The sequence below is a fragment of the Sturnira hondurensis genome, unplaced genomic scaffold, assembly GCF_014824575.4.
Source record: "Sturnira hondurensis isolate 20B ecotype Veracruz unplaced genomic scaffold, ASM1482457v3 Scaffold0013063, whole genome shotgun sequence".
NCBI lineage: Eukaryota > Metazoa > Chordata > Mammalia > Chiroptera > Phyllostomidae > Sturnira > Sturnira hondurensis.
Window position 1 is genome coordinate 3,448,117 of NW_028085694.1, and position 72,089 is coordinate 3,520,205.

The following is a 72,089-nucleotide window of genomic DNA, read 5'->3' on the forward strand; positions in this document are numbered from 1 at the left end:
CCCTCCGACATGTTAGATCAGATGCATTAGCATATACCGTGCTGATGGTTATAATAAAACATCACACTCTATGATAATTGTCCTGGATTACCAGAATACCGTTTTAATACTACTAATGATCTTGTGGAAATCATGGTTTCCCAGAAGCAACTATCTTTCATCTGAAGGTGAATTCCCCCGTGATGGCTCCGGGTGTGTCTGTTCTGTGTGGGTGGAGGGGTGTTATGGAAGATTTTTTCACTTTTCTGTTTTCTAAGTTATCAGTGATTTTAAAGAATCACTTTCATCAGATACAAAATGCTTTTAAAAGTGAAGGGATTTGTAGTAGAAGCCTGGAAAAGTGGGCTTGGATCCTCCTGAATAACCATGATTTAAAAGCTTCCTCCTTCTCTGCTGGCTGTGCCTGGATGGCAGGTCATTGGCAGGAGCTGCCTGACTCCAATGGGCACTGAGTTTGGACCCTGTTGTAGATGTGTGAGATAAAGCTGTCTTTGCATGAAGGTCTTTCTTTCTTTCTTTTTTTTAAGAACAATTTTTAAGAGTTTTCATAGGGTACTGACCCTTATGTTGCCCATCACAGTGTTTTTTAAAAATTTAATTTAATTTTTGAGGGAGAAAGAGAAACATTGATGTGAGAAAGAAACATCCATTGGTTACCTTCCAAAAGGCGCCCCGACTAGGGACCAAACTCACAACCCAGATATGTGCCCTGACTAGGAACTGAACTGGAAACCTTTCAGTTCGCAGGACGATGCCCAACCAATGAGCTGCACCGACCAGGTCACCATCACAGTGGCGATAGTGACTCTGTAGGCTTTTCTTTTCTCTTAATTAACGGATCAAGCTGCCTGGTTTCTTTTATAAGGACACGAATCCCATCAGACCAGGAACCACGCTCATAACGTAATTACCTCCCAAAGGTGCCATCTCCAGGTTCCTTCATATTGGGGCTTTAACGTATGAAATTTGTGGAGACACAAACATTCAGTCTGTAACATCACTTGAATGGCTTTCTTGAAGTCTACCATTTCTACACTGAATGGACATTTCTGGCCCTGCATGTACTACGTCCCACTTTCTTGTATGTGTCATAATAATGGGTGTACCAAAATTTAAAATACAACTGAAATAAAATTGAGATCATTTTTTCTAAAGCAAAAGCATGGAGGCATCAATAGTTTTATGTGTTCTAACAAAAATGAGCTTGAGAGGAAAATAACTGTACAGTTATTTTGTACAGTAACAAGTATCCAGTATTCTTTTCTGGATTACTTGAAATAGTTAATCAGTGAGTACTTATCTGAAGTTCCCTCTTTACATCCAGTTGAATAATCAGGAAATGACTTTAATCAGGAGAGAAACTATCAGGAAGTTTTGGGTTTGTTTTTCCCTTGAGGTGGTTCCCATGCTATTCCAAAACGTTAGGTAATATGCAGCTCCTTACCCTGTACCTTAGAGAAAATCCTCCAGTAAAAGAATACAAAAAGCTAAAGAAAGATGTGTTTACTTACTTATCTCTTTCAGTGTAATTATGGTTTTTCTCAATAGTTTCTTGTTTATAGATATAAGTAATTGTCATTGGTTTTGTTTGCATGAAAAGCCTTGCGTTTCCATTAGGAAATGAAAGAAAGCATTATTTGGCATTATTTCCAAATGCTAAAAATGCTTTCATTTCTGTTTTCTTGATAGCGAGAGGCTGAGGGGGATCTGAAAGGTCTTTTTGCTTATTTAATTTTGTGAGTCTAGGTTTAAATTCATTTGGCAATTGATAGAGAAAAAACAACTTTAAGTAAGAAACCCCTGGTATGAACCTGGCTCAGCTGACTGGGTGTCAACCAACTAAAGGTTGTTGGTTCCTTACCGGTCAGGGCACATGCCCGGGTGGCAGGCTGCTTTCTGGTGAGGGTGCACACGAGAGGCAAAGGATCAATGTTCCTCTCACACTCATTGGTGCTTCTCTCGGTCTCTTTTTCCTTCCCTTCCCCTCTCTCTAAGAATAAATAAATAAAATCTTTAAAAAGAAAAGAAGCCACTGGTATTTATTTTTTGCATATGTAGGGTTCAAATAGAAGGCTCTACTGAAAAACCGGGTTGCGGTACATGAAGGCATTTTTGACAGGGACTGCTGAGTGAAACAGCTTCCAAGTTGTTTTCATTTGGCTCTCTAACCCTCTCAAAGATTTCCTTAAATTTTTTTCTTTTCAATGACTATTACCTGGGAGTAGCTAAAGACAAAAGGTAAGGAAAATAGTGCTCTATTCAAGAAACATCGATATAATTTGCTTACCATAAATATTCCCCATTTTTTAAAGTGAAAAGTCAGTGGTTTCTGGTATATCTCCAAGGTTATGCAACCACCACCCCAATCTCATTCTAAAACATTCTCATCAGCCCTGGCTGGTGTAGCTCAGTGGCTTGAGCGCGGGCCTGCGAACCAGAGGATCGAGGTTCAATTCCCAGTCAGGGCACATGCCTGGGTTGCAGGCCAGTTCCCAGTGGGGGACACATGAGAGGCAACCACACATTGATATTTCTCTCCCTCTCCCCTTCCCTTCCCCTCTCTCTGAAAATAAATAAATAAAATAATTTAAAAATAAATAAATAAAAAGAACATTCTCGTCACAAAACTAAAACCAAACAAAAACCTCTAGTGACCACTTCTCATTCTCCCCTTAACCTAACCCCTGGTAACCTCTAATCTATTTTCTGTCTCTATGGATTTGCTTATTCTGGATAATTCATAGCAGTGGAATTATATATACACCATGTAGCTTTTTATAGCTTGCTTCTTTCATTTATCATAGTGTTCACAGTTCATCTAAGTTTTCTGTTACTTCTTTCAACCTTTTAATGAACATCCCATGAAACATAGCAAACTGATATTACCATGGAGGAAACAGAAACATACATTAAGTTGCTCTTAGGTATGAAAATCACAAATCTCAACAAATCTGTGTGGAGTACCTACCTACACATGCCAGAACTGCGTTACAAGGTGGGGTTATGGAGACTAAGGGTGATGGTGGTGTTCCGTAAACAAATAAACAGACATCTAATCTACTACTAAAGAGTAACTGGCACAATGAAGAAACATAAATCCAAATCAGTGGAAGTGTCAGGGGTATTCTTTTAGATAGAGTGGTCAGGGAAGGGCTCTCTTGGAGGTAACATTTGAAGTGAGTGAGACCTGATTAATGGAGGAAGTCATGCAGAAACCATTCCAGGCAGAGGGAATAGCCAATGCAAACATAAGTGTTATGGGGCAAGAGGGTGCTTGGTTTATTGGAGCAACCAGGACCCCAGGGTGGCTAGAGGGCCATGAGAAGAGGGAGGAGCCTACAGAGAGGTAGAGGAGGCCGAGAGTGGGCCTCAGGTAGACTCAGGGGCAGCTCATCTATGACAAAGTGGGTCGGGGAGGAGGTGGAGTATCAGAGAACAAACAATGCCGGCTGGTAGATTTGGTGGTGGACGGATGAGGACGTTTTCTTTTGAGGGTTTTATCTTAAAAGTGTAACAAAAAGAAAGTCCTTATTGAGGAAGAGGATGAGTGGACTTGAAATTTAGTGTTGTTGAGAAGCCCTGAGGAACCACTTAAAGTTTGTGCTGTGTTTTTCCCTACCCACGTCCAGCCGTCCAAGTGTCTATCAAAAGTTAGCTCTAACTGGAGTTGAGGTTTTGCCACGTGAGTAGGACTGTGGGAAAGCAGGGCAAGAGAGTTGAAATTGTGTGCAGGGGAGTGATTCTACAAGGACCATGCGTGGAAGAAAGGACAGAGGGAGTGATACACAGGAAGGATAGCAGGATCAATGTATTGTGGGAAGCTGGGTGTCAGAGGGAGTGAGCTAGAAAATAGGAACTGGTGTTTTGACAGTTGGCAGTTATTGGTTGTGGCAAACTCGAACGCATGACTCTGGGAGTGGGTGACTGATGTGGGTGGAGGAAAAGAGAAGTTCAGGGAAACGACAGGCCAGTGTATTGGAAGGATCCTTTTTGGGAATAATGAAATATTAAAAGTAATGACAGGAAAAGCAGCAGAGAGAAGGAGACAGTGGGGCAGGTACTAGAATGAATGAGGGGGAAGTTGGTAGATGACTACAAGAAGCAGAGGCAGGAGGTGATAAAGTTTAATGCCATGAATTCCAACATCGAGCTGTGGGTGTTTAGGAAGAAGGAACGAGGATTTGGAATTAGCAAAGGTGAACAAGAGCTCTCCACGATACGTGGTTTTTGTGTATGTGACTTTTCAAGTTAGGATTTGAACTAGTTCTACCTGATTTCAAGTCATTTCCATTATACCACCTCAGATTTGGATTGGAATTATAATTCTTGGACCTAGATCTCAGTATTCTCTTGCTATCCTGGCAGAGTTAACCAGTGGCTGCTCTCAAAGTTGTGTTGCTTTAAACAGCTGTCAGGGTCTATTTTAAAAGACTCCTTTTAAATAAAGAGTATATATTATGGAAAATTTCAAACACGCACAGACATAGAGACGCCACTAAAACAAGCCCACATACACCCATCACCCAGCTTCCGCGGTCAGCACCTCAAAGCTCACCTTCCTTTTCCCCCATCCCGTCTCTTTCCTCAGTTGTTTTGAAACAACTCTCTGACTCTTGCAGGTCACTTTATCAATATTTCAGTATTTACCTCTAAAGGATACAAAACTATTCTTTCAAATTACAACTAAAATTGTAATTCCTCAGTATCATCAAATATCTAGTCAGTGTTCAAGGCTCCCTGATTGGGTCATAATTATTTTTTAAACAAAAGTATTTAAATATTTTTAAATATTTAATTTAATTACTTAAATTACACTTCAAGTAAAGTCCATACATTGTAATTGTTTAGTGCATTGAAGAAGCTGGATTCTCTGACCTGTTTTCTGCCATAGTCTGGGTTTCGTTATTCCGTTTCCAATGGTGTTATTTTACATGCTCCTCAGTTCTCTGAAATTTTTGGAAATTGGTAATCAGATGTTGATGGTAATCAGACTGAGGTTCATTTTTTGGTATGCATGCCTCGGAGGTGGTGATGTGTTCTTGACGTGTGCTTGACATGCGCTTTGGTATGCATGCCTCGGAGGTGGTGACGTGTGCTTGATCAGAGGCCACAGGTTCTGTCTCTCTCTGTGGATATTAGTAGCCACTGGTAGCTTTTGCTTAGGTCCATTATTTCATTGGGGTGCTAATTAGTGGTGTTCTATCATTTTTATTAGATTAATAGTTTTGGAAAGATAACAACTTCCCTTTATCAACCATGGGTTAGTCTGACGTACAGGTTATCTAGGAAAGATAGGCTATACCATCCATTTACTTTTGAAAGAGGCTTACCTAAGGGCTCCTGTGGTTCTAAGGATGCATATATTTTACCTTTAAGCCAGGTATTTAGTTGTAGCTTGTCCTACTTTTAAAGTTAGACTACATTTACAAGATGCAGTTTCACATAGTGGCTTAAATATGAATAGATTTACTGTTAAATAGGAATACATAATAGGATTTAGTTTGTAACACCCTGAAAGAGGACAGCCCTGAGAAGCATTCAAATGTTCGACAGCTTTCCAATGTTTGGCTACATTTCACAAAAGCTCATAAAATATTTAATTCGTTTCTGATAGGTAACCAACTAAATAATTTATAAAAATGAAGGCTTGTTGCAAGTGCTATTACAGCAAGTGCCAATTCTCTTTTTCTATTCGAGGAAATGTGCCAGGAACGTAGTGGATGTAGAATCAGATAGACAGGATTCGAATTCCCCCTCCACTTATTAGGGTGACCTTGAGCAAGTTACCGTGAGTATCTTAAATATATAATAAGAGAATCTGAAATATCAGTGGCTATTCTAAACATTACACATTTCTGAAAAGTTAGAAAATATCTATGAATTTAGCAAGAGCCTCTTTTTAGAATCACTTTGGAGTGTGATAAAGTAAAAAATATTGCTAACTGCCAGAAGCTGTTCATGATGAAGATACGAGCAGTAAACATTGCTGTATTGCGCACATGCCGCCTTTCATTCTAAGGGCAGTGGTAGTGTAGTCAGTTTTAGGCTGAGCACTTTCTACTGAATACTGATGGAACTGCATGGCAGACCAGGCAGGTCTACTATCCCGGAGGACCCCAAGAAGGCAGTTTAGAGAGAACATGGGGCATTTTCCAGAGTTAAACTTGTCTTCAGTTCCACTAAGAGTATAATGGAAGACTGAGCAGCAGTGAGACAGAAATGCGCTCTAATTGCCTAGAAAATAACCGTAACATACTTAGACATTTTCTTCCTATTACTTTTCAACTTAGTTCTCTGCCTCAACATGCCCTCCCTCCCCCGCCCCCCTCTTCCCGATTGTCGGTCCCGCCCGGTGTCTAGCTGGGCTCTCTGCTGTACTGGAGCCCTATTATCCCACAGCTGTTTCATCTTTTGTGACAGTGCCAACGCATAGGTGTTAATTCGTGGGGCATCCAAATGATTTCCAAGTCCATGAGAAACAAGTACAAACACTGGAAAATGAATCCCCCCACCCGCTTCAGTCTTCATAGGGATCCGTTGTTTAGACATATATGAAAACTGAGCTAACAAAAAGGAAGAGTAACGCACACATATATAAGTGGGATTTGCATTTTAAGGTTATTAAATAGTTTCTCATTGTTGTGGCTGCCGTAACTTCTGTTGCGACCAAAATGCTTGTTAAAACTTGTGAATTTATGTGACAGAACATTCTCAGCTCTAGTGTCATTAAATTTGGTTGTGCTGTGCATCAGCACAGACTAGTTGGAAGTAATGCCTAGAACAATGCATAATATTTTTTATTGGCTGTGTTCTTTAACTCCCAATCCAGGAAGCTGACAAGTTGAATTAAGCATATTTTTCTATTCATACATTATGTAGATATATACAAATAAAACTTGTGTTAGTCTTAACAACTATGTTAACCACAAAGAATAAAAAGGACTTGCAGCCAGGAGTTGGAATGGAAATGATTTCTGAGCTAGAGATAAAATTGTGTTTATAGACACCATTTTTGGCAGCTGTACTATCAGTCCTTTCCTGTGGGAATATTTCACGGGGACATAACTTTATGCCTTCACTGTTCATTAAAGAGCCTTGGTTCCATGGAATAAAAAATACTGTGGGACTAAAAATAGTACTGTATGCAAATTACAATGTAACATTCCATGGTATTTTCCTAGTCAGAATGAAGATCATTTAACAAACCGTGTTCCTCTCCATCACCGAAAGAACTTTAAGACAACACTGCTACAGTATGGTCTAGTGGAGTTAGTCAACAGACTGGAAGTTAAAGCCTTTTACTTCCTTCAAATTAAAGTTGACATTAATTTAAAAATATTTACTTATCATGCCCACTATATATTACATTTAAAAGGGGGAACAGTTTTCAGAAACATATATAAAGGACACATGGACAAAACCAAAGGGGGGTGGGATCATGGTTGGGAGGTGGGGATGGCTGGGGTGGGGTGGACTAGAGGGGAAAAATAGAGACAACTGAACTTAAACAATAAAAAAATGTGAAGAAAATTACATCTATACTGTGCAAACAACACAAAAGTCTATTTTAGTCTCTGCCCTTCAGGAGTTTATGAATTTTGCTCTACAGGAGAGTATGTTTTGAATAATACAATCCCCCCAATAAGTATACTATGTGTGGGTACAAATAAAGTACTGTTGAAGTTTGGAAGAATGGGGAATTATGTCCATTTGGGAGATCAGAGATGACTTTATAAATAAGGCAGTTGGGTGGAATCTGTTTTTTAAAGATTTTATTTATTTATTTTTAGAGAGAGGGGAAAGGAGGGAGAAAGAGAAAGAAACATGGTTGCTTCTGACACCCCACCCAGGGACATGCCCTGATGGAGAATCAAATTGGCGACCCCTTGGTTCCCAGGCTGGCACTCAGTCCACTGTGCCACGCCAGCCAGGGCTAAAGTGGAATCTTAAAGGATGAAATCTTTTCAGAAATCTTAAAGATTTCTGAAAATAGAGTTGCAGGTAAAAATATTCCAAGGCAGAGACCAAGTACTAACAAAGTTGGTATAGATCAAAGCACATTTAGAGACTGGAGACTTTGGCAGGGGGCGGGAATCTCACATAGAGAAAATATAGATGGAAATGTAAGTTAGAGATAAATTCTCTTATTCAGTTATGTAAGCTTTTATTCAACAATTATTTCTTGAGTACTTACTATGTGCAAGTACTGTGCTAAAAGTACATTCATGAGCTATGCAGACAAAGGCCCTTTCTAATATGTAAACAATGAAAGATGTTGCTGAAATCAGGGATGATGCAACACACTGCTTCCATCAGAACATACTACAGTTTATAACTGTTACAGAGAACATGTTTTCGAGAGAGTTGGTATTTCCAAATGGCATTGTTTCTCAATTTCAATCCAACTGTTCCTCGACCCAGCTTTAATAAAAATGAAGTGTTATCTGGGTGAGGGAGGGGACATTTGTGGCTCCATTTTACAAGCTTTGGTTCATGATAGAATTGTTTTAGCATTAACTGATTGGGAAAAAAAAAGACTTGAACGAGAGACACCAAAGGTGATTTTCTTACTTTTAAAAGGATTTATCCTGATTGAAAAGGAATCGCTGCAAATGTCCTTTTGGTAGCTAGCTCTCTGTGCAAATAAAGTGATTTGGAACGTTTCTAGAACACATGGCAATGAGTTACACCTGTCCTCATACTTTGTCAGTCACAGCAATCTTTGTTTTCTCTTGAGCTAGGGCTTGCTTGTGCAATGGTGGCAATGGGAAGGGTGGTGAAAATGATGGGTGGCGGCCAGGAAGGCACTTTCCCTTTCTGTCTTCCTAACCAAAACTTTGCAGCCTCCAGTCCAGACAGACTCACTTCGTCTCTTCCTGCCTTCCCATTACACTCCCACGCTCTGCGAGCCAGCCCTCCCTCCTTCAGTGTACTTTAGCTCACCCTCAGCCACCCCCGGCTCGCCCTCCTCCTGGCCCAGCGCCACAGAACCACCCCGGCCCGCAGCCCGCTCGCCCCATCGCGGCCCCGGACCCTGGGGCATGCGCTCTGCGGCCCGCCGCCGCCACCCTCCCCCACCCCTCCCAGCGGCAGAGTTATGCCAAGTATGTGAGGAGCCCGTGAGGGCCCGCGCTGGCCATGGGGAGCCTTGGCCGCCTCCGCGAACGCCACTTTCCCCCCGAGCTGGGCTCCGACCTCTCCCCGCGGCGGGAGCGAGCCTGGCTCCTGAGGACGAGGGGATGGCGGACCCTCTGAGGAGGACGCTGTCCAGGCTCCGGGGAAGACGAGGGCCCCGCGCCGCCGGGGCACTCGGACTCCGGGCAGCCGCTGCAGCTACTGTGGCGGCCTCCTCCGCTGCCCCGGGAGACGCGGGGGGTGCTGCGGCTGGCCCCCCACGCGAGCACGTCGGCGGAGCCCCGCAGAGCTTGGAGCCGCCCCTGCCGTCCCTACAGGCGTGGGGTCCGCAGACGCGGGTCCCGGGACGGGGTCCGGAGCAGTCGGGGGCGCTCGGGCCTCGGCCGCGCGGCGGGACGGAGGGCGCCCCCGGGACTGATCGCACGCCCCTGCACGCCGCACCGGGCTCTGAGCGCAGCGGAGGGGACCCCGACGAGGACGCCGCCGACTACTACGAGAACCTGCCCGGCGGCTCCCAGTCAGCGCTGGAGCCTGAGGGGGCGGAGGCGGAGCGGTGGCCCCCACCTCCCCCAGCGGCGGGCTCCTCCCCGCGGGCGGAGGGCGGCCGCCGGGAGACGGGCAGGCTGCAGACCCAGTTGCGAGAGGCCTATTATCTGCTGATCCAGGCAATGCACGACCTGCCCCCTGACTCGGGCGCGCGGCGGGGCAGGGCGGATCGCGGCTGCCCTGCGGGAGCCCGGGCTCCCAGCCAGCCGCCTTCCGGCTGCGGCGCTGCGGACCGCCGAGCCTGCCCCGGAGACTGGGAGCGGAGAGGCCGGGGCCGCCCTTGGCAGCAGGTGTCCCCGCCCTGGTCGCCTCCGAGGGAGCCTTGGGGAGGCCGCCCACGGACTCCTCGGATGCGTCTGCCCCGCAGCAGAAGCCTCGAGAGCCTCCGGGTAGGCGCCAAGTCCGCTCCCTTCCAGCGGTGGGCGAGCGACAGCTGGATCAGGTGCGGCGCGCGTGAGGACCGGGACGAGCCCCCACCACGTGGAGGCGGGATGGACGGCTGGAGCGGAGGCAGCGCCCAGGTCGCCGAACCCTCCGGCCTCCTGAGTCCACGCTCCAAGGACCCCGGCCGTACCCCGGAAATCACTTTCGGGGATCCTGCGGGGTCCCCTGTGATATGCAGCAAAGGAGACGGCCAGGAGGGGCTCCCCTTCCTCAAGCCGCCCGCGGTGACAGTCAAGAAGCTGCAGAAGTGGATGTATAAAGGACGTCTGCTGTCCCTGGGAATGAAGGGTCGCGCCGGTGGGACACCCCCGAAAGTCACGGAAGCTCAGGGCACCTCTCCAAATCTGGCCGCTTTGAAAATGTGTGAAAGCCAAGTCCTCTCGGTGCCTCCAGACGAAAGAATTACGCTGACAGGTAGAATAGTTTGCAATAAAAATGCTAACACTTCGAGCCTTAATGTTAACTAACTAGGCTTCTACGTTTAGAGGGGTTTTGCAGACTGGTACGTACCCGTGCCAAACAAAGTAAGTGTCATGTAAGTAGCAGCTTAATGCAGTTTCGAGTATAATGAATCCACTCGTTTTGCCCCCCCACCCCCCACCCAAGACAGTGGCGTGAGGAACTTGTTTCGTTGTTGTTATTGTTATTTCTTCTCTATGAACCAGTGCGCCTACTTCTTAAGTACAACAGTGAGTAAAGGTTAAGTTCACCACACGCTTTTAGTAGGTTTGGAGTTGGGCGGTGCTGCCTTTTTATTCTTTGTAGCTCTAGGCAAATCCGTAGACTTGTGGAGTTTGTACATTTGAATTTGATCCAAGGTAGGCTTTACAGACTTCATAAACTGTCATTTTACTCATTATACCTCCCCCCTCCCAGGCGCGTGTGCACGCAGACACATACACCAAAAACCAAAACCCTAGCAAACCAAGAAAAAATTGCCATAGTTGAATTTATTTTTAATCAGGTAGGATTTCACGTACTTCTCTCCACCTTTCCCTCCCCTCCTAACAAAGTTAAATAATTTGTTTTATTGTGGAAAAATAATGGCACTAATATTTTAATCAAAAGAAAAATGCCCCTTACGTACTTAAGAAACTAAGACATAAAGGCATTTGTAAACTTACTGGTATACTTGTTCTCATAATCGGATTTTGATACCTGTTTTGTACGTGTGTGATTTTTAATTTCCCCTGTAGGTTTAGGTTATCAGTTCTAGAAATCTCTTGTTGTAAATAGCAAAAATTCTCTTCTGAAAGAACTATAAAACCTTCAGACTGAGTCAAAAACAACACGACCTTTTGAATCTCACTCTTAAAATATGAGGACTTTTAGTGAAAATGATTTACATATCACTAATAATTTTTAAAATATGAAATGCTGAAATATGAAATATATTCACAGCACTTGGCAGTTGCTGTGGTAAGAATTACAAATTCTACAGGACTGGGTTTGTACACATTAACTTTGTTTAACCAGTAAACACAAAACAGTGAGGAGAAACAGTTCCCGACTTCTAATCTCACAATGAGAGCAAATCAAATTATTGATTTAAGGTGTATAGACACATGAAAAGTTTCTTTGGATCTATAAATCTGTAATTCATGCCTGTCAAAAATCTCCCTCAAATTTATTCCATTTCACTGGAATAACAGGGTAGTAGAATGTGATTTTTTTGTTGCTGTTGTGAAGAGAGGTGTACTTTATGTTAAGTTCAAATTAAAGTATGTATTTCAGGAGTAAAGTATTTATAATCATTTATTACATTTTGCTGCCATTGTAGCTGTACCTCCCCTGATTTTGGTTCAGTTAACTCTTTTGTAGCACAATTAAATTTGAGCCACAACAAAAACCTGTATAGAACTTCAGATATTTTTTTATCCTTCAAAGGTTAAAACTTTTACCATCTGATGGCTTTTAATACCCTCAGTTGTAGTGTAACATCAAGGATTTTAAAAGCAATAATAAATGTAATCTTTACAAATAAATTCAAATTGATACAAAAATTCATTGATTTTTTTAAATTGAGAAGTGAATTAAATATAACTAAAGATTTTAATTTAGTTAAAAGAAACTAAAATGAAACAGAATTACTATGTTGTGGTATTGTAGATATTTTACAAGAATTCTAAGCAAAAGTTTAATCTTTGGCTTAAAGAACTTTCTCAGATGCTATTCCCTTTCATACCATCAATTCATCTTTTTTACAAAAGATAAAAATAATTTGTGCAGTGTTTATATATCTAGTATAGATTGGAGAGTTTATTTTTTTAATAACTTTTTCATGGAGGTTAGTTAAAGTTATCAAAACATCCTGGACACTTTATGTGGTTCCCATATAATCTTCATCTGCACCCTCCCCCCACCCCCGCCCCCCCATATTTGATAGTTGTTTACTGTCATGTCACTGTGAAGAAACAGGTTCAGTAGTTTGCCAAAGGTCACTACTGGATTCAAACCTAAGTCTTTATGACTCTAAAATCCCTATTTGTATAAAGGTCAAAGAGACTCTAAAGTTCTTTTGAGGTTTGATTCAGTTAATTCTATTAAATTACTTGGATTGAGGAGATGGATGAAATTTCAACAAAGTTTACAAGGATCAGCAACTTCCTCAAAGTTTCAAAGAACATAGGGGCATTCTAGAATAGATTTTAAGACTTTTTTTTAATCAACTGCTATATCCATTTTAAACCTTTACCTTTAGATGTTTACTTAGTTCAAATTGATGTTACTTGGATTCTACTTTTAAATATGTTTTCTGAAAAATTAATTGGGCAGTCCAGATGAATCAGTACATTCTTGATGGTATAAAGATGTTAAATAGCTAAAAGGTATATATTCATTTTTCTACACAGTATTTTTATGAGTATATTTTCTTTAAAGCAGTTACACTTAGAATGTATAACACAGAATGTGATGGGATAGAGATACCTAATCTATGTAGGTATTTTGGAAATGTTTGACCCATATGATATATGGTAGCCAAAATGATATTCGGTTTTGATTTTTGTCTCTTACTAAGAACCACTGAAACTTACGGTACTATCGTAATGCCAATGATTTGTTGCAGTTGGAGATATAGGATTCACAGATTGGCCAATTTGTTCCTAATTGAGATGATTATTTAAGAAATCTGAAGCTGTTACACATAGTAAATATTGCCAAGTTCCTGCAAGCCTTACGATTATGGAGGAATTTTAACCTATTTGCCAACTGTACTTCATTATGTGTTTATAAATAAGTTTTAATTAGCATATAGTACACAGAAATAAATTCAAAACCTCCAGTCAGACATGTTGTCCTTTTACCACTTTAAAAAATAATTAGCCTTACTTTGACTCTATTTTTCTTGCTCCATAATCTGTGGAAGAAAAAAATTTAGGACATGTAACTTGTTAATATTTTGTCTATAATCTTCAAAGAGTTATTTTAAATTAGTATTAATTAGTAGGTATGGTCTTGTGCATTATATCTAGAAGTGCAGTTGATACTTTTAATGCAGATTCTTCTCTATTTCCTCTCTTTTCTCACCTAAGTTCTTACACTTGTGGGATATGGTCTTTATGCATTTTTCTAAGAAGTTCTTTTATGCATCTGCCCCTTGGGATTAGTAGCTATAGGCATATAGTTTATGACTGTGTTCTAGCAGTAGTTTTAAATCCCTCTCTGAGAAATTCTGCCATTGTGGCCCTAGAAGCAAGCCCAATTGTGTGTGTGTGTGTGTGTGTGTGTGTGTTTTGGGGAAGGGTACCATAGAGTATCGAAGTTGCTGGTGGTAGAAAAACTCCCTCCCCACCTCACCCAAGGGGTGTGTTCACTGATTCTAGAGACATAGGAAGGGAAAGAGAAGCGTCAGTGTGAGAAGAACATTGATTGGCTGCCTCCTACATGCATCCCAACTGGGGATCAAAGCGCAACCCAGGCATGTGCCCCTACGGGGAATGGAACCCACAACTTTTGGGTTTAGGGAAAGATGCTGCAACCAACTAAGTCACCTGGCCAGGACTGGAAGTCCCACATTTCTAAGTAGTGTTTGTATTTTGAGAATCACTAAGAACATTTTCTAGACCTTTGCCACTCACTGTGTGTGTGTTTCACAGTTATAGAGCAGTGCTTTTCAAGTTCAATGTGCATATGAACTCCCTGAAAATCTTGTTAAAATGCAGATTTAATATGCAGACCTGAGAGTCTGCATTTTCACTCCTAGTAAAGATGCTACTGTTTGATACTCATTTTAAGTAGAAAGGTTCTAGAATTCTCAGTCCCTCCAATCACTTCTTTTAATACATTGGTTAAACTTTTGAAAAACCATTATACTTTATTCTGATAATTAACACTGACCCCTATTAGAAAAAAGCATTTGAGCTCTTTCTGCCATAATTTTGTATGTATGAATTTATACTTGCTACTTATATATAGCAAGTTTAAGCAATTCTCTCCATATTGGTCTGATCTTGCACCAACAAGAATGAGAATTTGGAATCTACAAGCCATATAGTATGGTGGTAAACAGAATAGAGGTTCTGGGTTTCTCATTAGATCCACCACTTACTAGGCTTGTGAACTTGGACAAGTTGCTCAGCACTGCATAGCCTCTGTCGTCAGGTTGCTATAAGGATTAAAAAAGATAATCCATTTGGTACCATGCCTGGTGCTTAGCTGTTACCAAGAGAAAGGCAAGCAGGCTTTGTGAGAATACTGCCTTGCCGCAGATCATTGGAATTCTGGATGGAGAGTGAAATAATCAGAGGTTGAGGAGTAGTCCCTTTCAGAGTTTAGGGAATTGAGCTAGAGTAAACCCCTTTAGGAGCACTTACTTATTCTACTCATCTTTTCTTTTGTCCTTTTTTTCTTGCTCCTCCTCATTACTTTTGTGCAACTGAAAATAGTCTCAAAGTTTTCTTCTCTATTTTCCTGTCACAAAGCTAACATGGCTTTTTTCTTAAGGGTGTTTATTGCTAATCACAAGGGAGGAAAAGTAAAAGATAGAAAAAGCACTTCTTTCCTTTTCAGTGTACTTCTCTCTACATTTAGATTTATCTGGAAAAGACCTTATATATACTTGTATATACACCTAAGGCTAAAACTTAAGCTTATTCTAGTCATTTCTTTTGGGCTGCCTGACTTGACTCTATAAGCAGGGCTGCTAGTATTTATTTGAACTTGAATACAGTGTTTATGAGAACACTTATACTTAGGTTTTTTAAAGAGAAGTAAGCAAAAGCAACAGTTTATTTCTGTAGTAGAAATATTAAAATGATGAAAAGATACCTGTAGATACTGTACACTTTCAATGAAGGTTGAAATACATTATTTCTCAAAGTGTTTGCTGATTATTTGGGGCACTAGTTAAGGGTTCAGTAAAAGTGAGTCATATAGATTTATTGTGAAATAGAAGTTGAGAACACAAAATTGGCTTGAGTAGTTCACCACTATGTAAATATTTTTCTGAGTAAAATATTTTAATTAGCACTTCTGGATTTTCTTATAGGTATTTAAAGTAAAGATGATTTTAATTAGAACCTGATAATTAAAACATGTCATTGTAAAAGAATAAAAACTTTTTTGCCTTGTAACTTTGCATACTTACTTTATACATTTTAGTTGTGCTTTATATATTTTTTACTTTTACTTTATATGTATGTATAAAATCTGAAGCTAAAGGTAAGTTTTAAGTTTATGTAAATAAGGTTTAACATTAATTTTAGCATAAAAAGGGAATCCAGGGAAGACTGCAACTAGCTTTCCATTTCTATATAATGTACATTTATACATATCCATTTAACTGACTGTGGTACAAATGAAATGATTTAAATTATTTATAAATAATTGCTCAAGTAAAATTTATTGTGCTGAATATGTAGCTTATATTCAGCTTTTTAAACTGTATTTTATTGATTATGCTATTTCAGTTGTCCTGATTTCTCCCCCTTCGCCCCACTCCACCCAGCACCCCCACTCCCTTAGGCCATCCCCCAGACCACTGTTCACGTCCATGGGTCATGAGCATAAGTTCTTTGGCTACTCCATTTCCTATACTGTACTTTACATCCCCATGGCTATTCTGTAACTACCTAATTGTACTTCTTAATCCCCTCACCTCCTCACCCATTCCCTTGCTTATATTCAGTTTTAATAACTGAATCAATTTGGGCTTTATCAGAAATTATAGTAATGTACTTATTTATCTAAATTTAAGCTCCACCATTACACACTTTGAAATATTCAGCAATAGCAATGCAACCTTGGTTTCAAGTTTTTGAAGTTTGTAGTTTCAGGAAAAAAAAATGAGTCTCATGAGACTACAAAAGGTGTAATTATTCCTTTTACTATTTATTACACATTTATTAATGCTTATATGAAGTATTAAATTTGCTTAAATATGGGATAGTAGTAGCTTATAGTTCTCATTGTAGTTCCTTGTAGTAGTACAAGTAGCAGTATGTTGATAGTGTATGTCAAAAACTCCAAATATGTCAAACTGTTTAAATTTTTTGCATGTTTTTAGAGATATTGAGAGAAAGGAAAGTAAGATGTGGCTCATAGCGGTTGTGAGTAGTATAATTTTACACTTCGTGCTTCAAATTTATAATATGTGTTAAAACTACATATAATACTCTGTGAAGGTCTGAAGTGCTATTAACTAATATGGGATTTGGGTTTACCGTAAATGTGAACTAGATCTAGACTGCAGTGCATTCGGCAAAAAAATGTCGTCTCTAAAAACCCGGGAGCTCCAGTGAGTCTTCCAGTGATTGTGTATATGCTGATTTTCAGTTCTGAATTTTAAGTGTAAGGGAGACAGAACCAAAGAAATACCTTCGAATCCTCAGGGTTTTGTTAATTAAATTAAACTGGATCAATTCAAGATGTTGAACATCTGTTATGTGTTTGCACATCAAATCCTGGAACGTGGAGGTAAGTATCCCAGGTGAACTACTACAGACTTCGAAGTAACAAGGGTTTGAGTGCTGCCTCTTCCATTTCCTCTTGGGTGATCTTGGGCAAGTTACTTGACTTTTCTTAGTAGTGTTATATAGTTATCTTCTTTAAAAAGTTTTTATTGTGTTTTTTTACAATTATATAGTTTTCTAATATTATTTTCCTTAATCCTTATCAGCAGCCAAACACCCTGTAAGGTTAGCTGGGTTGATAGATCACCATGTTCAGAGAGGGTTGTTTACATCTCTACTTTTAGTGGGTAGCATGGTGTTGGAAAGACTGGTAAGAGCATCGATTTTAGGGTTAGACAGGCTTAAATTTGCATTCAGGGCTAGCATCTTTGCTGTATTTCTCATATTTTTGAGGCTTATGAAAATAATTATACTTGTCTCATAGGATTATTGTGAGGGTTAAGTGAGGTTCAGATCTTTCTTATTGCTCTATCTCTTGTACCTGACGCAAATAGGCACTCAATGAATGTGTTGCGAAAAATGTCTGGCATAGTAGGCATTCATGGGAGCTTTCTTCCCTTCTGATTGCCAGTCTCTTCATGCCTCTGGGACCAATTGAACTTGAAACAGAATTGTTTAAAGTTTAAAAATATTTTATCTGTTTATTAATTTTTAATCTGTTTGGTTGGGTAATGTTTACAGTTTAAAAAGAAAAATTTACATTTTTAAAGGATTTTCTTAATTTTGTGCCTGGTCAGTAATAATGGCTGCTTTGTGTTTACTGTGTGACAGTATTTTGGGTTCTAATATGGGGCCTTCTTAAGAGATTTTTTTTTGTCTTAGATATTTAGAACTTAAACCCTGCATAAGATGCAATATATGGTTAGGAAACAAAATGTTGAAATTTTAATAATCAAGCATCTTAATAATAAGTAAGGTTCACTTATTTTGAAAGATTTATTCAAAATTAATCTTTGTAAAGGTAGGAATATTACTTGTGTTTTCTAAAGACTTCTGGTCCTGTAGTTAGTTGAACATTATTCAAATATTAATTAAAAGTATACTGTGTACAAAGATTTCTGTATAAGCTTTTTTATAGAATGTGTTTTTCTTAAGGTAAGGCTTTGTTAGTTCTGTTTTGTTTACAATGGCAGTCTCATAGTGTGTTTATCCTTTTTTTTGAATTCTTATGACACTTACATTCTTAGTCTTTCTAAGTAATAGAAATAATTTTTAGGCAGAAAATCCAGCATTTTTCTTGTTCAGTTTTAATTTCTGAATGTGATTAATATTACTTTTCTATCTTTTTAGAAATAGTATTTGAATAACTGGTCTCAAGGGCCATCTTATTCTTTGTGTACCAGGAATTATAGTCTACCTTTTTTTTTTCTTTAAAACAGATATATTTGAAAATGTTTATGGGTCTACAATGAAGAGAAAAGAACTTGATGATTTGAAGGGTAATATTGGACTCAGGGGTCATAAGCCACTTAACAGCATCACTGTGTCAAAGAAACGTAATTGGCTATATCAGAGTACTCTGAGATCATTTAATTTGGAAGAAGAAACTAAGAAATGCCAAGATATAAGCCATTTATCCATTTCACCGGCTTCTCTACCTAAACATCAGTTATCACAACCTTTCCTCAAATCATCTGAAGAATATTGCACATATGTGGTGTGTAATGCTACAGATTCTTCATTATCAAGAAACTGTTCTTTAGACTTCAGTGAGGAAAATGATGCAGATGATGAAGGGGAAATATGGTACAACCCCATTCCCGAGGATGACGACTCTGGTATATCAAATGCTTTGAGTTTGGGTGAGGCAAACTCTGCTCTTCTGAAGTTTCCTGCTGTCAGTTTGAGAGTATTACCCAGCAGTGCCCTGAAAGCAGAGCAGCGTCCTGAAGACTTGTTTTGCTCTCCTGAACATACAGGCAATGTTCAGACCACACAATCAAATGAAATGAATCCTGTAGATTCCATCCATTCCACGGACTTTGTGCAGCAGTATAAGCAAAGGCTTGGATACAAGATGCCAAATGGTGTAATGGTGGATGACACTCCTGTGTTGAAATCTCCTTTTGCAGGTAAGATGATTATTTATCTGCCATTTCTTTCTTCTCCCATTTTTGAATTTTTTGGTGGTAGCTAAAACTAAATATAGATGTCTGTTGTAGCTATGTACTTTTCCTCACAAATTGAATGTATTTTCATGAAAATCAAAATTATCTATAAATTTTTATATACATGGTGATTGACTATTTTACCACACACTTCATTCAGTTTGTTAGTGTGTTGATCTTTTGAGATATAATTATCTTTCTCTTAGTTGCAAGAATTGCATGATGGGAAGTAGAAGAGAAAGATATTATTTTATTTAAGATTTTATTTATTTACTTTTAGAGAGAGGGAAAGAGAGGGAGAAGGAAAAGAAGCATCAATGTGTGGTTGCCTCTTGTGTGCTCCCAAATGGGGACCTGGCCCGTGACCAGGGCCCCATGTGCCCTGATTGGGAATAGAACTGGTGACCTTTTGGTCTGCATGCTGGCACTGAATCCATTGAGCCACATCAGACAGGGCGAGAAAGATATTCTTCTTTTTAAAGGAAATAATTGAACTTTGATACATATTGGATTGATCTATATGAAATTTCTAATATTTACCTGTTTTTGATTTGCAAGAAAATAGTATTTCACATAGCTTAACCTAATGGTTTTAGTCTTCCTTGATTGCTTTTGATTTTTTAAAATAGATTTTATTTGTTTATTTCTAGAGAGAGGGGAAGAGAGGGAGAAAGAGGAGCAGAGAAGCATCAGTTAGTGGCACCCAGGCCTGTGCCCTGACCAGGATTAGAATTGGCAGTGCGTGGGTTTGTAGTTCGGCACCCAGTCCACTGAGTCATACCAGCCAGTGCTGCCTTTAATTTTCTCATGTGCTGCTTTTCAAGTTTAGTTACAGACACACCACCCAGAAGGAAACAGAGAATAAGACATATCTAGTTGTAAATATCAAATATTGGTAAGAAAGCAGTTCTGTTTTACATCATCATTTTAATTTATAAAATTTCAAATGGTACAGAATATTTAAAGATGTGGTGTGTACTGATGTCGTCAGCACCTTGTCCGTATCCCTTGGGTTTTATTACGTGTTGAAATGGGGCAGCCTACTTCCAAAGATCAGTGTCTGCATCTCTGCTTGAGGCTCCTTTCAAAGTGTTAGGCAGGCTCTGCAGGGCAGCCTGGGAGCTTCAAGCATTGATGACAGGAGCTGGAGTAGGGCCACCCCAGCTCCCTCCTCCTTGGGTGGGATAATTCTACATGTTTCCAAGAGTTTTCTCATGAGGTTAAACTCCAGTTGTCTGTAGTAGTAGCAGTCTTCATAATTCACCTTGAACCTTCCCCATGAATTTTCTCACTTCCTTGCCCTCGTTTCAGTACTTTATAAGTAAACTACTTGCATTTGAGTCCTTTTCTTAGGGATATGAGGAGGTGGAGTAAATGTTATATTGTTAAGAGAAAAATCAAGTTACAAAACTGTGTACTATCTGATTCCAATTTTGCAAGAAATGTTAAGAAGTTATACTGGAAATGTTAATGGACCCCCTCCTTCTGTGTTGGGGTTGAAGGTAATAAAAAATTTTTGTGTATGCATTTCTAATTGTAGACTGATTTTCCATAGTAAGTTTTGTGCTTCTTTTGTAATTTGGATGGACAGAGTAAATACTATATAAACCAATAGTTTGGAATTTAGGTTGTGATAAAGGGTAGACTAAGGGGGAAAGCTTACAGGTGTGTGGCAAACAGTGATGGGTATGGAATGGAGCAGAAAAGGCAAGAGGGCATAGGAATAAGAGGAAAGTTAGAAAGCCAGTGTCTGTAAAGTGTTACACACTTTAAGTTACTGCCTTTAAACTTTAATTTTTTTCTGTCCATGATAAATCTTGAACCTGGAAAGACTAACAGACATTTAACAAAATAATGGTGGTACTGTCATTTATATCTTTTTCCTTAGTGTCTTTTTTCCCATTAACACTGATTTTCAATTGGTGTGTCATAACAGTTTTTAAAACATGCAATACCTGACTGTTTAGTCAGGGGGCACTGACCTCTTTTCCCTTAAATTGCCAAATTAAAGAATGACAACAGCCAACACAATAGCCATCCAATGTGAATGAATCAAAATTATACTTATTTTTTTGTCAGATTGGCCAAAAATATACTTTTTTTGATGTGCTGCAGAATTTTAGTAATAGCTTATGGGTGCCATGAAGTGAAAAAGGTTGAAAATGTCTACCTTAACATATTAAAATATAATAAACACATTTCTAAATTTACCAAAGGAAATATTTAGTTTATTTATATGCCATGTTTTTTTGTTTTAGTTTAATCAGAAAGGTTATATAAAGTGATCTGTTTTCTTTAGCAATATTGCCAGAAAGCTTTTGAGAAATAGGCAAAGAGAATGGGTGAATTTCAAAATAAGTTTTGAACCCTGGTTGGGTAGCTCAGTAGGTAGGTTAGAGTGGGTTGTCAGGGCACAAACAAGAATCAATCAGTGAAAGCATAAATAAGTGGAACCACAAATCAATGTTTTTCTCTCTTTTTCTCTTCTCTCTTCCTCTCTTTCTAAAATAAAATCAATAGCCCTGGCTGGTGTGGCTCAGTGGATTGAGTGTCAGTCAGCCAGTGAATCAAAAGGTCGCTGGTTCAATTCCCAGTCAGGGCACATGCCTGGGTTGCAGGCCAAGTCCCTTGTAGGGGCCACAGGAGAGGCAACCACACAGTGATGTTTCTCTTCCTCTCTTTCTCACTCCCTTACCCTCTCTCTGAAAATAAATGAGTAAAATCTTTTAAAAAGTCAATAAATAAAAATTAAAAAAATAATAAAAATGTTAAATTTTGTTCAAGGAATAGGAAGGCTGAAGTATTTAAATATGAATGACAATTTTTAAATTATTCTACCCCAGTTATGACTTTTTTACTTATTAACTTCTTGATGTATCTTTTACATAGTTGCAATCACAATGGGCTATTTTTGATCCCTATTTCCATGTTATATCTTCATCTTGTATTGTACATGTTTAATGTTATTATTAACATTATTGTTTCCCAATCAGTATAATGTTTAATGGGGTTGATGTGCCCTAATATGTGTGATTGGTTCCCTGATGGGTGTTAATAGATTGTTTTCATTACTATTGCAGTGATTTTTGTGACGATCTTTTTTGCTTCATTAGGATTGATTACTAGTATCACTACTGTTGTTTTTTTTTAATCCTCACCTGGGGAAATGTTTATTGCTTTTAGAGAGTAAGGGGATGGTGAGAGGAGAGGGAAGAGAGAAAGGAAGGGGAAAGAGACAGACAGACATCAATGTGAGAGAGAAAGATGGATTTGCTGCCTCCTGTAGGCAACCCTAACTGGGGATGGAACTTGAAACCTAGGTATGTGTCCTGACTGGGAATGGAGCCCACAGTCTTTTCGTGTGTAGATGATGCTCCAATCAACTGAGCCAACCGTCCAGGACTCATGACTAGTTCTTTATAGTGGTAACTACTGTAGGCAATTCCTATATTGTTTTTCCTAAAAAGTTCACCAATGTATAGGCAACTAACAATTGGTTGGTTGATTTTATTTATTCAGTAAACACTGAGTTTCTGTAAGCCAGTTACTGAAGGAATATGCCAGTTTCACTTGACTCTAGCCTGGTTCGTAAATTCATATTTAAATATTTTCATTTTGCATTTCCCCTTTTTGCTAGTCTGTGATTTGATTAGCACAATTGTGGTTTAGTTTTATGTGATTGTTGAATTTGGTAATATTTCCACTCTAAGATTTTATTTAAAAAGGCATTTTTGTTTGAATAAATTCATTGCTGACTGCAGTAGAAATCGCTAACATCCACAGTATTTTATTTTAGTTAGGGACTTCAGTAGGAAATAGTTGATGCACAATTCAATACCTGTACAGTAAAAAAAGCAAGAATGTTACATTAACTCCTTTCTAATTTAATAAAACCTAAGGCAATTTAATATACTGGGTAGCTTCTTCATGCTGTGACAAAATAGATTGTCGACTAAAGCAGGACTCCAATTACTGTAAAATGTTTTAGAACAGTAAACCAGTAGAATTGTACTACGATTTACAGTACAAGGGAATGCTTTGTCTGGTTTATCAAACACTTCATTTCTTATTAGTTGCTTACCAGAAAAGCCTAGCAGGCATACTTAAAATAGTACTTCTATAAAGAAACCACTTCTTTGTCATTGGGAGAAATAAAGAAGGGTGGAGGGAGAATGTTATATTAATACTTTAAAGAAATGTCATTTAATCTACTGGTTCTTTAAAAGAATATTTATTTCCAGAGAGAGGGGAAGAGAGGGAGAAAGAGAGGGAGAGAAACATTGATGTGTGAGAGAAACATTGACTGGTTGCCTCACATGCATCCCCAACCAGACTGACCTGCAACGCAGGTGTGTGCCCTGACCAGGAATTTAACTGGTGACCTTCTGGTTTGCAGGACGGTGCCCAGTCCATTGAGCTATATCAGTTAGGGTATTGATTTTTAAAATGAATAAATACTTTTTTCCTCATTTCTAATACTGCATAGAGTAGCCTCTGATATTAGGGTTACTAGGGATTTTTATAAGGAACACTAAAATCAAGTATGAAAAGTTCATTTAAATTTTAAATAATTGGGGTAATAATTGTTTCTTTAGTGGAACAGTTAATATAATATGTTTTAGAAGATATTTTCATTTTTCTTTATTAATTTGAAAATGTACTAAAACCAGGTTCAAATTTAAAAATAAAACTGATTATTCTATACATATTTTTTAAACTGGGGGATTGAAAATTTAGGGTTAAATAGAGTACTTTAATTTCTTTTTTTTTTCCTTAAGATTTTATTTATTTATCTTTAGAGGGGAAGGGAAGGAGAGAGGCAGAGAAATATCAGTGTATGGTTGCCTCTCATGTGTCCCCTGCCAGGAACTGGCCTGCATCCCAGGCATGTGCCCTGACTGGGAATTGAACCGTGATCGTGTGGTTCACAGGCCCGCACTCAATCCACTGAGCTACACCAGCCAGGGCTGAGTACTTTAACTTCTTAATAGTCGAGAAAAGCCTTTAAAAGTCAATTGGAAATATACAGGGTGGTAGGGCAAAAGTAGTTTTATCCTATATAGGGTAGGGCAAATATATAGGGTAGGGCAAATATATAGGGTAGGGCAAAAGTAGTTGTTTATTTGGAAAATAATACAGTAATTAATAAATAATAATACAAGATAAACTCTGTATTTTGTGAACTCACAACTGTAAACTTACTTTTGCCTCACCTTGCATATATGGACAGAAAAATGTTTAGACGGATGAGGAAGCTGGAAGTGTAGAGGTGAGGAGCATAGGTTGTGAAGGCCTGTGGCTGGGTTTGAACTGTGGCTCTGTCATGACACAGTGGTGTTATCTCAGACAAATTAGTTATCTGTGCGTGAGGTTTCTTATCTGGAGAGTGCAGTGCTAGTGGTATTTTAGCTCAAAGTGTTCTTTTGAGAATTGAATGAGGGTCTACGTGTACTGTTAAATTAATTTTTCGTATTTTGTCTAGCTCAATAAATGTCGGCTGGTGTTATTATTTTAATAATAGTTAAATATTCATAATGTCATATTAAACTACTTTTAACATTATTTTCACCACAATTTTTACAATGGTTAATCACTTGCTAGTGCAGTTAAGGCTGTTGCTTATTTTAGTTCATTTTGTATTGAATATCTTTTTAAAACTTTTATTGGAAACCTGGATAATTTTGACATTCAGAAAAAATTAAAGCTATTTTTGTGTGGAAAAAATTTAAAAAATAGTTTAATATTTTACTCTTTATGAAAAATGAAAATTTCAAGAAAACTTGTTTATATCTCTGTGTTGTTTGTTTAATATGTTGAATTTCAAGGAAAGGCCCTGATTTAACTTTTGAAGTTCTAGGGTATTGTATAGAAATAATGAAGAAAGAAAATGGCTTTACAGTTTTGAAAACTATTGAGTTAGATTTTGATACTCAATATTCAGTTCCTTTTTTGTTTTATTTTTATTTTTTGACTTTAGAGATGGGGGAGAGGGAGGGAGCAAGAGAGGAAGAGAAACATCTGTGTGAGAGAGAAACATTGATTGGCTGCCTTCCATACACACCCCAACTGGAGACTGAACCTGCAATCCAAGCATGTACTCAGACTGGGAATCAAACCAGTGACCTTTCATTTTGCAGGATGCTACCCAGCCAACTGAGGCACATTGGCCGGGGCATTCAGTTATTCTTGATTGACTAGAGTTTATTCTATATAATCTTTGCTTTTATGTTCTAGCAAAGAACATAATAGAATTTTAGCACAGGAGGGGCTTTTAGTTGTCAAAATTATAAACTTGTTTGGTTCTTAACGTTAACTTCTTTTTTAATTAGCATTACTATGTGAAAAATTTCATTTTATTATTTTAAGAAGAGATTAGTTTTATTAAAAATTGATTTCTTAAAACAAAAAAGAGGATTTACTAATGGCTCCCTGATATATTTTCTATGTTTATTACCATATATATGTTGATATATTTACTTTAAAAGTTTTTATTGAATTTATTGGAGTGACATTGGTTATTAAATTATACAGGTTTCAGGTACACAGTTCTATAATATCATCTGTATATTGCATTGTGTGTTCATCAACCAAAGTCAAGTCTCTTTTTGTCACCATTTATCCCCCCTTTTTCCTCTTTTACCTCCCTAACCCATTTCCTCTCTAGTAATCACAGTATTGTTGTCTGTGTTTATGAGGCTTTTTTTCTTAATTCTTTCACCTCTTCAGTCAGCCCCCCAATCCCCCTTTCCCCTCTTATAGCTGTCAGTCTGTTTTCTGTATCTATGAATTTCTTTCGGTTTTGTTTGTTTGCTTATTTTATTCATGAGTGAAATCATACAGTATTTGTCTTTCTCTGACTGGCTTATTTCACTTAGTCTAATACTCTCAAGTTCTATCCATACTCTCACAAAAGGTAAGATTTTCTTCTTTTTTTATAGCTGAGTAGTATTCCATTGTGTAAATGTACCACAGCTTTTTTATCTATTTATCTACTGATGGACACTTGGGCTGTTTTCAAATCTTGGTATTGTAAATAATGCTGCATTGAACACAGGGTTGCATATATTCTTTTGAATCAATGTTTTAGGTTTCTTGGGATCTAGTCCCAGAAGTGGAATCACTTGGTAAAAGTATTTTAGAGGGTTATAAATATAGAGAAAACATTCTTATATTGGAGCAGCATTTCTAAATAAACATTTAAATAAGAAATATGTTAAAATAAATATTTCATTATATTAAAATATGAAACTTTCTTAGTTTCCTCTCATATACACTGTAGTTATAAAATAACATACTCACTGAAGTATATTACAGTGGAAAAGATCTCATAAGAACCTATATTACCCTCTCCAAACCTTCAGGATAGAAAAGCAGGTGGAGAGAGAGATGCTTCTTTCCCTTAGAAGCCATTTGGAGATCCTTCTTATTCTGCTTGAACATGGTAATGAAGATTCACCTAAACTTATCACTGAGATGAGGCAAGGGAAGAATTTCTGTTTATGTGAGAGGTTGGTTGTTAAGTTGGTGGTTTATAAAGTAGCAATAAAAATACATAACCTTATAATACTTTTTTCTTTTTTTAAAGGTCCTGGGATCCTAGCTCCTACAAATAAACCTGAGTGGGGAGTTATAGAATCATCTTCTCCAAACCCTAGCCCTGTGAAAAAAGGCAGTTCAATTAATTGGTCTTTCCCAGATAAAATAAAATCTCCACGAACTGTGAGGAAACTTTCCATGAAAATGAAAAGGTTGCCAGAACTTAGCCGGAAACTGAGTGTTAAAGGAAACTTGAATTATATAAACAGCCCAGATAATACTTCTTCCTTGTCTAAATGTAACTGTCAAGAAATTCATCATACAGTTATTCTTCCTTCTGGGAACACAACCACAGCTGCTAGGAGGAATGTTATAAGTCTGTACCATCTCGATACCAGTGTATCTTCTCAGCACAGCTACCAGAAGAAAACCTCTATGAGTTCTAAGTATTCCTGCAAAGGTGGTTATCTCAGTGATGGAGATTCACCTGAACTTGTAACTAAATCTAGCAAACTTGGATCTGAAAACAAATTTGGAAAGGGGAAAGAAACAATCCCAAGTAGCTGCAGCAAGAATGAAATTGACATTGATGCTTTTAGACATTACAGCTTTTCTGATCAACCTAAGTGTTCACAGTACTTATCTGGGCTCATGAGTGTGCATTTCTATGGTGCTGAGGATTTAAAACCACCTCGGATAGATTCAAAGGATGTCTTTTGTGCAATTCAGGTAGATTCAGTAAATAAAGCGAGAACTGCTTTGCTTACATGTCGGACGACATTTTTAGACATGGATCACACTTTCAACATAGAAATTGAAAATGCTCAGCATTTGAAATTAGTAGTATTCAGCTGGGAACCCACTCCAAGAAAAAATCGAGTATGTTGTCATGGAACTGTTGTTCTCCCCACCTTATTCAGAGTAACAAAGACTCATCAGTTGGCTGTCAAACTTGAACCTAGAGGTCTTATTTATGTGAAAGTGACTCTTTTGGAACAGTGGGAGAATTCTCTTCATGGACTAGATATAAATCGAGAACCAGTGGTGTTTGGTGTTGATATTCGAAAAGTTGTAGAGAAGGAAAACACAGGATTGATGGTGCCAGTCCTCATACAGAAGTGTATTACAGAGATTGTAAAGAGAGGCTGTCAGGTACTATTTTACTCTGTTTCTCTACTATCCCCTTATTTACCTATCTATCTTAATGAATTAATTAGTTAATTAAATTTAATTAGCTAATTAAATTTTGGGGGGAGGAATTAAAGGTAAAAAAATCTAATTTAGACATTTTTCTTTTCTATTCTTTATTTTTATTACATTACTGTTTAGGGTATAATTCATGCCTTAACCTATGTTGGCAATGATTGAGAGTATGCTAGATGGTTCTGCATTTCATGTTGTAATCCAGAGCTGACGGGCCTTATACCTAGAGGTCAAGGTTGCTTTATAGTGGCATTCCTAGAATAAGCCAGAGCTGATAACATAGGCAATTAATTAATTAATTTAAGCAATGTTTCTCCATGGTTTGGTTCCAACAGAGAATCTAATAACTCTGCTCACTCCGAAAATTAGCTTCTGTCCTTATTTCCTTCTCTCCCTTAGTCCCACTCTCTGAAAAGCACAAGCTTTTCTGTCTCATAACTTTGGGATAGCATGGAGGTTGAAGAGTAGTTTCTACTAATAAAAACACATCTTATTCTCTTTTCCTTTTAAATAAGAAGGTAAAAGCAGCCTGTTAAAATAAAAAAAAAGCCTGGTGCTATTTATAACAAGATATGCAAATATTAACCAGTTTAGTTGAACTTATTTTTCTTTATTTGTATTAACGCATGCAGACTATGACAATGAGAAACAGCATATCACTGAGGATATTATTCTGAGGTATAGGTAATTGTGTATACTCATTTTTGCAACATAAATTAAGCCTAAAAATCATTATGTTTTGAGGTATTTCTACTTTAGTACTATCAGAATTTTTAACATTGTTTAAAAATGTCAAGAGTAGATATCACAAAATCTGAGGTTTCTTATATATAGAAAGGAGTTGAAAATCTATTATGAAGTTTTGGAAAACATAGAAAAAGTATAAGTTTATGGAGTTTTGTGTTAAGATGCAGGAAACAGATTCTGGTTTCTTCTTCATTAATAGCTGTGTTCAAGTCATTTCATCTTTGTGTCTTATTTGCTTATATCTGTGAAAATAGATGCATTAGCTTTCTAAAGCTGAAAGGTAGAACATCTGAACTTTTGAAATCTCTTCTCAGATATATGATACATCAAGTTGAGTTTATGTTGTCTATGTAGGAGTGAGGCCTTTAGTTTCTAATCCAACTTTTGGTCCAGTTACTTTTTTCTTAAGGTTCTCAATTTCCCCTCTACTTTTTTTTCAGGCAGCATATAAAGAGGTCAGGGAGCTTAGTTAGACTTTAAAGCTAATTATTAAACAGAAACTTTTACAGTTGAGTATGAAAGTAAGTAACTCAAATAGCACTGTACTTTTATAGTCTATATTCTAAAATATTTTATAAAGACCGGGTATATAAGATTGTTGTAACTTATTTTAAATGTCAAGAAAACATTTTTAGCAGTGTCTTTTATTTCTATATTTAAAATTCAGAAAGATTGATTTTAATAAAGACTTACTCTAAGTGAACTAAAAGGTAAATTTCAGTTGTACTTTGGAACTGTACTTTTTAAAAACTTCGTTTGTCTCTTTTGCTTCTCTTCACACCCCTCCCTCCAAAAAAGGCATATTCTACCTGTATTTTACAGACTAGTATACTGTTTAAATTTTGTTTACCTTTTTAGCCAGTATTTATTGTTGTTTTTTTCACCATAAAAATCAGGTATTGATAGTCATGCAAAAATAGTCTGTGGCATCTTAAAAATTCTTTGAAGGCTGCCCATCTCTTGCTTCCAATGTAAAAATTTACTATAGACGTAATACTCATGGTCCACCCAGTACAGATGGCATCAAGCATGTACTTCAATTGTGTGATTTAAGAAGTTAACCTCTGAAGTTCAGGATATATTTTGAAATATCCTTTTCTTGAAATATCTACATTAGATTTTTTTCCTTTAAAAATCTAATTTAAAAAATATGCTTATAATTTTTGGTTTTGGGATAACACATTTCATTAATTTATTACTATTGAAGTATTACTTTCTTGACTTCCAGTCAAGATGGTGGCATAGATAAAAATGGGTCATCTCCTTGCACAACCACGTCAAAATTACAATTAAAATATAGAACAGCCATTGCTCAGAGCCATCAGAAATCCATTTGAATGGAGTGTGACAACTATGGAATTAAAGAAACCACATCCATCCAGACTGGAAGGAGGGGCAGAGACATGGAACCAGCTGGTCTCACATCCATGTGTGGTGGATAAAAATTCAGAAGGGATATCTTGGGAGTAAGGAGTCCCTGCCCCACACCAGGCTCTCTAGCCCAGGGTTCCAGTGCCAAGAAGAAAAGTCCTTGTTACTTCTGGCTACAAAAACCAGTGGTGGGAGAAACTTCTGGAGACCCAAGCAGTTCCTTTTAAGGAACTCACACATGGACTTACTCAGATTCACTCCCTCTGAGCTCCAGCATCTGGGTAGCAGCTTGGAAGGTACCAGTGTCATACAGGGAGGAACTGAAGTGTCTGGTATCAAGGCAGGAACTAAAGGACAGTTTTCTTTCAGACAGAAAGGTGGTCAGAGTTTGCTGTTGCTTTTCTGTGCCCTCCGTAACCTTCCAATTTAAGAGACCACCCAAACTGTTGCTTGTGACTGTTCCATATGAATGGCTCGTCTTGGCTCATACTTCACAACTTCCTAAATCCTATCAAACAAGCAACAGCTGGCCTCAGTGAGCCCCTGACCCCTGCACATCTTGCTAAGGGACAACACGCCCAGCACTAGCAGCAGCCAGCCTAGATTCACAGCTTGGCTTTACCTGGGAATCTCTCAGCCCAGCACAAGTAGCAAGAATCTCAGACTGCTTTATAGCTCAGACAGGATGGCTCTGGACAGAACATAGGTGGGGGCTGACTTTGGCACCACCTGGAAACAGCAGAGCCAACACACCCAGTGGGCAGCTACAGACTATGTTGGAGTACCACCACCCTGCCACTGCACAACTAATCCTCCATAGAGTGCAGAGTTGGTGGTCAGTGGTCACAACCAGTCCTTACAGCTGCCTGGCCTGGGTAAATCCCATTGACCTGTAGTTGAGCAATCAAGGCCCAACTACAAGAGGAGGGTTTACTCAGTCCACATGGAGGGTGCTTGAGTATTCAACTTGGTAGTGCCACTGGACCCTACAGAACACCTACTACATTAGGCCATGCTGCCAAGACCAAGAGTTGTAGCAGCTCTACCTGATACATAGAAACAAACAGAGGGAGCTGCCAAAGTGGGGAGACAAAGAAACATGGCCCAAATGAAAGAACAGATCAAAACTCCAAAAAAGAATTGAACAAAATGGAGATAAGAAATCTAGCAGATGGCAGAGTTCAAAACACTGGTTATAAAGACGCTCAAGGAACTTAGTGAGGACCTCAACAAAAAGATCCAGTCAGAAATGCAGGGTACACTAATTGGAATAAAGAACATTTACAGGGAAACAAGTAGAATGGATAAAGCTGAGAATCAAATCAGTGATTTAACAAACTGCAAAAGATGGGTCTCAATATAGAATAAGGTCAGTAAGAGATACAGAAATGTTATCCAAAATATTTGAAGTGATAAGCTATTAAGCAAAAACCAAACCAAACCAAAACAAAACAAAAAACAACCAATCAGAACAAAAGGAAGGAAAAAGAATATAAAAAAACAAGGATAGTGTAAGTAGCCGCTGGGACAACTTCAGAAGATCCAACATTCGCATCAGAAGGGTTCCAGAAAGACAATCCCTTTACAAGGGTTCTTGTAAAGACAAGAGAAAGAACAAGAAATTTGGAATACATTTGAAAAAATGGTGAAAGAAAACTTCCCTAATTTGGTGAAGGAAAAAGACATGCAAGTCCAGGAAGCATAGAGAGTCCCAAACAAGATGGATGCAAAGAGGCCCATGACAAGATACATTGCAATTAAAAAGCCAAAGGTTATAGATAAAGAGAATCTTAAAAGCAGCAAGAGAAAAGAAGTTAGTTACCTACAGGGGAGTGCCCATAAGACTGTCAGCTGATTTCTCAAAAGAAACTTTGCAGGCTTGAGGGGATTGGCAAGACATATTGAAAGTCATGAAAAGCAGTGACCTACAGCCAAGATGGCTCTAACCAGCAAAGCTGTCATTTAGAATCAAAGGGCGGATAAAGAGCTGCCCAAACAAGAAGAACTAAAGGAACTCATCATCACTAAACCATTACTATATGAAATATTAAAGGGACTTAAAAATAAGATTGTAACTATGAACAGTAAAATGGCAATAAATAACATATCTATCAATGAATGAATCTAGAAAACAAACTAAGCACCCAGTGCCAGAGGCAAACAAGAAGAACAGAGACAGAATTGTGGATATGGAGAGCATTTTGATTGTTGCCATATTGGGAGCAGGTTTGGGGGAATGGGTGAAGAGGTGAGAGGATTAAGAACCACAAATGGGTAGTCACAGAATAGCCATGGGGATGTAGAGTACAGTATAGGAAATGGAATAGCCAAAGAACTTACACATGTGACCCATGGACATGAACAGTGCTGTAGGATTGGCTAAGGGAGTGGGGGTGCTGGGTGGAGGGGAGCAAAGGGATAAAACATGGGACAACTGTAATGGCAACAACCAATATAATTGACAACAACAACAAAAAAAATGCTGTCAGTATCTTCCCAAAAAAGAAGTATTACTTTAATTTGTTCTTGGTTCGTCTCCTCAAGTTCAAGGTACTACATCCTTACGGGATTTTGTGGCCCTTGTGCCAACACAAGAAGGGCTCTACTTAAGTTAGTTTCTTTTAAAGTGGTGGCATTTTCTTTGAGTCTGTTTAATATTTTAGTTTTGTTTTCTATTTTATTTATTTCATTTATCTACAGCTCTACCATGTTTTTCTTGCAATGATGTGATTAGCATAGCACATGCTCTTCTCAGTATGAATGCACTGTGAATGTGGACAATAGGAAATCTGAATTTTCTTCTCAGTTCATCACTTGGTTTCCCGTATTATGTTGATCCTTTGAATATAATGGCACCTTGCATTACCTTCTTTTAGAAATAATTATAGGTTCCTTACTACCTTTCAGTTTATAGTTAATAGCTTATCATCCTAAATATTTGGGATAACATTTCTCTATCTCTTACTGACCCAACTCTTTATCTCTATATCTCTATAAAGAGACCCAACTTCTGCAGTTTGTTCTATCAGTCATTTAATTACTCAGAGGAGGTTAGTGCCATAAGGAAACCTGGAAATTTCCTTTGTGTACTCCTTCCACTAGATCATTTGTAACATTTTAAAGTGATTTCTCATTTAAGTTCTATCAGTTATTTTTACTTTATTTCTGCCTTGACATAATTTCTTTATTCATAACTTTCTTCAATTCAAGGTGATGGAACTTGCTAAATAAATAGTCTTTGATGTGGAAGTATAGGTGCCAGCCACTTATTTTCCCTAATTTTCTTGAAGGCTTATTCTTTTAAAGAACTCTGATTGCTTAATCAGGCATGCTTTCTCTATACAGATGTCATGCTGATTTTTTTTTCTCAGTGAATTTATGGTGGTCTTCTTAAGACTTAATATTTTAGAACTTGTATGTGCTAATGGTGTTTAAAAAACAATCCCTTGTAATATAAGTGTAGGGGAGGATGGGTAGTATCTGTGCATCTTATATACATTTTGAACTGGAGGTTTTATTATTACCTTTAATATATTTTATTGAATTTCCTCCATCATTCTGTAGTCAATTAATTTGATAAATTAAAAAAAAATATCCTAGCCCTGGCTGGTATGGCTCAGTGGATTGGGTGCTGGCCTACAAACTGAAAGGTTTTCGGTTTGCTTCCCAGTCAGGGCACATCCCTGGGTTGTGGGCCAGGTCCTTAGTTGGGGGCATCTGAGGGACAACCTGTTGATGTATCTCTCACACATCAATGTTTCCTTCTCTTTTGCCCTCCCTTCTTCTCTCTAAAAACAAGTAAATAATATCTTTTTTTAAAATCCTAGGTTTGTTTTTATTTCTTCCTGAGAATCTTTTATTTCCTGAAAAGATAATTTTACACAAATAGTATATTGGAACTTTATTTCCGCTATATACTTTTTAAATGGATAAATTGAATTTTAAAGAAATTATATAATGTGCCCAAATTTACTAAGAAAGGAGTGATAAAGTGAGGCTTTATGAATTCAAAACCCTTGTTTAACCACTGTGCTGTATTTTTTAGTCCAGAGCAAAGATGTCAAAGGGCACGGTCTTAGTGTGGAGATACTGCTTGAGCATATAAAACTAGAGGGAATGGATTGCATTTTTGCATAAGATAAGGTAGACAGCACTACAGAAGTCAGTATATTGTTTGAATTTAAATGAAAGAATAGAATGTTTTTATTAAAACTAATCAATGTGGTGTATGGTGACATTTCAAAAGCTGTATTTGAGGTATTTAATGCCATTAGAACATACTTGATTGCCAAACTTGTATGATTTATACATACTGTACTATTATATTTTCTCTTTGTCAAATTTACCACAATAATGGCCATAATTTTATTTCTAGGTGGTCGGCCTGTACCGATTATGTGGTTCAGCAGCAGTCAAGAAAGAACTCCGAGAGGCTTTTGAGAGGGATAGCAAAGCTGTTGTTCTCTGTGAAAACCAGTACCCAGATGTAAATGTGATAACAGGTAATTAATAGGCTTAATTTTATGTACACATTTTGGAAAGACTATATCTTCAGGAAAGAGAATTGAAATACTATTTTTTAGCCTAACTTTAATTTGATTTCATTCTGAACTCTTAACTTATTCTGGGAAAATTAGGGACAACTTCCTGGAGGAGGCGACATCTCAGACTTTAAAAAAAAAAATTTTTGAGGGGAATAACCTTTTTTTGGTTATTCTTGTGTATTTAGAAAAAAACTTTAAAAAATTGTTTCTTTGTGTTACATTGCTGAAGGCTAAAATCTGAAAGATTATTTTTGATTTTTTTCTCCAAATCAGAACTGGTGTTTTTAATCTAACACTATATATTTCCGGATGCTAGCATGATAGTGGTAGTAGAATTTAAAGTGAGAATCCCAAAGAAGGGAAGTCTGTGCATAGGAATGACTAAACTTCACTTAATCACTTATCCATCCATATCTGGAAATTATTTACTTAATAAGTGTTTACTGAACATTTATTACATACCAGGCATTCTTCTAGGCACCAGGGACAAATGAACAAGATGAACAGTGTTTCAGTGAGGGAAAAAATCAGTAATCAAACCAATGAATAATAAGATGTAGTAATTTATTGGTGATAGTAGGGCAACAGGCATGATGCTGATTGGAGTTAGTAGTCAGCTTGGCGACTCCCGTACCACTGTGGTCAGAGAAGAAACTCTGAGAAATGCATTTCAAGCTCTGATCTATGAATATGATATGGAGTTATAGCCATTGGAAGATTTAGGGACAGAGCTCTGAGCAGAGAGAACAGGGTGAAATTTATGATGGACTAAAACAAAAGTACTACAAACTAGCCTACCTCTCTGCCCCCGGAGGTAGAAGTAGTGTTAATGATTAGAATGGTATATATATATATATATATATATAATATAAAACATTTATATATTTTAAATATATATACAAAATATTTATATATGTAAATGTATATATATTTTTAGTGCGATGATACCTGTACTCCACCATCTGATGAGTAGAATATTCCTGTGTAGTTAGTCTTTGTGCTTGAATGAAGGTGAGAGGCATGTGGTTTCATAGTATCTGTTACAGAGCAGTTTCAAAGATGTAGTCAGAACCATTTCTTTNCTGGTATATATATATATATATATATATAATATAAAACATTTATATATTTTAAATATATATACAAAATATTTATATATGTAAATGTATATGTATTTTTAGTGCGATGATACCTGTACTCCACCATCTGATGAGTAGAATATTCCTTTGTAGTTAGTCTTGTGCTTGAATGAAGGTGAGAGGCATGTGGTTTCATAGTATCTGTTACAGAGCAGTTTCAAAGATGTAGTCAGAACCATTTCTTTATTTACTTATAATTGCCTGAATTCTCAAGTACTGTGTTGCACTAAATAAACTTCATCATAAATTTTTTCCAAGTCTCCCTTAAATAGCTCCTGTAGCATTAAAGATTGTCATGATAGACTTAATTACCTTAAGGTTTTTATGTCCCCAAAGTGCTTGAAAGATATTAAGGAAATATGACTTAAGATGTTCCTGTCTGCCACTTAGTTTTTGGGATAAGGCCATAGAGCTAATTTCTAGGTTGATGAGTAGTTACATTTTTCTTTTTGTCACAACATACATAAATATGTCTTCTCTGTTCATTTTGTAAATTTTTTTTATTTTTCCCTATGAACCCTTTGCTTATAGAAAAGAAACTTTTACTTCATTGAACATAATGTGCATTGAGCATACTTGAAGTGCTTAGTATTTGTTAATAATAATCCTCCATATTTGCCCTAAATTATAGCAAAGTAAGTAATCTTGAACTTAGATTAATTTAAAATTCCATTTATATTAGTGATCATTTAACATATTAATTATATAAAGGATAATGATATTTGAAATGTATGTTTCAATAAGTTATAACATTATCTTTTCTAGAGATCATTTAGGTTTTAATTTAATATAAATGCATGATAGGGCAAGTCTCACACTCCCAGGGCATATTGAGTTCTGTTAGAACTAACAAGTCTTGCTTTGTCAAGGAACACATGGAATTGTTTTTGTTTTTAAATTATGCGCTAGAGGGTTAGTAGTTTTTTATGTGGCAGCTACAGAAAATTTTATTTCTACTAATTATAATTTAGCTGTTTTCTTTACACAGAATGTTGCTGTTCATTGTAGATAGTTTTCAACTGCAAAACTAATGGTAGTAAAGATCACATGGTATAGATTGAGGAATGGGAATAAGCAATTATAGCATGCCTACTATTTACAAAGTGTTTTATCTTTATCATCACTGTACATCTAACATGTATTGGTTGCTATGAGATGCCAAACACTATTTATATGTGTCATATATCTTCATTATGTCAAAGAATAAGTTTGGTCAATATTCCCTTGATTCCCCAGTGCTCTTTCCAGATTATTACCTTTCACTGTTTAGTAGAAACTTATGCTCTCTTGAGGTATGAAGCTTTCTCAGGGCTAATGGCACATTCCTACATCCCCTTAATCTTCCTTAGTTAACATCATCTACGGAACTTCTGGCCATTCCCACTTGTTCAGTAAAGACTTTGATAATCTTCCCTATTGTTATATTTTCAACCAAAGTCTTGTCATCACATTAAGCTGTTTTAATATACAAATGACCAATTCAGAATCCATTTGTTAAAACATTGTTCTTTCATCATTAAATTGTTTTTGCACCTTGTTTAGAAACAATTGACCATAAATGTGAGGGTTTATTTCTGGACTCTAAATTCTATTTCATTGATCTATATGCCTGTCTTTATGCCATTGCCATACTGTTTTGATTACTGAAGCTTTGTAGTAAACTAGTCTTCCAGTATTCTTTTTTTTACAGGGGTGTCCAACCCATGGGCTCATGCAGCCCAGGATGATTGTGAATGCAGCCCGACACAATATTGTAAATTTATTTAAAACACTATGAGATTTTTTTTGTGATTACATGTTGCAATGTATTTAATGTGTGGCCCAAGGCAACTTTTCTTCCAGTGTGGTGCAGAGACTCCAAAAGGTTGGATACCCCTGTCTTTTGTTTTTGGTTATTTGTTTGTTTGTTTGTTTTGGCTCTTTTTGGTTTCTTGCATTTACATATGAATTTTAGAATCAGCTTGTAAATTTCTATGAAAAGCTATCTGGATTTTCATTAAGTGTGTAATCAATTTAGGAATATTGCCATGTTAACAGTATTAAGTCCTCTGATCTATTAACATAAGGTATAGCTTTCCATTTATTTAGATCATTTTTTCATCAGTGCTTTTTAATTTTCAGAGTATAAGCTTTGTACCATTTTTTAAAATTTATCCAAAAGTAATTCTTTTTCATTGTTATTCCATTACAGTTGTCCCAATTTCTCCCTCTTTGCTCTTCTCCACCAGCCTACCCTGAATAAGTAATTCTTTTTGATGCTATTGTAAATGGAATTATCTTAATTTTTTTGGACTGTTCATTTTAGTGATGGAAATACAACTGATTTTTGCATCTTGATCTTGTACCTTCTAGACTTGTTTACTAATTCTATTAGTTTTTTAGTGAATTCCTTAGTATTTGCTCTATATGAGATTGTCATTGGTAAATACAGAGAGTTTTACTTCTCTATTTTTAAAATGGATTCTTTTTATTTCTTTTTCTTGCCTAATTGCCATGCTAGAACCTCTAATATAATACTTGAGTAGCACTGGTAAGAGTGAACATCCTTATCTTGTTCCTGATTTTAGGAAAAAGCAGTCCATAACTATTAGTTATGACATGAAATGGGTTTTTCATAGGTCCCCTTTATCAAGTTAAGGGAGTTCCTTTCTATTGAAATAATCATGTGGTTTTTGTCATTTATTTTCTTGATATAGTATACTACATTAATTGGTTTTCAGATGTTAAATCAACCTTGTATTCCAGAGATAAATCCCACTTGGTGATAATGTATCCTTTTTTTTTAATATCTTGCTGAATCTAATATGTTAGTATTTTGTTTGTTTTTTAAAAAGTATATTTTATTGATTATGCTGTTACAGTTTTCCCAATTTCTCCCCCTTTATTCTCCCTCCACCCTGCACCTCCAACCCTCTAGCATCCTCCACCCTTAGTTCATGTCCATAGGTTGTACCTACAAGTTCTTTGAGTCCTCTGTTTCCTATACCATTTTTTATTTCTCCCCATCTATTGTATGCCTACCAGTTATGCTTCTTTTTCCCTATACCTTTTCCCCTCTACACCTCCCTTATCTCTCCCCACTGAAATCTCTTCATGGGATGTCCATTTCTCTGATTCTGTTCCTGTTCTAGTTGTTTTATTAGTTTTTGTTCTCATTGTTTGTCTTTTCTTTTAGGTTCATTTGTTGATAGTTGTAAATTTGTTGTCATTTTACTGGTCATAGTTTTGATCTTCTTTTTCTTAGATAAGTCCCCTTTACCATTTCATATAATAAGGGCTTGGTGATGATGAACTCCTTGAACTTGACCTTATCTAGAAGCACTTTATCTGCCCTTCTATTCTAAATGATAGCTTTGCTGGACAGAGTAATCTTGGATGGAGGTCCTTGCCTTTCAAGATTTGGAATACTCGTTTCTAGCCCCTTCTTGCCTACAAGGTTTCTTTGGAGAAATCAGCTGCTAGTCTTATGGGCACTCCTTTGTACGTAATTCTCTCCTTTCCTCTTGCTGCTTTTAAGATTCTCTCTTTATCTTTAATCTTGGATAACTTGATGATGTGCCTTGGTGTGTGCTTACTTGGGACTCTCTGGGCATCCTGGACTTCCTGGAAGTCTATTTCCTTTGCCAGATTGGGGGAGTTTTCCTTCATTATTTGTGCAGATAAGTTTCCAATTTCTTGCTGCTTTCTTTTCCTTCTGGTACCTCTATAATTTGGATATTGGAATGTTTCAGGTTGTTCCAGAGAATCCTCAGCCTCCCTTCATTTTTTGAATTCCTGTTTCTTCCTTCTATTCCAATTGCATGTTTATTTCTTCCTTTTATTCCAGATTGTTGCTTTGAGTCCTGGTTTCCTTCCTGTCAGTGTTGGTTCCCTGAATATTTTGCTTTATTTCATTTGGGGTATCTTTCAGTTGTTCTTTCATTTTTCAACCAAGCTCAATCAGTTGTATGAGCATTTTGATGACCAGGGCTATAAATTCTCCATCAGATAGGTTGGCTATCTCCTCATCACTTAGCTCTCTTTCTGAAGCTTTGCTCTGTTTTTTCATTTTGGCCCTATTTCTTTGTCTGGGTATACCTGTTAAGTTGTAAGGGGCAGGGCCTTAGGTATTCACCTGGGCAGGGAACCCCTTCTTGCTGTGCTGTGGTGCTGCCTATAGGGGAAGGGCCAGAGAGAGAACAGTGCAGCGCACCTGCTGTGGCTCTAGCCCACTTTCCAACGATCTCTTGTGTGAGACTGGGAGTTTATCCCACTGTGGCAAACACCGTAGTCCACAGTCAGCTCTGAGTCTCCATTTCCCATTCAGCCAGCCTTGCTTGCACAGTCCACCACCTCACCACAGTTTCTCTCAGCTGGCCCTGCCTACATGATTCACGGCCTTGCTGTGGGTTCTTACTAGTCTTTTGGGCTGTTTCTTTAATACCTTGGTTGTCAGACCTCCATGCAGTTTCATTTTCTGGCACTTCTGGTTGTTTATTGATTTTAGATTGGTTGTTATCCTCCTTTTGGTTGTGCGAGGGTTTTCTGTGAAAAGTGAAGGGTTTCTACCAATGCTGCCATCTTGGCTGGAACTCCTAATGTGTTAGTATTTTGTTGAGGAATTTTGTGTCTATATTCCTGAATATTGGTCTGTAGTTTCCTTGTGGTGTCTTTGGTTTGGGTATGAGGGTAATACTGGCCTTGTAGAATGAGTTGGGAAGTGTTCTTTCCTGTTTTGGGGAGGACTTTGTAAAGAAATGATATTAATTATTCCTTCAATATTTGGTAGTATTCATCAGAAAAACTATCTTCCTTCCTCCCACAACCAAAAGAAGGACAACAGCAAATTTAAAAACAAAAAATAACCAGAACTGCCAGAAAATCAAACTGTATGGAAGTTTGACAGCTAAGGAGTAAGAGAAGAAACATTGATCCAGACCCGTAGGAGGGGCGGGGACAGGCAGCCAGGGCAGAGAGGACGTGTGGCAAGGCGGTGGCTGGTGGACTGGGTAGGTGAGGTGGTAGCTGGCAGACCAGGCAGTCCCACATTTGCGTGTGGATAAATGGGAAGAAATAACTGGAGAGCGAGACAGACCACAGAACCCAGGGGTTCAGCACAGGAGAATAAAGCCTCAGACCTCTGGCTGTAAAAATTTGTGGGGGTTGCAGCAGCAGGAGAAATTCCTAGTCTCACAGGAGAGTTCATTGGAGAGACCCACAGGGTCCTAGAACGTACACAAAGCCACCTGCGTGGGAATCAGCACCAGAAGAGCCCAGTTTTCTTGTGGGTAGCTGGGGAAGTGACTGAAAGCTCACGAGGAGTGGAACAAGAGGCATTTTTTCCTCTCTGACTCTTCCCCTGTATACAGTGCTATAATGCAGCCACATGGATTGCCCCACCCCGCCGAATACCTAAGGCTCTGCCCCTTACAATGTAATGGGCCCCCTGAGACAAAAAGTGTGGCCCAAATGAAAACAGATCAAAGCTCCAAAAAACAGAATTAAGCAATGAAGAGATAGCCAACCTATCAGACACAGAGTTCAAAACACTGGTCAGGATGCTTACAGAAATGGTTGAGTATGGTCGCAACATAGAGGAAAAAGTGAAGGCTATGCAAAGTGAAATAAAGAAAAATATATAGGGAACCAACAGTGAAGGGAAGGAAACCAGGACTCAAATCAACAAGTTGGAGCAGAAGAAAGAAATAAACATTCAACCAGAACAGAATGAAGAAACAAGAATTCAAAAAAATGAGGAGAGGCTTAGGAACCTCCAGGACATCTTTAAACATTCCAATATCCAAATTATAGGGGTACCAGAAGGGGAAGAGGAAAAGCAACAAGTGGAAAACTTACCTGAACAAATAATAAAGGAGAACTTCCCCAGTCTGGCAAAGGAAATAGACTTCCAGGAAGTTCAGGAAGCTCAGAGGGTCCCAAAGAAGTGGAACCTGAGGAGGAACACACCAAGGCACATCATAATTACATTACCCAAGATTAAAGATAAGGAGAGAATCTTAAAAGCATCAAGAGAAAAGGAGACAGTTATCTAAAAGGAGTTCCCATAAGACTGACAGATGATCTCTCAAAAGAAACTTTGCAGGCAAGAAGGGGCTGGAAAGAAGTATTCTAAGTCATGAAAGGCAAGGACCTATATCTAAGATTACTCTGTCCAGCAAAGCTTTCATTAGAATGGACGGGCAGATAAAGTGCTTCCCAGATAATATAAAGATAAAGGAGTTCATCATCACTAAGCTCTTATTAGATAGTGTTAAAGGGATTTATCTAAGAAAAAGATCAAAACTATGAACAATAAAATGACAACAAACTCAAAAAATAAAATGATGACGAACTCATAACTGTCAACAACTGAACATAAAAAAACCCAAAACAAACTAAGCAAACAACTAGAACAGTAACAGAATCACAGAAATATGGGTCATGTGGAGGATTATCAGAAGGGAAGGGGAGGGGGGAATAGGGGAGGGAAGGTACAGGGAATAAGAAATATAAATGGCAGATACAAAATAAGACAGAGGGAGGTTAAGAATAATATAGAAAATGGAGAAGCCAAAGAACTTACATGTATAACCCATGGACATGAACTAAGGTTGGGGGAAGTGCGGGTGGGAGGGGTAGTGCAGGGCGAAGGGGAATAAAGGGGAGAAAAAAATGGGACAACTGTAATAGCATAATCAATAAAATATCTTAAGAAAATAAAATTACTAATTCAATATCTTACCTATTCAGGTCTTCTGTTTCTTGCATAGCTTGCAGTAGTTTATCGCTCTGAGTTCTACTTGCATGTGAGTTGTCCAATTTATTGGCATAGAGCTGTTCATAGTATTATCTTAAAAATCTTTTTATTTCTGTGAGACGATAATGATTTGTCTTCTCTCTTTTTTTCTTGGTCAGCCTAGTTGAAGATTTGTCGTTTTTGTTGATCTTTTCAAAGAACCAATTTTTGGTTTTGTTGATTTTCTTTATTGTTTTCTATTATCTGTTCTATTAATTTCTACTCTGATCTTTATATTTTTTCCTTTCTTCTACTTTGAGTATAATGCACCTCTTTTTTTTTAGTTTCTTAAGGAAGAAAGCCATTGGCTTAAGGAAGCCATTGGTTTGGTTGAGTTGATCATGCACTGAAGAGTGTTCTTCAGTGTGTGCTGGGAACACAGGGGTCAGAAGAGAGAAGATTCCTGTTCTCAAGGGGGCTACATTCTAGTGGTGGGGGTTGGGGGCATAGAGGGAGGGGGAAGTGAATATAATAGACAAAAGAAGATAATGAAAATAAAATAGTTACTACTTTTCTTATTCTCATTCTCTCTCCCCCTCCCTCCCTCCTCTCTCTTATTTTCCAGAGTGTCTATTTAATATCTTCTCACACTCTCTTCTCTTCTTATTTCAATGATATTCTTATTGATGACGGTGCCTCTAACTTCACAGAGAAAATAGGAACTATCAGGTAGGAACTTTCTCTACTTCTTGTGACTCAACCTGCCAACCTGCCTTCTTTTCTACTATCTTTTCTGCAACATTATGCAAATGGTTTTCCTCACATTTTGGATTAATTTTAATTCTTTTGTGTGTTCTCAGCAGTGTCTTTCTTCTTCTTTGAGGGCTTTCCCCTTTCCTGGACCTTATAAACAATTTTAATATTTTCTTTACATTAGCATTTAAATGTTGAAACGTCTCCCATCCTTAAAAGATAATCCTACTTCACCCTGGCTCTTTCTGCTCCTCCGTGCTTATTACCTCTCAAAGCCAAACTTCTGGAGCAGGTTGCCTATCTTTTTCCCTTTTTCTCTATTTCCTTAATGTCTGTTTACTTCCTAACCCACTCCAGCTTGACTTCTGTGTCCTTTATTGTCCTGAAACTGTGCTTACCAAGGTTGCTGATTTCCTTCTGTGGTGTACATTTTTTGGTCCTTGTCTCATTGTTTCTTATCCCTATTTATAACACTCTGTTGCCTTAGAACCACAACAGGAATTTGTTAAAAATACAGTACAGGAGCCCTGACCCATGGAGATTCTGATTTAGTAGAATGGACATGGGCCTCTGGAATCTATTGTTTTAAAGTTCTTCAGGTTATTTCATTGTGTAGTCAAGTTTTAGAAACACTGTTCCCCATAGTAGTTTAACACAGTTCTTATCTAACCTAACTGTTGTTGGGTATCAGTTGATGCTGTGGACTCTGGAAACATTGTCTCCTTGACTTCCTTGGCAGCATATTTTCCAGTCATCCTCCACCCCCTTCTCCATGTCTTCTTACCACTAATACTTCTTTAGCCATTTATTCTTTAGTCACCTTTTGAAGATGCCCTTCCTGACAACCCATTAAGAGCTTTCTTCAGGGTCTCTTCTTTTTTTTTAAGATCTTATTTATTTATTTTTGGAAAGAGAGGAAGGGAGGGAGAAAAAGAGGGAGAGAAACACCAATGTGAGAGAAACACTGATCAGTTCTCTCATATATGCCTCACCTGGGGACTGAGCCCACAACCCAGGCTTGTGCCATGGCTGGGAATTGAACCAGTGGCCTTTGGCTTTGCAGAATGATGCCTAACCAGCTGACACACACGGTCAGGGACAGGATCGTTGCTTTTCCCTAGGCTTCTTCCAGCACTCATTATGCCTCCCTGATAGTCCATCATTCTTAGGCTTCCAGTTACCATCTGTAGTTGATCATTCTTAGGTCTGTGTGTCTAGCCATCTCTTTTCTGAGCCTCAGATTTTTATATCCAGCAGCTTTGAATGTTTCATGGATACCTTCATGAGTTCAAAATAAAACTCCTTTCTACCCCCGAAAACATGGTTTTCCTCCCTTTTCCGTGTTTCAAGCAATGGCACTACTATTCACCCAGACATTGCAGCCCCAAACCTAGGAAACAGCCTTACTCCTCTTCCCTCAAAATTACAAGTGCATTTTTTTACTTAGCAGTCCTGTTTTGGGAATTATTCTATATATACAAAGTAATGACATGCAGGATTATTCATTGTAGCATGTTTTAGGATAACAAAAAATTAGAAGCACCCCAAGTGCCCATCTGTAGCAATTGACTCAGGGACATCCATGCACTGAAATAACATGATGTGGCTGTGAAATGTTTGAGGAGGCTATATGCTAAGAAAGACCTCAAGCATATGATGTAAATTTAAAAATCAAGTAACAGAACAGGACATACATGCTATCTTTTAGGTAATAAAGAGGAGTGTAATAATATATAATTTATACTTTCATTATCACATATAGTAATTATATTTTCATAGAACTGGAAGGGTGCATAAGAAACTAATGAAACATGGTTACTATTAAAATTTAAAAGATTATCAGATGGGGAGTTTTCTATATGATCATATTTAAGTTCAAACTGAGTTTTCAAACTGAGTTCCAAGCTCAGAGCATGTTCTGCATCAGTATGTCTATACTTAGGTTTTTGATGTCAGAAATACCTCTTATTTTTTCTTGTTATCACATTCTAGTCTTTGACTAAAACCTTACCTACCTTGCTTATATGTAACAACCATTTCCTCTACTACAGGTGATATCTGTTAGTTCATAACCACTTATGATGTGTTTGAAATTGACTTCTTTCCTATTATAACAAGTTTGATGTTCTCTGTTCTTGGCTTTTGGTTTTGTTTATTTGGTTTTACGAATGATTTTTCTCTTCCATAGTGTAGTGTTAGAGATAATCCAGCCATCCAGTACATATGTGTAAGACATATGTCCTGTATTAAAGAGAAAATATATAGCTCACTATTTGCAAACAATTTGGACCATTGGTACTCTTTCACTGTCAAATAGGAATCTAGAAATTAAAAATTCATGTAATTGGAATAATTTGTGAAATGCCCTGCTTTCTTAACTTCTCTATGTACATAGAGGAGCTTCTTATGAGGGGTCAGAATGAATAGTGTATATATACCATAAATCACTTATTTTATGAACAATCGACCTAATGTGTATGATCATTGGAAATTATATTATGCATTTTTAGCATGGGTTCAAAACTAAAAGTCAGTTATTGAGTCACTTAATAGATACAAAATGCTAGTGTTTTGTTATAATACATTTTTATATTATTGCCTTTATGATTTTCAGAATATTAAAAGTTATCTGTAATAATACTTAAATTTTTAAAAAAATCACCACAGTTTTTTATTTCACTTTGAAAACCAATCGCTAATTGTCTCTGGTTTGTTTTCTAAAGGTGTTCTTAAGGATTATTTAAGAGAACTCCCTTCTCCTCTGATAACAAAGCAGCTTTATGAAGCTGTGTTAGATGCCATGGCAAAAAATCCCTTGAAAATGTCATCAAATGGTTGTGAGAATGATACAAGTGACTCCAGGTACACTGTAGACCTACTGGACTGTCTGCCTGATGTTGAGAAGGTAAACATAATTGGCATACTTTTTTTTGAAAACCAGCTAGTGAATTATATACTTAACTCCAGTATTGATAATTTTTTAGCTATTTTGACATTTGTGGCACTCTTGAGTTTTTGCTCTACCTTTACTAATGGCTTCTTAAACAGCATAAATCTAGAAACTGCTTCTTAAACAGAATAAATTTAGAAAAAATAGTTCTTTTCTGTCTTAGTTTCACCTAGGCATAAATACTCTCATAAGTTTTTTTTTTAAGATTTTATTTATTTATCTTTAGAGGGGAAGGGAAGGAGAAAGAAGAAGAGAAATATCAGTGTACAGTTGCCTTTCGTGAGTCCCCTGCTGGGAACTGGCCTGCAACCCAGGCATGTGCCCTGACTGGGAATCAAACCATGATCGTGTGGTTCGCAGGCCCGCACTCAATCCACTGAGCTACACCAGCCAGGGCTCTCATAAGTTTTTAAAGAGTATTGTTATCTTATATTACAATAATATGTATTTACTATAGAATAATTTGGAATATATAGAGACGGATGGAAAAATTACAATGATCAAAACCCAGAGGCAACTATAATTAATATTTTTATTTATTTCCTTTTAGTATTTTAAAGGCACCTATTTAGTATTTTAAAAATACAGCAACTATTTTGGTGCATATGGCTTAGCCTCAACAGTCAAGCAACCCCAGCAGCATTTCCTTCCTGCTTGCCTTTTCCCATTTTCCCCTCCCCACAATCTCAATCTTGGGACCAGTATCTTCAGGTATGCCTGCAGGAGAGAGAGAAGGATGGCTGGATGTGCAGAACCAGTCTTAACCTAACTTCAGCTGTTGTTTCTTAGAATAAAAGGAAAAAATAAGGGAAATACATGGGGTTGGGTTTGTCTAGGTAAGGTTGACTGCCTAGATTTCTTATGTGAGGGCAGAATGGTCAAGAGATAGTGGGTAGACATGTTAAGCCCAATAGCTTCATTCACTGGTTTACTGCAGTCTTCTGATTGTCCTGTACTCTGTCCAATTAGATTAGCAAAATTACTACTCCTTTTGGTGGAAGGAGGAGAATAGCTGTAAAGAGGTGAGCAGATGCAGAAGGGTGCAATGAAGCGGTAGAAATATTCCCTCACCAATACAGGGTATAACTCTTAAGTGTCATTTTATGTGTAAGTGAAGAAATTTGTGTCGGGGAATTTAAATCACTTGACCAAGGCTAGACAACTTTTATGAGTATAATAGTTTGTCACATGAATTCACATCTTTCTGACCCTAAACCTCTTGCTATTACTATCCTTTCTAAAAAGGCTGCATAATATTATACTGAGTGGATTTGACATAATATGTCACTATTCTCTTTTGTATAATATTTAGGTTTAGTATCTATTTGTATATATTCACAGATTTTTTTTTCAGCTAGAATTATTTATATGAGAATCTCAGAGTGGAATTGCTGATTTAAATGATGTGAACATTTTAAGGCAGTTAATACATGTTTTTATATTAGTTTTCAAAAGGGACACAAGAGTTATATGTTTTGGGCTCACCTTATTTTATAGACAAAATAGGTTTTTTATTTTAAGTTGCATTTTTTGTCTGTCTATTGAGATTGGAGCTAATATTTTTTAAATATTAAAAAAAATTATTTTTACAAAGAGGGGAAGGGAAGGGGAAAGAGAGGGAAAGAAACATGTATGTACGAGAGATACATCAATCGGTTGCCTCTCGCAAGCTTGCAGCTGGAGACCCGGCCCCTTAACCCAGGCCTGTTTCCTGACGGGGAGTCAAACCAGCAGCCTTTCATTTTGTGGATTGGCACTCAATCCACACCAGCCAGGCCTGAACCTAATATTCTTAACCAGTTAAAAATATGCTTGTGTGTGTGCGTATGTGTGCGTGTGAGAAACAGAACTTTATTTCAAAGTATCAATTTATATTCTTTTCTAGCTTCATTTTCTCTTACTTCCTTTCCTTCACAACCAAACACTGAAAGAACATTTATTCCGGCTCTCATTATTTCTTTACCACTCATTTGTTACTCAACACTTTGTAATCTGGCTTTCTACCCCATCTCTCTGGACTTCTTCTTGCCAAGATTACTAATGACCTTCTAATCACCAAATCCAAGTGTCACTTATAGCTCTAGGAATAAATATTTCATTTTGTTTGTTCTTGTAATTTTTTTAATTTACAGTTTTAGTTGGGATTCAGTTCTTCAGTACAATTATGAAGAAGAAATTGTGCACTCATTTGTTAAATGATTTATTGTATACCACTACTTCAAAAAAAATCATTTCTTTTCATAATTACTTAAACCTAAATAATCATTCCATTTCTTGAGCAAATTCCCCTTATTAGTTTCTTTAAGGATTAGGTTTTTTTGGATTAGATTTTTAAGGATTTTTTTTTCAATAAATTTGCTCTAATTTGTAACTATACTGCTTTTCCCTTTTCCATGGTTTGTCGACTTAAAATATCAATTAGTTAAAAGCACATTGGTCTTTTTCATAATCTAAGTCACAGAAGAACCTGGCCACTTTCTGAAATGTTCAGCTTCCTAGATTTAAGAATGGCAGCACCCTACTTTTGACTACAGGATGTATCTGTACTTATAGACAAGCACTCTTACCTGAATCCTCTTCTGTGATAGTTTTTGCTCTTGTCATTGTAGAGGAGGGAAGAGAGGGAAATGTCGATGGTATATTTACCTAGGGATTCCAGCGGAAATTTGGAATGCATTCATGAACATTTTATAAAGAGTATATATTTTAACCACTTAACAGATCAAATTAATGTTGTTGGAATCTAAGGGTCCTGTGTAACATTTCTATAATAAAATGTTTCATGTTCTAAATGCCCAATTTATAAGCAAATCTTTGAAATGACCTTTTATTTGGGGGGTTCTATTTTCTAAATTTTAAAATTAAATTTATTGGAGCAACATTGGTTAATAAAATTACATAGGTTTCAAGTATACAATTCTATAATACATCATCTGTATGTTGCGATGTGTGTTCACAACCCAAAGTTTAATCTCCTATCTTCACCATGTATTTGACCCACTTTGCCTTCCAGTAACCACCGTGCTGCTGTTGTCTGTGTCTATTAGTTTTATTTGTTTGTTTGTTTGTCTTGCTTGTTGGTGAATAACCTTTTTAAAGTAACAGAATGCTTATGTATATTTTTGCTATACATTGTGCCCTTGAATTTTCCCTCATATAATTATATTAAGTGAACCTTATTTAATTTAGGCAACCCTAAAGATGCTGTTGGATCATTTGAAATTGGTGGCTTCTTATCATGAAGTGAATAAGATGACCTGCCAGAATTTGGCTGTGTGCTTTGGACCAGTATTATTAAGTCAGAAGCAAGAGACTTCCAATCATAACAACAGAGTCTTCGCTGATTCAGAAGAACTCGCAAGTGCTTTGGATTTTAAAAAACATATTGAAGTTCTTCATTACTTACTTCAGCTCTGGCCAGGTAAATGATTCTGTGGCAATATTTTTCTCTTTCAGTGATAGGGTATTTGAATTTGCTAATCATTAAATATATCATATGTGATTGAAGAAAACCTTTTCTAGACTTTGCTATTTGATACCTGTCCTGTAGGTTTCTCCAGTTAAACTTTCTACTTTTGCTGATAATACGGTGTTTTGGATTTGGTCAGATCTGGATTTGAATCTGGTTGTATCACTTATTAGCAGTCTGATCCTGGGCAGGTTTCTTAACATCTTAGAGCCTCAGTATCACCGTTTGTCATATGGATTTCATATGTTTGTGGAACTTAAAGGAGGACTTAGTAAAAAATTATATATGTAAGGTGCTCTGCACAGTTCTTGGGACATAATAGGTAACTCAACAATTTATTTTCCTCCTTAAATCATTTCTTCTTTCTGACATCCTTATTGTATTTACAGTCATTCTTCAAATTATCCAGGCTTGAATTGACAGTTATCTCTGACCTTTTTATCTTTCTTATCCCTCCCTGTAATAGACAATAACAAAAGGTTAACCGTTATTTTCCATGTATATCTCTTATATACTTTCAGAGGTAAAAGAAACATGTATTTAATTAGATGTTCCATAAAGGATCCTGTATTTAAGTTCCAAATTTGTCTTATCCTGAAGTACTGCTGCTTCTTCCCCCAACACTGCATGGTATTGTACTTAGAGACCTAGTGGAACGCACGATGGTAGAAGTGCCTTGGCCTTGGATTCAGTTTTGGGTTCAGATTTGGATTGTGGCATTCACCAACAGTGTGGGCTCAAGTACTTTAGTTCCCCCAGATCTCAGTTTGCTTCTTTGTCAGTAGTGCCTGCCTCAGAGTTGTTGTGGAGATTGAGATAGAGCATCTCAGGCAGAGAACAGAATGTTTGGCACAAAGTTAGCTCTTAATAAATGTGCTCCGTTACTCTTTTATAGACATATATGAGAAGGAGAGATTAAAGTATGAAGGAATGCCTGATTTAGTCTTTTAAAATAAATCTTTTTAGCCCTGGCTTGTGTGGCTCAGTGGATTGAGTGCTAACTGGTGAACCAAAGGGTCACAGGTTCAATTCCCAGACAGGGTACATGCCTGGGTTGCGGGCCAGGTTCCCAGTAGGGGGCGCATAAGAGGCAACCACACAAAACTTTAAAAAATAAATCTTTTTAAAAGTGAATTAAAATTTAAGTTAATAAAATTTTTCAACTTTTAAATTTAGAAAGTAAAGTTTGTAAACATCACCTTAAAATCATTTCTATTGATATTTTAACTGAATTAGTATATACTATTATTTTAAAATTCTTAGTCAAGATTCTCTGTATAATTGGTCTGATTTCTGCATTTGGTGCCCAGTATAAGGAATCACTTAGGTTAAAGTTTTAAATGTGTGTTTCCTAGCTTTTCCTAAAACTGCTTTAATTCCAATAAACATCAGGAATTGGGAGAGGAGTTGTCTTATCATATTAACCACAAATGAAAACTTGCTTGCCTGGAGATGTCATTAGGTTTACTATCAGCACCTGAGCCCTTTATCATTAATTCTGTACCAGAGGTTCATGTCACTTCATTATTTTGTAATAGTCACCTTTGTTTTGGGTGTAGAAGCAAAAATGAAGTCATGTCTTTTGTTACAGAAAGAGCAGGTTTAGATTTCAGATTCACTGTATTTCAATGATAGCCTTAAACAACCAACTCTTAGTGCTTTAATACATTATTCCAAAGATTTGTGTTGTTCAATTTAATAATAACTGTCACTTTTTCTATAATCTTTTATTTTTCTCTAGTTTTACTTCCTTGGACAAAGGACAGAACAGGGCACAAAGATAAGAGGAAACAGCCATTAGTTTTGCCCTCTAACTCATTTCCTTTTGGAGTCAAGAAAAGGCAGAAATCAAGTAAATGTAAAGCAGTTACTGAGCCTGAGAAAATTGAGGGGACAAAAGGGAATGGGCCATAGCTTATCAACTTGGTGAATGCCCATCTCATGAACTCAACAGAAGGTTTTGGCTCTCCTTGCTATGCGTATCTTACTTACTTTTCCTTTTGGAATTTCCTCCATTGCAGAGATGAAAAGAGTTAGTTCCACCCTTTCATTTTGCTTTCTTAGCTTTTTGTTTTGTGTTTTTTTGTTTTATTCATTTTGGATAAGATCATAACTGGCTTTGAGCTTTCCATTTGATAAATCTTGTCTTCCAAGTGGTCAGTTAGAACTCTAGCCTATTTGCATTGGAAGGACAAAACATCCTGCCAATGTTTTTCAGATTTTCTTCTGCCAAAGCCCTAGGGTTCTTTGGAAACAGCTTCAGGGCCAGATTGGTAGCATGTTAAGGAACAAAATAGAAACCCACTTCCCTTCTGACCAAAATAGTCTTCTTTTCATATTTTCATGTAGTAGGTTTATACAAAATTGTTTTTTAAAAATAAGTATGCTGTTTTAATAATAATATTGAAAGTTACTAATAGGCTACCCTTTGGCTTTACAGATAGGGCAGTAGCTTTAGAGAGTGTAACTCTAGACTAGCTGTTTGCTCTGCCACATTTTCTGTCATGAGTAGATTTGGGGCAGGGTTTTTGGAAACACTATTGATTTTTTCCTAATCCTTTTTGTTTAATTTTTCTTTCTAGACAAAGCTTCAGGAGGGCAGGGACTTAGATTCCCAACTCCTAACAGAATGCTTGGCACTATCAGCCAATATATTCTGTTAAATAAAGCATTTATATTGTAGATAAAAGGCTAATAAAGTGGTTATTAAAGATAGAAACATAGTGGTAGAAAACAAGATAAGAAAATTAAATTTCTTAGTACTTATCATTATATTTTGAAACTTTTCCAGCAACCATAATGACTGCAGTTTTTATTTTATTTTGTTGAAGATAGATCAGTGCTGGGAAAACTAGAACTTTTTTTGCAGTGGTTAAAATTAGCCATTTTCTGCCTTGGTTGGATGGTTCATTTGGTTAGAATGTTGTTGCATACACCAGTGGTTGCGGGTTCAATTCCCATGATATCTACCTAGGTTGCAGGTTCAATCCCCAGTTGGGGTGCGTATGGGTGGCAGCCAATCCATGCTTCTCTCTCCCTCCTCTATTTCCAAAATCCTTGAGTGAGGAGCTTTTTTAAAAAGCCATTTTCTCTGTGTTATTAATAGGAAACCATTCCACCATCAGTAGTTTAGAAAGCCAGTGAGATTGATTTTTCAGAAATCGAATTTTTAGTCTAGAAGATATAAATATCACCATAATATGTTTCTTAAATATTTTCCAAGAAAATGTACAAAAATAATGTTTGAATAAAGATTTGGGTAAACAAGTTAGTAAAATAAACGTGGTTTTTACAGGTAAATGTCAGAATACAGGCGCAGTCCACAAGCTCAAACGCAGAGTCACAAACGTTTTAGTGTGGTTGCGTCCCAAACCAGATGACCTTAGGGTGAGCAGGAGGCTGAAATGGGCTGGGAAAACAACAAGCGTGGCACTTAGGCACTAAGAACAGAAATAGCACAGAAAATACAGAGAGAAAAGGAAGGAGACAGTGGAGATAAGAAGCTAGAGGAGAAAAAGGAATATGAATAATTAAACAGAAAAGTTTAGATATACATTGTGCAATTATATCAGTTAGTGGTGTGGGATATTCTTTATTAATAACTGTTATTAAAGATCAATTTAAAATAAATACCAGACATTTATTTTCTAGAAACTTTAAATCAAGCGCTTTTAGCTATTCATAATATATAATAACCATCATAAAATGCAGATAAACAGAAATGTTAAAAACATATCTATACACAATTATTATTTTAATAAATAAGTAAAAAATTATGTGATCTCTGGAAAATGCTATAATATCACTAAGTCTGGAAAACTAGAACCATATACATGTTTGTGTTATTTTTCAGTTATCTTATTTCATACACTAGGGAACAGGCATTCAGTGTCTGTTGGAGAGTGTCAAGTTGCTGCATTATCAATGGTGATATGTTCCCATTATCTTAGAGAAGGGAAGTATAAATGGAGAGATACTTACTAATGGAGAATAAATTAGCAGAAAGAAAGGTATTATGAAAAGGTTTTTAATAGCTATGCCTCAATATTTAAATTCAGTTTGTTTCATATACAGAAGAATCTTAGACAAATGTTTTGTTCAATATACACAAAAGTAAATGCTGAAGCCTTGGTTTGTTATGAGATAATGTGCATTTCTGTGGATATCTGTATAGGCAGCACAATGCATACCCTTAGAAGAAATTAATCTTCATAGGAAGAATGTTTAGATTGTTAGATACCTAACTGGAATGGGAAAATAAAATATCTGTACTATTTTCAGGCAATAAATGAAGACTATAAATGTAGCTAATGCTGTATAATCAGACTCAGGTAACATGTGGTCAAGTCTAGTATGTATTTGTGCATTTTATCAAAGTGAAATTTTGGCTGCTTGGAAAAGTAAATTATGACACTGCTGCTAATAGAATTGCAAAAAATCACAAAGGTCAGAACTTTTAGAGTGGGCATTTTAGACGCCTTTGCCTCATTTAGATATTCGCAAAGGAACTTTTTCTTTTGTTTTGTTTGTGTATCAACATGCCTTGCCTGCTTTTTGCTGCAGCTTTTAATTAGAAGCACCTACCACCTTAGCACTGTTTGAATTATGGGTAGATAATTAACAGACATTAATCAACATTGGAAATTTGATTTGTTTGGGGATGTTATGATACAGCATGAATTAGCATCACTGTACATTCTCCTAGCTTCTGTCCCTAATCTTGATTATGTCTGGTCATAGAAAAAATAATTACGGAATGCTTTCTTTGATAGTGCGCATGTTTTTGTTTTAATGCATGTTTGTAGTTATTAAATGCCTTATCCTTAGCTCTGTTTTTTAAAGGCCAGTTGGATTACTATCACCAAAGCAAATTTATTATTTGTTTTTAGTGCAACATTTAACTGTCAAAGAATCAACAACAGAGCAGAAATCTTCACTGAATTATTTGAGGAAGAAGAAGGAACGACCCTACGTGTTAAATTTGAGCGACACTAACTCATCGAGAGTACTGAGGCCACGGCAAACCAGGTTGGACAGTCCGCTTAGCAATCGCTATGCAGGAGACTGGAGCAGCTGTGGAGAAAACTATTTTGTAAATACAAAAGAAAACTTAAGTGATGTGGATTACGATGATGTCCCTTCAGAAGATGGAGAAAATTGCAGCAAAATATATAGACCTGATATAATGATTGAACAGCCAATTTCCTTGTCCAAAGAGTGCACATTTCAGACATATTTGACAATGCAGACAATTGAGTCCACAGTGGATCGAAAAATCAATCTCAAAGATCTACAAGAAAGTATTGATACATTGATTGGAAATCTGGAGCGTGAGCTCAACAAAAACAAGCTTAGTGTGAGTGTTTGAGATTAAGAGTTTTTATTTGGTTTTTCATAATGTTTTAAAGTTTAAAATCTTTCTCTCAGTGATGTTTTTATTTTTTTATTCTTGAAGGCTTCAATTAATTTTTAATAAGTTAATGTGATTTAATTAAAAACACTATTCACTAATATAACTTATCCCACTAGAAAATTTTATGGCGGGTAAAGATAACTTGGACTTCTTGGATATATTTTAATAAATCCTGCCAATTCTGTGGAGATAACTTTAAGTGCACTTAAAGGGTTCAGATAAGTTATTAGCCCCTCAAGATTTGGTACTTTACAGGACCGCTCCTCTGTACCTGACACAGGTGCTGCTTTCAGAGGGCCGTTGCGGCTGAGTCCGCTTGCTCTGCTCCATCATTTGATCCCATTCAATTTGCAATGCAAATGCTGCTATAAGAAAACCTTTTTATAAATAAAAGTAAAATTATGCAAATATTAATGTATTCTGTATTAAGTCAGTAATTATTTAAGCTTATAAAATTAAATATTTTTATAATCCTGAAATATATATATGTTTATAAGTTCATATATGTGTAGTTATTAGAAGGGGTTGGTTGAAAAAATCACATGTATCTTTCAAATATATATGTCAAGGGGCCAAAGTCATTAGCTTAAAAATGTCTTTTTCAGGGAGAGAACGTTTAAGTTAAAGGAGGTACGTAGAAACACACAAACCAAAACACTAGACACATCTGAATACAAATAATAGACTTTTTTGACTTACAGAAAGTCACAATATTCCCAATGAGGAGTCATCTTTTAAATTGAAATTCTCTAACTTAAAGGATTAAGTGCCCAGATTTTTACACTGATGACTTAGATTATAAAAATTTTCATCTGTTCAGTGCAGTTTGAAGTTCTACTTTTTTTTAAAAAAAAGTAATTATAGATAAGCATATTTATTTGTAATAGAACATTTATAACACTGACGTTATAATTACCCTTGTTTCCAAAGAAATCTTGCCAGCATACTATGTTACTGATTTTTAAAAATTAACTTATTTTAGCTAAGTATAGCTACAGGGTAGTCATTATAGTAATCATAGCAGTGTTTGAAAATATACATTTAGAAGCCTTTTAAAATTAAATTGGAATGTATTTAAAAAATTTTTATACCTACAGAATGTATAATTTTAAAATTATAAATAAAATTTGAATTACCAACTTAAAGATGTAGTAACCATTAAAAAACCTGATTTCCTGATATTTTTCTACATATTAAAGTATTTAACTGTTTCTATGCATATACATTGTTAAACAGAACACCTTTTAATTTAATTTGAATACTCAGTTGTTTAAAAAAACAGATAAATAACTATTTTTCTGTGAAATTTTAGTTTTTAGGCTTTGTATAACAATTCAGAAGAATACCAAAAGAATATGTAACAGGTATATATATTGAGTAAACAATCAAAAGAAATGTACTTTAAATAATTTGTAGGAAGACTGTCTCAGGCTTCTTTCTTTTGTTTGCTGTATCATGTATATTGTATTAATTGAATAAGTTGTTCTAGAAATGTAAAATTTTATTAAAATATTATAACCTTGGTGTCATGCTATTATAATGATTTTAAAGGTCACTTATTTTAATGCCATTCTTTTAAAACAAATATGTTAAAGTGTAGGCCCATTAATATGTTATCCATAAACATATGTAATAACTTTTTGATCAAAAATTGAATTTTCCAGAATCTGATGTATTTTAAGAGTCGTATTAATTTTGTTATATTAAGAGTCGTATTAATATTTTAAAAAATATTTTATTTAATTATTTTTAGACAGGAGAAGGAGAGAAGGAAACATCACTGTGTGGTTGCCCTTCATGCGTCCCCTCCCGAGGACCTGGCCTGGAACCCAGACAGGTGCCCTGACTGGGAATCAAACCAGTGACCCTTTGGTTCACAGGCTGACACTCAATCCACTGAGTGACACCAGCCAGGGCTACTTTTAAAAAGACGTTAAGTATTCATTTTTAGAGAGAGGGTGAGGGAGAGAAAGAAGGAGAGAAACATTGATGTGTGAGGGAAACAGCAGTTGGTTGCTTCTCGCACACACCCCAAATGAGGACCTGGCCCACAACCCAGGCATGTGACTTAACTGGGAATCAAACTGGTGGCCTTTTGGTTTGCAGGCTGGTGGTATTCCACTGACTGGACCACACCAGCCAGGACATGCTATATTATTTTGGATGGAAATAATTTGCAAGTTAATCTCTGCCATTTTAAATAGAAAATACTAAACATTTTTTGTCGTCTGACTCACCGAGACATGACTATAAACCTCTTTAATTGACTCTTGCTGTACTCAGTAGTGCTCAGTAAGTATGTACCTTTACTTTTTAAAAAATATATATTTTATTGATTATACCATTACAGTTGTTCTATTCCCCCCCTTCATTCCCCTCCACCCGCACACTCCCTCCCCCACTATTCTCCCCCCCTTAGTTTATAACCACGTGTCTCAAGTTCTTTAGATTCTATATTTCCCCCACTATTCTTGCCCTCCCCCTATCTATTTTCTACCTACAATCTATGCTATTTTCTGTGCCTTCTCCCCCCTTCTCCTCCTCCCACCCCCCTGTTGCTAACCCTCCATGTGTTCTTCATTTCTATGGTTCCACTCCTGATCTAGCTGTCCTCTTGGTTTGCTTTTGTTTTAGGTGTGGTTGTTAATAACTGTGTGTTTGCTGTCCTTTCACTGTTCATATTTTTCATCTTCTTTTTCTTATATAAGTCCCTTTAGCATTTCATATAATAAGGGCTTGGTGATGATGAACTCCTTGAACTTGACCTTATCTGAGAAGCACTTTATCTGTCCTTCCATTCTAAATGAAAGTTTTGCTGGATAAAGCAATCTTGGCTGTAGGTCTTTGGATTTCATGAGTTGGAATACTTCTTTCCAGCCCCTTCTTTCCTGTAAGGTCTCTTTTGAGAAATCTGCTGACAGTCTGATGGGAACTCCATTGTAGGTGACTGTCCCCTTATCTCTTGCTGCTTCTGGGATTCTCTCCTTCATTTTAGTCTTGGCTAATGTAATTATGATGTGTCTTGGTGTGTTCCTTCTTGGGTCCAACTTCTTTGGGACTCTCTGAGCTTCCTGGATTTCCTGGAAGTCTATTTCCTTTGCCAGACTGGGGAAGTTCTTTATTATTTGTTCAAATAAGTTTTCCACTCATGGCTGTTTCTTTCCCCCTTCTTGTACCCCTATAATCCGGATGTTGGAATGTTTAAAGGTGTCCTGGAGGCTCCTAAGCCTCTCCTCATTTTTTTGAATTCTCATTTCTTCATTCCTTTCTGGTTGGATGTTTCGTTCTTCCTTCTGGTCCATTCCATTGATTTGAGTCCCAGTTTCCTTTCCATTGCTATTGGATTCCTGGACATCTCCCTTCATTTCAATTAGTTTAGCCTTCATATGCCAGCCTTCATATTTAGCCTATAATGCCCTGTTAGCCAAAAGTACTAATGTTTCTGTACCTGGTGATGATGCCATCGAAGTCACTGTAAGAATAAGAACGTGAGAGGACTTTGTGTATATCTAAGTCCCACAGCATAGCCGCCTGGAAAATGTCAGGTTGCGTAGCTTCATCTTAGGGACCCTAAAGAAACAGGTTTTGGCAGTGGTATGATTCCTGAAAAGAATTTAATTTCTTTTAAATTACTGTAGAATGACTTCAAGTCCTAAGATTTTATCATTTAATACTATCGGTTTTTAGGTTCTTGGGTAGTGATAATGATGTAGCATGTTAACAACAAGGACTTACTTGAGTCTTTTGGAACTGAGGGCTTGGGTACAAAGAAGAGTGCTCCCTCCCTCCTCTCCCTGCCCAGTGTTCCTGCTGACTCTAGTGAGGCTCACATTTGATACACATGTAAGTCCAGGAATCAGTGTTCTTCATCGCAGTCTGACTCAGCTAAAATCTGGCTAACCCGGGCAGAAATTGAATCTACTTAAAAGACAATAATGCATCTGAGAGAAGGCTGTCTTAGGGTGCTACAATATTTTATGTTTTGATCTAGGCAGAAGTTTCGCAAGTGTTTACATATCAAGTTGTACATTTAAGAATTGTGTCCTTTATATATATTTACAGATATTTACTTGAATTTATTGGGATGACATTGATTAGTAAAATTATACAGGTTTCAGGTATACAATTCTGTAATATATGTATCCTTTATATATATATATTTTTAATTTATTATTTTTCAAGTACAGTTTTCTGTCTATTACTCCCATCCCATCTCACCGCCGCCCCCTGTGATCCCCCCTCCCTCCCATTTCCACCCTTCTTAGTTGTTGTCCATATATCCTCTATATTTGTTCCTCTAAATCCTTCCCCTATTTCCCCTGAAATTCTCTCCCCTCTCCCCTCTGGTCGCTGTCCCCCGGTTCTCTATTTCAGTGTCTTTAATTATATTTTGCTTGCTTGTTTGTTTTGTTGTTTTCCTGTTAAAGGTGAGATCATAGGGTATTTGTCCTTCAACACCTGGCTTATTTCAAGTAATTTTTTAAATGGGAAAGCTAGGGAAACAGGGCTCAGGCTAGGTGACGAGAATGACAGTCCCCAAGGGTAGGCCTGCCTAGGGTGCTGCTGTTGCTGCCACCGCCACCAGACAGCCCACTGTGGACACCCGTGGAATTAACTGTAAAACACCCTCGCTCCTCTGCACCGTTCCAGATTGATTCAGAGTCCCTGACAGAAGCATGGCACTGTGTCCCAACTTCCAGGAGTCAGAACAATTAGCCTCCTTTCCCAGAAACTCACACAATGGTACATTCTCTGAATGTAAGAAGGGGATTTACTATGGAGCAGGAGGAGGCTGAGCAGTGACAGAGATCCATAAGCCTTCCCTAATTTTCATCTCTTCCTGTCGCCCCCCAAATTGGAGTCTTTCTCTTGCTCTCCATATCCAACCCGTCAACAGTTCGGACTCTGCTGTATCCCGATACCATAAGCTTGTTACCACTAACACCGCAGACCAAGCCATCATCACCCCGTCTCTTCCTATTTCATCTCCTTGTTGTCACTCTCCACACCCACAGTCTGTTCTATTTATCCAAAGAAGTAAGGTGATCTTTTAAAATGATAAACCAAGCCCTGGCTGGCATAGCTCAGTGGATTGAGCGCAGGCCTGCGAACCAGACAATCGCGGTTCGATTCCCAGTCAGGGCACATGCCTGGGTTGCAGGCCGGTTCCTTGCAGGCTAACTACCAGCAGGGGATGCATAAAAGGCAACCATACATTGATGGTTCTCTCCCTCTCTCCTTCCCCTCTAAAGATAAATAAATAAATAAAATAAAAATAAATAAATAAAATGATAAACCACACCACTTCCTAGGTCCCTCCCCTTGCTCCCTGTTCTCCAGCATCACTGAGGATGTATTCCTCTCTCTGGATCTTTGCACTTGCCATTCCCTCTGCCTGGAAAGCTGCTTCTCCAGCTCTTATGGGTAGGTTTTTTTTTTGTCATTTCACTTCTCTGCTCAAATGTCCCTACAGAGACTGCTCTGAAAACCCAATCAGCAACCTGCTTTGAGAATTGAGGGAGGAAAAAATGGAGATTTCCATTTCCCCTAACAAGTACCAAATAGTTACAGTACGATTTGATTAAGCTCAAAACATGTATACCTTTGGGAAATGTTTACATTTAAACTAAATTTGAGAAGAAAAACTTTAAAAAGGCCATTGTCACTGTTCTTATCACCCTGGCTCATTTTCACAGGCTTTTTCATCACCGTCTGAAATTACTGCAGTGTATCACCTATGTCGACCCTTGGAGAACGTCGGCGCCATGGCAGCGGGAGCCTTGTATTTCTAGTCCGTCGCCATGGGCCAAGGAGCTGTAGGGTGTTGAGTGAATCATTAATAAATGGATAAATATAAAGGGATTCTCAGAGAATAATCGTCTTTTTATCAGAAAAAGACCAAGGACGATGAGATGCCATGTCTATGTAATTTTTTAAGTATTTGCTCCTGAGTAATAAATTATCTGTGGTTAGGAAAGTAACACTACTTAAAAAAAAAATAACTTATGTTTCTTTTGGAACTAGAATGGCGTTACAAAAATCAGTGACTTAACATGTTAGTGAGTAAATTTTGGGTAACATTTTGTGATTTTTTTTGCTGCAGACTTCAGTAAAAATTATTTAAATGACATGTATGAAAAAGTGCGTCTCATCATAAGAAAGGGAGGTCTCTAAAAAAGCTTTTGTTAAAATGTATCATTTATTTCTTTACGGGAATTGCAGGCAAATAATATCCTCTTAATTTTGGCCTGATTGACTTCAGTGTGCACTTTCTGCCAGAACTGGAAAAACCTATTTTTCATCTTACTAACTTCATAAAGTTGACTTCATAAAGTTGAATGAACTCTGTAAATAGAACTTTGATGAGAAAGAAAAGCAGAGACCACTTTGGGAGACAGGCATTATATTTAATACTTTCATTTTTCTCAATATCAAGTGTTTGTTTCAAGCAAGTGAGAAAAATGCCTAAGTATTGACCCTGAGCTGGGTCAACTTAATCTCATTGTTTGATGAGGCCACTTGCACGCTTTTAGGTCATTTGAGTTCATCTTTCTCTTTTTGCTTAACGGAGGGATTTATGTAGTGTGAGTTGGCCTCAGTATTCCCTGTACTTTGAACATTCTCTTCAAACTAAGCTCTTACAAGGAGAGTTTAAAATGCCAACTTGAGAAAAGCACAATGGATATTAAATCAAGAAATTGGAAAGTCCCTTGCCTCCCAAATGTTTTTGCACAAGTGATGAGACAGCAGAGCCTGCCGCTCACATTCTTTCACAGCTGCAGTTCCTGAACAGTCACCCCTTGTTCTTGACCTTTGTACAAGAAAAGGGAGGCAGGTGGCCAGCCTGTTGTATCTGTTCTTGCCTAACTCTTCCCCCCATAGCCATTGCAAAGCCCACATTTTAACTGAAGAGTAAGTTTGAATCATCAGGTAGGTGAAACATGTCTAGACTGGTAGATAAGAAATGTCAGAGAATAAAGTGCTGTCTGTCCAAGGTTATGAATTTTTGTTTGACCTGTACCTGATGTCAAAACTTATCTGTAGCCCTGGCTGCTGTGGTTCAGTGGATTGAGTGCCGGCCTGCAAAGGGTCACTGGTTTGATTCCTAGTCAGGGCACATGCCTGGGTTGCAAGCCAGGTCCCTGGTGAGGGGCGTGCAAGAGGCAACCACACATTGATGTTTCTCTCCCTTTCTCCCTCCCTCTCTGTCTAAAAATAAATACATAAAATCTTTTTAAAAATTATAAAAAGCTAACCTTGAGTGTGGTTTTTTACTTCTACCACCTGTTTTAATGTTTTCTGTGTGACCAGCATGTGCAGTAATGTCCCACATGACAATCTGAAACAGAAATAAATGTTACTACATATTTTCAGGGTTAAAGATTTTAAAAATCTATTCATATTGTTATGCACTAGGATGATTCAATCACCTTGGGGGATAAATAAAATAATTAAATCTTTAAAAAACAGCTTATCTGTAAAGCCAACCAAACCATACATAAAAGAAACATTAGTGTCTTTTTCTATCAACATTTTATTACAAACATTTTAAAATATAAAGATAACTTGAAAATTACACAGTGAATACCCATATATCTACCAGCTAGATTCTATCATTTTAAACATTTTGCCATATTTATGTGGTCATCTATCTACCCCCCATTAACTGTCTTAATGTTGGTATATTTTAAAGCAAATTGAAGACTTAAGTACATTTCACGAAGTGTCATTTCAGAAGCTGGGGGAGGAAAAAAAGCACTTGAATTGGAACTGAACTTTGTGTGAAAGTAATTAACCTAAAGGAGTCACGTAATGTATGTTCACCACAAATCCTAGATTTCATCCTGGTTAGAAAGATCCAACATTGCTATTAATAAATTCTAAAGAGTAATATGTGTTTGGGTCTCTTATGATCCTTTCTGCCTTACTCGTAGCCCTCCCCATCTTCCATCACTCACGACAGCCTTCACAGTTTTTCCCACGTTCACATACTGCGTGGAATATTTTATTTTCTCTAATGGGGTGTCCAGGATGGCTGTGAATGCAGCCCAACACAAGGATACATTTCCTTAAAACATTATGAGATTTTTTTTGTGATTATGTGTCACAGTGTATTTATTGTGTGGCCCAAGACAACTCTTCTCCCAGTGTGACCCAGAGGGGCCAAAAGGCTGGATACCCCTGCTTCAGTCTAAAATGCCTTTTTTTCAGTTAAGTCTATAGAGTCCAACTTCATATTGCTGCCATAAACGGAAAAGCAGTATCCTTTGTCATAAACAAGTCACCGGGTTTTTTTCTACATAACTAAAAATAAATTTATAATGTACATCTTGGCCTGCATTCTGTGCTTTGGGAAACACTGAGTTATAGTCCCCATCCTTCCCCCTTTTTTATCACAAATGCTGGACACAGAAGAGTCAAAACTGCACTGGAAATTGGACACGGATGACACCAGGCTCTTCTCCTTTTCAGGGATAAAAGCTCCAGATGCACACTTGCCCAAGCTTGAGTTGGCAATGGGGAGAGGTGATGGGATTCCCCCAGCAGGGCCGAGAAGGGTCTGCAGCCTGTCTGAGGTGGGGTCCCAGGGGAGCCCTCTGTGGTCAAGTCCAGCTGCCCTGCAGGCCCCGCACTGGCCGGGACAGGACCAGACAAACGCCCAGTCCTCGCATCCTGAGTTGCTACTTTGAGGACTTCTCGGACCTCTGGCCCTGACCACATTTTCTTTTTCTTTTGGTTTCCTCTTATATTTTGTCCCCCCGCCACTAGCATAGCTTCTCCAAACTACCTCCGTGTGATCACAGGTGTGGTGGAGACCACCACACACCCATCTTTCTTTTCTGAAGTTAAAACCAAGATCCAGGAGCCAGACATACAAAGGTTGAAAGACCAGAGTTACTACTGATAAAGGTAAACTGGAAAATACAGCTTGGGTCTATAGCCAAGTGGGCTTCTTTCTACAGCCTGTGTGATGTGATCATTTCCATCCAGTAACTGGCAGAGTTGGCTCAAAACAGGCCTCTCCTGGCAGGGGTGGAGAGCCTGTCGGCGCTACAAAAACACATGTGCTGGCACTGTGAGTGGGAGAAGCCAGGAGGCTTCCAGCCAAGCGTGAGCAAGCCCTGCTCCGTTTTCGGCTCAGAGACGTGGCGGGCGGGCGGGTGGGGGGGGGAGGGGGTTGTGGTGCGGAGGGAGGCTGGGAGTGATCCCCGTGTGCTTCCCTCTAGGGGGGTGGAGAAGTTCCCTCCCTCCCGCCACAACGGAGAAGTCCGGAGGGCTATCCCCTAACAATCACCTCCTATTGCTTCCTTCCCTGTGACCCTATGTCGCAGGATGAACTTTGGGGCCCTTGGTCAAATGGAACAGGAAATGGGAATGCCAAACTTTGAACTGCGAGTTGGCTGCCAGCAACAGTATGTAAAGAGTTTCCAGAAAATTGCTAGGCAATTACTGCCATTGGGCACTCTGGTTAATCTGCAAAATGGCCAAAATTGGGCATATTCTAACCTCGCTTGATAAATCTTGTGCCATGGCCAGCTCCGCTGCCTTGAGCCTTAGTGTCCCAAGCAGTCTTGGCCTTTCCTTCCATTCCCGGCAGAATCTGCCCCCTCCTCTGCCTCCTCTGCCTCCTCTGCCTCCTCTGCCTCCTCTGCCTCCTCTGCCTCCTCTGCCTCCTCTGCCTCCTCTGCCTCCTCTGCCTCCTCTGCCTCCGGGGCAAAGTTGCCTTCTATTGGTTCTGTGGTCTCACCTGTGAGTTCATTAGCATTTTATTTAAAAAACGAGAGCTTATTAAACCACTTTTAAGGAATGTGCCTAAGAGAACATCATTGGAACTTCTTTAGTTTCAGTTCTTTCTGTTCATTGGGGTCCCTCGATGCTGCTGCCACACTTGCATGTCATGTTCACTTCTGAAAGATCGTGGGCTTTTGTGTTTGCCGTCACAGCTTCCCGTAGCTGCTTGAGTCCTCAGCCGGTGCAAAGCAGCACTTACGCTCTTGTAAACGCACTGACACGAGCCCTGAGTAACAGAAACACTGGGCTTCTAGCAAATCACCTAGTGGAAATCTTAGGAAAGTCAGAATCGCATATGTAAATTGACATAGATATACGCACGAAGGGCCTAGACTATCCAAAACAACTTTGCGGGGGAAAAAACAGTGTTGGAAAACTGATACTACCTGATTTCATGATAATTTCTAAAGTGACTGTTATAAAAGCAGTGTGGTATTGGCACCCAGAGCGACAGACAAGCCCGGGGAATACAACGGAGAGTTCAGAGGTAGATCGCACACAGTAGAACTGCTTTTTGACAAAGGCAGTCCCCTGGGGAAAGGTTAGTCTTCCCAACAACAGCTGTGGAAACAACTGGATAGTCGTATGCAAACAACAAATGAACGAATGATTCACATCTTATCCCACATGGAAAAGTCACCCTGAAATGATCAGAGACTTACATGTAAACCCTTCAGTTCTACAAGAAAAGCTTGGGTTATGCAAAGATTTCTCAGATAGATCACCAAAACCATGGTTCATAGTAAAACAGACCGACAAACTAAACGTCATCAAAACTGAAAACTTCAGCTCTTTCAAAGACATGGTGAAGAAAATGAGCAGATAGACCACAGTTGGGGAGTAAACGTTTGCACGTATCTGGCAAAGGACTTACATTCAGTATATACAAGGAACTTTCAAATCTCAATAATAAAAGTAACCCTACAAAAATAATGAGCAAAATATGTGAACAAACATATTACATTTCATGAAAGAAGCTACGTGGCTAAAAGTCAACACATGAAAATAACTCAACATTATTAGTCATTAAGGAAACATGAGTTAACACTGCAATGAGGTGCTACTGCACACTGATTAGAACAGCTCAGTGCCGAGCCTGCCCGTAAATGGTGAGATCACAGAGCACCCGGGACTGCCACCCACTCACGCTGGCGGGAAGGCAAAATGGCACGGCCACTTCACAGACATTCAGCAATATCTTCAAAAGGTGGACATGTACGCATCACGTGATCCAGGCATTCTATTCCTAGATATTTATTTACCCAAGATAAATGGAAGCATATGTCCATAAAAATACTTGCAAAAAATGATGTTAGCAGACTAATTTTTAAATTTAGTCTTTATTGTATTTTTTTCCATTAACCTTTTGCCCCCACCGCCAGCAACCCCCACACTGCTGTCCGCGTCTAAGAGTCCTTTTTTCCTTTCTCCTCCACCCCTTCACCCCCTCGCCTCCCTCCGCTATCTGTCATCCTGCTGTCCATCTGCGAGTCTGTCATCTTCCTTGTTCAGTTTGTTATTAGGTTCCACATATGAACATAATCATATGGTGTTTGAACAGACGGATTTGCAATAGCTCCAAACTGGAAACAACCAAATGAATTGTCTAGCAAATACATTATGGTAAGTACAGGGTGGGGCCAAAGTATGTTTACACACGCTCATAATTAACACAATAATTAATAAATAGTAATACAAGAATAAACTGTGTGCTCACAACTGTAAGCGGACTTTTGCCCCACCCTGAGTGTCCGTACAGTGGAGCACTACTCAGCAATGAAAGGTAATGATACCAATACACACAGCATGGATGACTCTCAAAAGTGAAAGAACAAGACAAAAATAAGTAAATGCCATATGATTCTATTTATATAAAATAGAAAATGCAGACAGACTGCTCTACAGTAATGGAGAGCCAGTCAGTGCCTGTCTGGGAATTGGGAGAGAAGTGTCAGGGGGAACTATTAAAGAGGGCTATTCAGAAACTTGTATGGGTGATAGGTATGTTTACCTCTTGGATTTTGGTGTTAATTTCATGTATGTATACATATGTCAAGAGTCAACCAGTTGTCTGCTTTAAATATATGTGGTTCACTTTATGTAAGTTATCACTCAGTGGCACTATTAAAGGTGTGTCAGTGTCCTGACTGTGGCTCAGCTGGTTGGGTGTTGCCGCGGAAACAGAAACTCTCCAGTTCAGTTGCCCAGCAGAGCGCAGGTCTGGGCGGTGCCTCCCGAGGTCCCGCGTGCAGGAAGGGTGGCTGACTGATGTTTCTCTCTCCCATCACTGTTTTCTCCCTTTCTTTCCCCCTCCCTTCTCCCTCTCTAAAAATAAATAAAACTTAATTTTAAAAAAAGTGTGTATGTGTGTATTATATATATAAGACTCATAGAGGAGCATAACGTTGCCGCTGAAAGCGTGAGCTCCGGAGCCAGATGGTGTTGGTTCATGTCTTGCTATGTAGCTTGGGAAGGAACCTATATTTTCTACATCTCAGTTGTTTAAACTGTAAAATGGGCATAACCATAGTACCACTACCTTACAGAGTTGCTGAGGAGATTAAATGAGTTAATGTATTCAAAGCATTCAGAACAATAGCTGACACTGCAGCAAGGGTGCAGGAAGTGTTAGCTATTGTTGTTACTCGTATGGCAGCCATTAAGTTTTCAGCAGTAAACAGATCCACTGTTTACTGAAGGCCTATTATAAAATCATGAAGGCCTATTATAAAATACCCAAGTAGTACAAGCAAATTCAAGTGATTCAAGTAAAACTCCCCTTGCTTCAAAATAACCGGGAGGGAAAGGTCAGCAGATTGAAGGCTAGCCCTGCGCTGACCTTCCTCGGGTCTGGGATGGAAGAGCTCCCTCTTTGCTTCGCACACATTCCCTCTGCTGCCACTCCATCGCTGGCAGTGAGCAGGGTGAGCGTTTTGGTGGTTTGACTTCTGGACCACTTGGTACATATACAGTGACATATACATATTTACGTATTTGCATGAACACATATACAAATGTGACATATGTGCTCATAGTAGACAAGTTATCGTACAATTTGGTTTTTCCCTAAATAACTTGTGGATATCTTTCCTTGTCAGAATGAATAAATCTATCATTCCTCAGCTCAGCTAAAGACTAGGTAGTTGTTTCTGTGGTTGAATATAATCTGTTTTGTCGTTTTCCTATTTATGGGCATACGGATTCCTTCTACGCATTACATTTTTGTTCTGGCTAATATTCACTCTTGTAAAGTGAAGTTTACAGTTTGTCTTAGCAACTCCATGAGCACTCTTACTAACAAGATGCTTATTTGTCTTGTGTTGTCATAATAAATGTTCATTGCAAAACTAGAAAATAATAAGGTTCTTACGGGAACAACTTTGCCTGCAAAGTCCCCCCCATCCCTGTCCACCACTGATGAAAGTGAAACTACCAAGACATGATCTGCTTGGGGAGGAAAGGTGGCCAATCTCTCAAAGGAGAGGGGCCAAGAGCCCCTTCCTCAAAGGCTTTTATTGGGTTCGTTTGCACAAGGATACAGGTAAGGATCAAATAATAGATAGCATTCAAAGAACTATGAGCTTATTCTCAGTCAGGGTCAGGTAGCTAAAGAGCCATAAAACTTTGAGGAACAGACTTCTTGCTTGGACCCTTATCATTTAAATGAGAACATTTTAAACAAAGCAGGTTGCACAGGATTTTACATATTCTTTCTTAGGCCTGATTACCCCAGATCCTGATCTAGCCGGACAACTGCCTCCCCCATTACCAGTTTTCAGGCTTAAGTGGATTAGAGCCAGGAAGGGCTTCTCTCGGACAGAAATGGGGACTCGGGCTATGTATGTCAAAATAGCTGAGAGGCGAGGGTCCATCACTCCCTCTTTGCTGCAGCCCCCCAAGTCCTTCCTTGAGGGCCTCCCAAATGATCGTGTCTGGCTTAGGTTGCCCCTCCTCTGAGGGGTCTTACCTGTCACTGACTAACCGACCAACCGTTGGGGGCAGGGGATGAAGCAGAAGCAGCGCTGCTGCCAGAGATAAGCTTTGTCTCCTTAGTGGTTCACATTCTAGAGGTCGCTCACTTGGCCTTAGCCATGGCGGGGCGGTTACAATTCCTGAAACCAGGCAGAGCAGTTCCCAACTGGTTCTCATTTTGGTTGTTAGAATTCTGGAAAATTTGAATTTTGTTCTGGTTTTTTTTTTAATTTGTTATATTTAGATTCATGCAGCCTAGCAACTTCATTAAAAGTGAAAAACAGTCATTAATTTCAATTGTTAATTTAGTTTGCTTATTAAGGCTGAAATAAAACACATTGGTCACATTTTAGATTTGACTTAGTGCTGTTTTCTTTTTAGAATTTTTTTGGGGGGATTGTTCTTTAAAATATGGGTCCTAAAAGGGGCTGGAAAATGTTTTTAGTTGACAGGGAAGAATGTGAAATCTTCTACTTTACATTTTCTTGCCTTCTCTAAGGAAAAAAATTAAAACAGCCTAGAATATCACATGTATAGGGGACTTAGAGCAAACTGACTTTCTGTGCTTTTAAATTGACAGTATTGCAGGAAAAAAACAACCTATATTATTTACCACATTCACTGTGTCTCTTTTTAATGTCCTATTTGTGAACAAGAAAGGGTCGGGAAGCATTTACACTTATTTTTCCGAAACCATTGTTTCCCCCAGTAAACGTGCGTGTTGTTTTCTTTGGTGTTTGGGATTCTTGTCTGATTGTGTGTGCAGTCGTTTCACACAAGCCTGCCACCCCCCAACGGCTCATCCGCCATGGAAGGAAGGAATCCATCAGACAGGGCTTAGTTCGCCCTTTGCTGGGATACTTCATTTCCGTTGTGGGTCTCTGCTCGGTTACACAGTATCTGACCAGGCTCTTGGCAGCCTAGCAACCTGGTGGCACGCCATCTGCCCCAAGTGGCCTGGGCTGAGGGCCCAATGAGATGTTCATTATTTACAGTGGCGGATTAGTGAAGCTGTGGAAGTGGACCCGGGCCAGCATCCCCTGGAGTGACTGTCTTCCCAGCTGAAGGGCACACAGCTGAAGTGATAACGTTTATCTTGAGGACCTGAAAATACGCTTACTTCTACAACATATCTTGAGGAGTAAAAAGCAATTTGTAAAGTTGAATGGTAATTAAACTTAATCTAAATAAATCAAGCATTATTAGGACGATTAATTTTTTGAGAAGCCATAAGCATTTTAAGTTATGCAAAACAGAAAGCGACTGCTCAGATTTTAAATACCAGTATAGCTGGTCTCATTGAAGTAATCAAAGGCCAATATTAAACCGGGCATGCAGAGCCCCTGCATAAGTCCTATCTGAGAGGGAGAGACACTTCCATTATTATTAATAATAACAATGTTAAAGTTGAAGATTGTTACATAGGACAGAGAGGAAACATATGGTTTACGGGGGTGGGGGTGGGGGGTGTACCTGAGCCCAAGCAAGAAAAGGAGGCACTATGTTTGTTAAGCACCAACTATGAGCTCGGTATTTTGCATTCATTGTCTTTGTATGGTATTTGTCTGAGGTAGGTAGAATTACTACCTGCATTTTACAGATGATATAACTAAGGGTCAGAGAGAGTGCAGCTTGCCTAGGGTGATGAAGTTGGGATTTGGACTCAGGTCTGGCGGGATCCCAAGCTCCCTTTCCTTCCAGTATGTCGTACGCCAGACCAGAAGACCGGAGGGCAGCAAAAGGAGGCTGGATTGACCCCGCAGTGCACTTGGAAATGGGTGAAGGTTGGGGTTAAGGGGAATGTAAGGAGGCATACCCGGTTATCCCATTTTTATTCAAGCCCAGTATTCCTACAGTTTCAATTATAGGAAGCTGGCTTCCTGGCTTGAGTCTTAACTGTGTTCTCTTCTGCAATTCAACAGGTCGGGCCTGTCTGCCACGTGGAGAGTTTGGGTGAGAGAAAAGACATTAGCTCGAGGAACTGCAGAGTCTCAGAGGGCTCTCTTCCCTGGAGGCAGCACAGTGACTTTGCCGGAGCTCCGGTGCCTCAGAGTCAGAGGGAAGTGAATGTGCGGAGTGGGGAATGGTCCCGGACATTTGACCCCTTCCTCTTTCCTTCCTGCGCTCCTTCCAAAGGCACCAGACCTGCAGAGAGGGTCGAGGCTCCCCAGGCTTCTTCTGCTCTCTCTCTCTCTCTCTCCCAGTAAATCTGTTACACCCATAAGCCTGCCTTGGCGTCTGCTTCTTGCAGGACCTGAATTAGCACAGAGGTGTTGTCCCAGCACCTTCCCCAGGTTACAGGCCACATTGAGAGATGGGAGCCTTGAGTGCCTGGTAGTTGCAGGTTTGTTTTTAAACATGTTTATTGAACGCCACCTTCATCCCAGGGTCTACAGGACACACCTGGGGGCCCTTAGCAGCGGGAAGAGATAGCCAATAAGCAGGTGGGGCAACAGCTGTTAAAACTTGGGCTGTGGCTGTTTTATGTGACCCTATTCATGGCCATAGGCTGGTGAGACGACAAGACCTGGAAAAACCGAGGATATAAACACACAATGCAGGTATTGTATTGAATCGGTAATAATTGCTATCATAAGTAGGACAAACCTCATGTTTTAGTTTCTATAGCAAAGATATTATAATCATGTCGCATTTATAAATTAGATGAAGCGTGATAGCAAATATACTTACTGCTTGCTGTATGCCGGGTGCTATACTAAGCTCCTCATTGGATAAAAGGCAGACACTCACTCTCCATTACCTGCTTCTTCTATGCTAATAAAACCCTTGCTTTTTGTTTGAGACAACATCGTGCCAGCCCCAGATAATAGCTTATGCCACACAACCGTGACGCTCCTGTTCTCTATAGTCCCGGCTTCTTTTGCCCGGAGGGGCACCCACACAGCCCAGGTCTGTCCAGCAGACCTAAGTAGTGGTCGGTTAAGGTGGTGCTGGGGTACTGGGTGATGGGGCAGGCTTCTCCTGGAAGACAACAGGGCAAAACCCCTCACCCTTGCAGGCCTTTGCTTAAATGTTGCCTTCCCCGTAAGACCTACCCTGAGCACTCTGTCTACAACGGTAAATCTGGGCACGTAGTTCGGCATTCAAAATATCTTTTTTTCTCTTTGAGTGAACGCATGAAAAGAAAGGAGGGAAGATCATCTAGGAAAATGCGAAACAGCAAGCACAGCTGTGCTGAGGCAGACACACGCCTGCCAGGTATGGTGAATAGGAGGCCAGCGTGACCGGGTAGTGTGGTGGAGGGTGGGGAAGGAGAGGTGCGACCAGGGGGAGGTGGATGGCCCGATCACACGAGGACTTGCAGGTCACAGGAAAGCCTT

The 72,089-nt window shown here is 38.2% G+C and overlaps 1 protein-coding gene across 3 annotated transcripts; it reads left to right on the forward strand.

The window, feature by feature from the left end:
- The first annotated feature begins 8,998 nt into the window (after nucleotides 1-8,998).
- SYDE2 (synapse defective Rho GTPase homolog 2) lies at nucleotides 8,999-55,825 on the forward strand. 3 transcript variants are annotated; one of them, XM_037060943.1, is made up of 8 exons: nucleotides 8,999-10,539; nucleotides 18,416-19,108; nucleotides 26,730-27,832; nucleotides 34,377-34,503; nucleotides 45,876-46,057; nucleotides 49,292-49,523; nucleotides 53,853-53,902; nucleotides 54,461-54,714. In XM_037060943.1, exons 1-7 carry the CDS (start codon nucleotides 9,042-9,044, stop codon nucleotides 53,861-53,863), a joined length of 3,846 nt encoding a protein of 1,281 aa, XP_036916838.1. In that variant the 5' UTR covers nucleotides 8,999-9,041; the 3' UTR covers nucleotides 53,864-53,902; nucleotides 54,461-54,714. The 3 variants fall into 3 exon arrangements, with proteins under 3 accessions (XP_036916838.1, XP_036916837.1, XP_036916836.1); XM_037060942.1 differs by lacking the exon at nucleotides 53,853-53,902 and having other exon boundaries at nucleotides 9,000-10,539; nucleotides 18,416-18,838; nucleotides 18,956-19,108; nucleotides 54,461-55,825; XM_037060941.1 differs by lacking the exon at nucleotides 53,853-53,902 and having other exon boundaries at nucleotides 9,000-10,539; nucleotides 54,461-55,825.
- The last annotated feature ends 16,264 nt before the right edge of the window (nucleotides 55,826-72,089 follow it).

Excerpts from the sequence above, each read along its gene's own strand:
- SYDE2 (XM_037060941.1), top strand. The coding sequence starts at position 9,042 with ATGCGCTCTGCGGCCCGCCGCCGCCACCCTCCCCCACCCCTCCCAGCG. Across the intron at positions 10,540-18,415 it reads CGAAAGAATTACGCTGACAG|ATATATTTGAAAATGTTTAT; the intron begins GTAGAATAGTTT and ends TCTTTAAAACAG. Across the intron at positions 46,058-49,291 it reads GTCTGCCTGATGTTGAGAAG|GCAACCCTAAAGATGCTGTT; the intron begins GTAAACATAATT and ends TATTTAATTTAG.